The sequence below is a fragment of the Ascaphus truei genome, chromosome 6 (assembly GCF_040206685.1).
Source record: "Ascaphus truei isolate aAscTru1 chromosome 6, aAscTru1.hap1, whole genome shotgun sequence".
NCBI classification, from domain to species: domain Eukaryota; kingdom Metazoa; phylum Chordata; class Amphibia; order Anura; family Ascaphidae; genus Ascaphus; species Ascaphus truei.
In genome coordinates, this window is record NC_134488.1 from 94708252 (window position 1) to 94775915 (window position 67664).

At 43.9% G+C, this 67664-nt stretch overlaps 1 protein-coding gene across 1 annotated transcript; it reads left to right on the forward strand.

Moving 5' to 3' along the window:
* The first annotated feature begins 33337 nt into the window (after positions 1-33337).
* LOC142498131 (extracellular calcium-sensing receptor-like) lies at positions 33338-60316 on the forward strand. Its single transcript, XM_075606637.1, has 8 exons — positions 33338-33436; positions 36105-36272; positions 36748-37039; positions 38052-38876; positions 49658-49708; positions 51650-51871; positions 58562-58685; positions 59397-60316. Exons 1-8 carry the CDS (start codon positions 33414-33416, stop codon positions 60314-60316), a joined length of 2625 nt encoding a protein of 874 aa, XP_075462752.1. The 5' UTR covers positions 33338-33413.
* Positions 60317-67664: the final 7348 nt, after the last annotated feature.

Sequence of the window (67664 nt, forward strand, 5' to 3'; positions counted from 1 at the left end):
CTTCTCCAGAACTGTTCTTTCCCACCACACTTCTCGCCGGGGTAGAGTCATACTCCCCTAAACCTTCTTCTCTTCCGCAGGCATATGCTGACTTTCTGGACATCTTCAGTAAGACCCAATCCGACCTTCTACCGCCGCATCGCCCTTACAACTGCCCCATCGATTTGGTTCCTGGCGCGACTCTCCCTAAATCCAAGTCTTACCCTCTCTCTGTACCAGAGACCACAGCCATGGCGGACTATATTCAGGAGAATCTCCAAAAGGGATACATTCGAGACTCCACATCCCCAGCTGACACAGGTTTTTTTTTCCGAAGAAGAAAGATGGTATGCTTAGACCTGCATTGATTATAGAGGTCTCAACCGCATAACCAACAAAAATCGCTATCTTCTTCCCCTCATCTCTGAGTTATTTGACAGGCTTCAAGGGGCCACCATTTTTTCCAAGCTCGATTTGAGAGGGGTTTACAACCTTATCCACATCCGAGAGGGGGACAAGTGGAAAACCGCCTTCAACACCCGTAGCGGCCACTACGCGTATCTGGTGATGCCCTTTGGCCTTTGCAGAGCCCCGGTCGTCTTTCAGGACTTTATAAATGAGGTCTTCCGCGATGTACTGAACATTTTCATAATCATCTACCTAGATAACATACTCATCTCCTCCAAGACTCTCCAAGACCACGTACTACACACCAGGCTCATTCTCACCCGTCTCCGATTTAACAATCTCTACGCCAAACTGGAGAAGTGCCTCTTTCACCAGACTTCCACAGCCTTCCTTGGCTATATCATCTCTGACCAGGGGTTTAGTATGGACCCCGAAAAGCTGAAAGCCATACTGGAGTGGCCTCAGCCCAAGACGTTAAAGGCTATTCAATGCTTTCTCGGATTCTCGAATTATTATAGGAAGTTTATTCGCAACTTTTCCACTACTGTGACTCCCATCATGGCCCTTACCAAGAAAGGAGCCGACCCCTCCTCCTGGCCGCCCGAATCCACTGCTGCCTTCGAAACCCTCAAGAAAATCTTTGTTTCAGCACCCATCCTCCGCCATCTGGATACCTCTCTCTCTTTCACTCTGGAGGTGGACGCCTCAGACTCTGGAGCAGGTGCAGTGCTCTCCCAAAAAGCTGAGCCCCAAGACAAGCTACATCCATGTGGGTTCTTCTCTAAAAAAAAATCTTCGGCCGAGAGAAATTACGATGTCGGTAACAGGGAACTACTGGCCATCAAGATGGCTCTTCTTGAATGGCGACAACTACTGGAGGGTACCCAGGAACCCATTTACATTCTTACAGATCATAAGAACCTTTTATATATTGAAGGAGCATGACGGCTGGGTCCCGACAGACTCGGTGGGCATTGTTTTTCTCAAGATTCAATTATGTTTTATCTTACATACCTGGTACCAAGATCGTTAAGGCCGATGCTTTATCCCGGCAATTCTTGACAGAAGAGAGGTCAGACGAATCCTCTGAGAACATTCTACCTTCTAAATTTATCATCTCGGCTACCTCATTTGACGTCTTGGACAAGATCATTAAAGCCAAACCTCTAATATTCAATGATGTATTTTGTTGGCTACTGGTTTAAATTGGTGTTGTCTAGTGGTTGTATTAATTAATTGTTGTGTTGGTTAGTTCTTTTAGCTTTTAAATTTATTTTTTGGGCTGGTGGTGTGATTTATTTAATTGTTTGGCTAGGGTTGTGATTTATTTAATTGTTTGGTTGGCTAGTGGTTTTATTGAGGTAATTGATTGATTGGCTATTGCTTTTAATTTTACAATTTGGGTGTTTAGGTGCTTGTTGTATAGGTTTTATTATTGTGTATTTTTGACAGGCTTTTGTCAGGCTTTTGTATTAGGGTGACCATTGACTGCTATAGTAGCTTATGCCCATATTATATGGGTATGATGTACTACTATAAAAATCAATGGGTACAGGGTGGGTATATTAGGTCCGGGGTGGGTGGTTAGGCCTCCCCGGTGGGTAGGGGGCCGGGGGTTAACCCCTTAATTAGTGTAACTGTTATTAACCGCTATGGTGCTTAAGGGGCTAGGGGCCATTAGATTGTATTTATTATGTATGTTTTCTGGCAATGGAGGACATGGCCCTGCAGTATGCTGACGATGACGCCCTTCACATTGGCAGGGGTAAGTAGAACGATTTTTATTTACTTTATTTATGCTGCATGGCTAATGTTGTGTTTAATAATGGGCAAATGAACCATTATCCATATCTTGATAATAGTTATTTTGCCCATTACTGTACTGTATGTGTTTGGTGGTGGTGGTGGGGGGGGAGGTGTATTAATTTAAATGTAGGCCATGTTTATTTTTTTTGAATACAGGAATAGTACTACAGGCCAGCGGAGACCCACGGGGTCAACCTGAGGACCCACGGATGACACAGGGACCACCTGAGAACCCACGGACACCTGCAGGGGGGAACCAGGGGCCCCTAAGCTGTGGGGGCAATGGGGACCCACAGGGACCACCAGAGAGCCTCTGGACACACATGGGAACCACTTTAGGGACCCCAGACAACTGTGGGGGCCATCTGAGGACCCACGGATGCCAACGGGGACCACCTGAGGACCCACGGACACCTGTGGGAGGAACCAGGGGCCCCAAAGTTGCGGGGGCCCCAGGGACCTGCTGGGACCAACCGAGGGCCCCCAGACACCCGTTGGGATGACCCGGGGCCCCCAGCACCCACAGGGATGACCCGTGTACCCCATTGGGGCCCACGGACACCCGCTTGGACCACCTGGAGGCCCATGGAGCCTAGCGGGTCAACTCGAGAGCCCGCAGACACCCGTGGGAACCCCCTGGGGTGCACTGAGGGGCCTGCAGACACCTCTGGGGACCACCCAGAGACCCCCGCCGGCTTGTGGTTTTATTCCTGTGTCTATAAAAATACATATTGGTTTTATGTGGGGGCACAGGGGGTGGGTTGTGTGTTGGTGCTTACTACATATTTTAATTTAAATTTATGACTAGTGTAGATGAGCAGGGGGTCTCAGGAGCAGAACAGTGTTGGTTTCAGGCCCGCGGACTTTCTGCTTCCCGAGGTACAGGTCCCGTTATTGGGTGCCGGTATCTCCTATGCATGGAAATGTCCCGATCACATGACACGAGACATTACCATGCATATTAGATACCGGCACCCCATAACAGGGCCTGTATCTCGGGAAGTTGGGTGTCCCTGGACCTGAAATCAATACATTCAGCTCCGGAGACCCCCTGCTAAATTACTGTAATGTTTAAAATTAAATAAAACCCCTGCGATCGCCTGTGAGAGGCGCCCAGTTAGAGTGATTGATTCAGCCCTCTTACAGCGCATCTCTTACAGACAGCCAGACCCCGGTAGGACTCACACAGCAGGGTCTCCTGCTGTGTTAATCCGATGGGCCATTATGTCTGTAACGGAACATCTCGCTACACCACGCGGCATAACCCAACATTTACACAGGTAAAAGTTTGAATAACGGCCGCTGCATCTGTAGCATTGGCCTTCCCTGTCTTTTGTTAAATGAAGAAATATCCTAAGGAAATCTAGAAAGTACAATGAAATAACTATAACATGAGTTGAGGGAAGAGGGCAGCTTTGCCTGAAAAAAATATATGCAGCATTAGCAAAGCGATTGTTACAGAATGTAAGACAAAATATAAAAGAACACAGGGGCATAAAGAAACAGGGACATAGAGAAAGGGTTACTTTTGAGCCATATGCAGTATATTTTTGTGCCCAAACCTGAAACTAAACCTATTATTATCCGTCACTTCCATAAAGAATGACTATAATTACCTATGCTCATAGGACAAAAAGTATATGTTATCGCATAATTTTAATTATACAGTTATAATTATAGTCTAGTGATATTATCAGTACAATGTCATATTGCAACTGTAAATTCATTGTATTATAAAATTTCTTTATAAGATCTGATTCATTCTGAATGGTATTGTATTGTAGAAGGAGCATCAAACCAAGATTCAACATGAAACTATTAAAACTCCTATGATGCTAGTGTATTAAAATTTTATTTTTAGAGATAGACATCCTTAAACTAAAAAGTAACTTTGGGACTACAGCTTTGAATGATAAAAAGTGACAATATTCTTAGGCCCAGATACATCCAGCTGTGGTAACCTAAAAATGCGGTTTTATTGCCGTAACTCCCTCTTTTTAGCCCTCGGACTAGGGTGACCAGATTTTGAAAATGAAAAACCGGGACACATTAACCGGGACACATTTTTTTTTTACATAACAGTTTTTTTTTTGTAGTACACTTATACTTTACTACCATTAGTCCTTGTTACATAGTTACGTGTGTGTGTGTCGGATGACCTCACTAATCGAAAAAAAAGAATGATTCTGAACCCATTAACCAGTGTCAGGATGCCCCCTCTACACAATTTCTAAAGCAGCAATCCCGCTTGGGATCTTACCTGATCCGCAGTCCCTCAAGGTACTATACTGGAGGGGAGGTGTTCCCTACCTGATACACACACACACACACACACACACACCAACTGACACTCACATAACCACCCACTGACACACACACACCCACGACTCACACACCCACCCACTGATAAACACACACACACACACTGATACACACACTGATACACACACACATCCACTGATACACACTGATACACACACACACACATCCACTGATACACACACACACATCCACTGATACACACACACACACACACACACACACACACACACACACACTGATACACACACACACACCAACCCACTGATACACACACACCCACCCACTGATACACCCACCCACACCCACCCACTGATACACACACACCCACCCACTGGTACACACACACCCACCCACTGATACACACACCCACACCCACACACTGATACACATACACACACCTACCCACTGATACACACACACCCACTGATACACACCCACCCACCGATACACACACACACACACACACACCCACTGATACACCCACACCCACCCACTGATACACACACACACACACCCATTGACACTCACATACCCACCCACTGACACCCACATACACACCCACTGACACACCCACCCACTGATAAACACACACACACACACACACACACACTGATACACACACACTGATACACACACACATCCACTGATACACACTGATACACACACACATCCACTGATACACACACACACACATCCACTGATACACACACACACACCTATACACACATATACACACACATACACACTGATACACCCCGCCTCCCCCTGCACCGCCAGCCAGCGACGGAAGTCACTGCTCTCCGAGCCCGTGGACGGGATGGGGGGAGAACTCACCCGCCAGACCTGGCTCCACTCTCTCCCACCTATCGGGGATAAGGCCGCGCGCCTGGGAAGAAGCAGGAAGTTCCCCAACAGCAACCCGCACTGTCCCCTCCAGCCATCCGTGCTCCTGCCAACCCTGCTCCCCCCCGCACCTACCTCTCGCCTGGGCAGCAGCAGCAGGGAATGGAGGCAGAGGGGCGGAAAGCGCCAAACAGCCAACGGCTGTCTCCGCGCGGGCCGCAGGGATCGGGGGAGGAAGCGGAGAAAGCCCCGGCATCCTCCAGCCAATCACCTGCAGCCCGGCATATTAGAAGCATAAATTCAAAAAAATACTCACCGGCCGGGCTGCTGCATCCTCACCGCCACCGCATCTACAGTACAAAACAAACGGGACCAGGGAGAAAAACCGGGACATTGCTGGGACGGACTTTCAGCCAGGACAGCACAGAAATAAAACGGTACTGTCCCGGCCAAACCGGGACGCCTGGTCACCCTACCTCGGACTTATTACTGTTACTGAGGTTGGGGCCTGAATCCCTATCGATAACTTAATGGGCCGTGCACTACGGTCAGACGGCAGGAAGAATGCACACAGTATACAGATGGTACATCGGGTTTACTGTACACTTATTAACTAGGCAACCTGTGATCCTCAGCAGAGAATCCCCACATACAACATACAGCAATAATACAATTCCCAATAACACTGTGAAGGTGTAAGTACATGTCGGTAGTGCTTTAGCCACTCAATCCTGAGTATATTGGCTTTTGTGAAGGTGACGGTACAGTGGGAGCTCTTTTGTGTACTAACTGTTGCAGGCCTGTACTTTGAAAAGGGTGCTTAGATACCGCTGTGCTGTGTAGGGTCCCATTCAATGGTGCTTGCTCTCTTGATCACATCCTGGCTGTAACCTGCTCTCCTGCTGCCATGTGCACACGTAAACACTCTGAAATTCTTGACTGAACCGATAGCACTCAGGTCTGTGCAGCTCTATTATCAACATAGCCGCCCCCATTTTAAAGTCCCTCTTAGTCCTTTCTCTTCCACAGTCATTATTATTAGCTGATCTCATGTCCATTACAGTGACATGTCCAGAGCACATTAGAGAGGAACCTGCAAGGGGGCAGTGTGAGTGTGGGAAACTCATTACACAGGTGGTTACATTCCCAAAAAAAAAAGTGCTGTATTTTTGGTGGTGCACATTGATGTATTGCACAAAAAATAAAGCACTTTTTTTTTTAATCAGATCGGTTAAAAATATCGGTATTGGTAAAAATGGACCTATTATCATATTTTTTGTCAAAATATGCTATCAGACAAATTTCGATATTAATCGGAATCGGATGAAAGGCAGAAAAACGCAAATAATTTATCACCTACTCCATGCCGGCGTTACAGCCGCGGCCCCTTTTATTCTCCAACATCTCCGAATTTTTTCCGAATGCCACGCGCTTCACCGCACTTCACCGCGTTCATGCCGCATTCACGCCGAGACAGCGCTAATAAAATGCATTAGGAAAAGGCAGCCGCGGCTAAAATACCGAAACGTACTGCATCAAATACTGCATCTGCCCGCGGTTTTCAGAGTTGCGCCGATACGGCCGCACTAGGATAAAGGCGGCCGCCACTGTAGCCCTATCTTTTCTATGTAGTTATAATTGTCCATATATTGTCCATATATTGTATTTTTGGTGGTGCACATTTATTTATTTATTTATTTATAAAATATTTTACCAGGAAGTAATACATTGAGAGTTATCTCTCGTTTTCAAGTATGTCCTGTGCACAGAGTAAAACAAATAATACATGGTTACAAGTACAGTTACATAAATGAACAGGGTATACATTATATACAAGACATTGCGTGCACAGTTAAAGAAAATATATATTATGAGCGTATGAAACAGTTACAGACCAGGTTAAAATGTGAGTCAGCCTTAGATTTGAAAGAACTTAAGCTGGTGGTGGATGTGAGAGTCTCTGGTAGGTTGTTCCAGTTTTGGGTGCACGGTAGGAGAAGGAGGAACGTCCGGATACTTTGTTGAGCCTTGGGACCATGAACAGTCTTTTGGAGTCTGATCTCAGGTGATAAGTGCTGCAAGTGGTAGGGGTGAGGAGCTTGTTCAGGTTGCTGGGTAGCTTGCCCATGAAGAATTTAAAGGCAAGACAGGAATGGTGAACTTTGCGCCTAGACTATAGTGTTGACCAGTCTAGTTCTTTGAGCATTTCGCAGTGATGTGTGTTGTAGTTGCATTGGAGAACAAAACGACAAATTTAATTGTAGAGGGTGTCAAGTTTGCTAAGGTGGGTTTGAGGTGCTGAGCCATATACTATGTCTCCATAGTCAATAATTGGCATTAGCATCTGCTGTGCGATACGCTTTCTGACCAGGAGACTTAGGGAGGATTTGTTCCTGTAAAGTACCCCTAGTTTGGCATAGGTCTTGGTTGTCAGGGTATCAATGTGCATCCCGAATGTTAAGTGGGAGTCAAACCATAAGCCCAGGTATTTAAAACTAGTGACAGGTGTTAGGGTGGTGTTAGCGTTGGTTCTAATCAGGAGCTCAGTCACTGGAAGCTTTACAAATTTAGTCTTGGTCCCAAATACCATTGTTACAGTCTTATCAGTGTTTAAAAACAATTTGTTTTGGGAAATCCAGTTTTCGAGTCTCAAAAAGTCAGACTGAAGTATGTGTTGAAGGTCAGAGAGGCTATGACTGTGTGCATATAGGATTGTGTCATCTGCATACATTTGTATTGAGGCTTCCTTATAAGCTGTGATGTATTGCACGAAAAATAAAGCACTTTTTTAAATCAGATCGGTTAAAAATATCGGTATCGGTAAAAATGGACATATTAGCATATTTTTTGTCAAAATATGCTATCAGACAAATTTCAATATTAATCGGAATCGGAAGAAAGGCAAAAAAAACGCAAATAATTTATCACCTACTCCATGCCGGCGTTACAGCCGCGGCCCCTTTTATTCTCCAACATCTCCGAATTTTTTCGGGAATTTTTTCCGAGTGCCATGCGCTTCACCGCACTTCACTGCGTTCATGCCGCATTCATGCCGAGACAGCGCTAATAAAATGCAATAGGAAAAGGCAGCCGCGGCTAAAATACCGGAACATACTGCATCAAATACTGCATCTGCCCGCGGTTTTCAGAGTTGCGCCGATACGGCCGCACTAGGATAAAGGCGGCCGCCACTGTAGCCCTATCTTTTCTATGTGTATATAATTGTCCATATATTGTCCATTATATACATAGGCAAGATAAGCTACCACACTTAAATAGATGATAAAATATTTCTTTAAAACTATTTCAGTCAATATAAACCCCTTAGTAGCCTACAGGTCAACTAGTCATAGGTTTCCATGACTAGCGGACAACAAAGTGTTACAAAGGGATTAATATAAACATTAAACTACACTACCTATCCCCTTGGTTTCCTTAGTTGCTGGTAAAGCATTGCCATGCACAGTTTTACTAACCGTTAAGGGGAGGCCTTACCACCCCACCAGTGGAATAATCCTTTCCCAATAGTCTTAGTAGCCAAATGTGGGTAATAGAACTTTTGCCCCTTGAAAAGCATAGAAAAATACAGTCAATAAAAAAATACATTCCAATAAATAATAACATAATAAAAACGTAGCCATTAAATGAATTGATTGTCACTGTGGCTACCTTGGTCCTCAAGTACCATTGATCCAGTTTTGTCTGTATTTAAAAACAGTATGTTTTAAGAAATTCGGTATTCAATTCTTGAAAAGTTAGATTGAGTATGTGTCCAAGGTCAGTGAGGCTATTGCTGTGTGCATGTCAACCACATAGATGTGAAATTTAAGCTGCTTTACAAGCTGTTACTAGATCATTAATGAAGACTGAAAAGGGTAGGGGTTCCAGAACAAAGCCTTGTGGGAACTCACAGGTGATATCAATGGGGTTGGAGTTAGAATCTGAGATAGATAACATGATCACAGTATCAAAAGCCTTTGCAAAATCTAGAAATATTGAACCAGTTAGTTGTCCCAGTTCCATTCAACACTGAAGTCATTAAAAACTTGTAAGAGGGTAGTTACCATTGAGTGGTTTGGGTGAAAGCCAGATTGGAATTGGCTAAGGAAATTTGTCTTGGTATAGTAATCACTTAATTGGGAGTGGAGTAATGGACACATTTTTCCATGACTTTGGATAGAATTGGTAGAAGAGAGATTGGGCTGTAGTTGGAGACACTGTTTTTGTCCTAGCTTTTGAAGACTGTGACAACTCTAGCAGTTGTCCAGGTCTGTGGGATATGGCCTGAAGACAAAATAGAGTTGATTAAGCAGGCAAGGGGCATTGCAATGGCTGGGGCACCAAGTCATGGGAACATTGATTTCAGTAGGTCAGGCCCACATTGGCTGTTAAGCTTTAATTTTAAGAGCGCCTGTATAATCTCTTCAGATACTGCTTGGCACAAATTTAAAATTGTAAGCACTATTGGGTGGGGCTGGGGCTATAGGCGTCCTCCCAGGTAGAGCTTCATGATTGTAGTTAGGCTTGCGCTTTGATAATAGGGAAGTAGCACACCCCACAAAGCATTCATTTAATGAATTTGCAAAATCAGTGTGATTTGTCAGTGAAGTATCATCCGTGTTGATATTAGATGGTTGTTTATGCAAGAAAAAGGAAACTTATCTAATAGTGGCGCTCTATATAAAAATACTAGCTATACATATAATCGTAGTGATAATAATAATCAAAAGGTGATACTTATGCAAACACATAAAACAGGTGCTGCTATGACCCGGTGAGGATTGCTCTGTCAGTCCTCGTGTTGAGAAGTAGGGATGAATCTCCGGGAAGCGCAGGGATATGTGAAAACAAAAATGTATATAGATAGTGCAATATTGCTGTGACAAATTAAATAAATTGGCTGATCTAATGCAGATGTACTCACAAGTGTGAGAAGGTTAAAGGCACGTAAAGGTATCTTTCCCAGAGTATGGATGTCACACTGTATTCAGGAAATCAATCTCAGCCGCATATAGAATCCAAGAGACCTTAGAAAAGAAGACTGGACATAGCGCAGACTGTATACCAAAAATTATAAAAGGTAAGTGAAAGGTATTACACTCACATGATTTCAAAAGTTTAAAAGCATTTCGATCACACGCAGTGGATCTCAGCAGCCGGATAGATGGTGTATCTGGTTCCCCTCCTTCCGTGGCGTGCGTGTCACTGGTTTGCGTTCCAACTGCACAGGAAGTGATGTCATCGGCTTCTAGGAGTTCCGGCCAGTAGTACAGACGTCACTCTACGCGTTTCATCTCATCGAAACGCGTAGAGTGACGTCTGTACTACTGGCCGGAACCCCTAGAAGCCGATGACATCACTTCCTGTGCAGTTGGAACGCAAACCAGTGACACGCACGCCACGGAAGGAGGGGAACCAGATACACCATCTATCCGGCTGCTGAGATCCACTGCGTGTGATCGAAATGCTTTTAAACTTTTGAAATCATGTGAGTGTAATACCTTTCACTTACTTTTTATAATTTTTGGTATACAGTCTGCGCTATGTCCAGTCTTCTTTTCTAAGGTCTCTTGGATTCTATATGGGGCTGAGATTGATTTCCTGAATACAGTGTGACATCCATACTCTGGGAAAGATACCTTTACGTGCCTTTAACCTTCTCACACTTGTGAGTACATCTGCATTAGATCAGCCAATTTATTTAATTTGTCACAGCAATATTGCACTATCTATATACATTTTTGTTTTCACATATCCCTGCGCTTCCCGGAGATTCATCCCTTGTTTATGCAAGAAGGCTGAATATATTGCTGATGACTTTCCAGAAGTTTGCTGGGTTACAAAAAACATAAATATGTAGAGTAATACTAAATGTCCAGAACTCAATAGTTATATTATTACAAATTACTGTCATAAAAAATGGTATCTGTTATAAGTATGAAGAATTTCCCAAATTCTAAATTAGTATGAAGGTACCTAGACATCCAAGACAAGGTTTGCAGACCCTAAAGCTAAACAGTATTATACTAATAATTAGATACCATTTTTTATGACAGTAATTTGTAATAATATAACTATTGAGTTCTGGACATTTAGTATTACTCTACATATTTATGTTTTTTGTAACTTCTCTTTTTTTTGTGTGTATTTTTTGCACTTTAGTATTGCTGTTTACTTTTACCAACAATAATTAAGTATGCCATTTACGTTTTTGTATGAATTTTTCAAAGGTCCCCTTTTTCATTTTTTCCTATTCACTTTTTGCTATTTTGTTATTTCTATTTATTTCAGCGCTATGTGCATCTTTAGTTTTAATAATCAGATCCCAGACCTACAGTATATGGGTGTTAAAATTTTCCTTATAAATTTCCTGGCTGTCCTCTGTGGGTCTTTCTTTTGCCTGCAACCGTTCGTGGTATGTTTATAGGGTTGCCATGACTACCTCACGTAATTGCGTGATGACATCACACGCTTTACTCTATGATCCTTACACGGGACTCGGCAGGAGGGAATAGCTGCCTTCAGTTTTCTCCCACCTCCTCGTGTGTAGCCGCTTTGAGTATTGTTTATTGGTAGTCATGACTACCAGACGTCATGACGAGTATTGCGTCATGACGTCATACACGTCAAAGTAGGATTTACATATGGGAGTACTCAGTTAGTACCACCTGACAGTCCTGGACCTATTAGAAATCTGTATTGGTATTTTAAACACCAGTTTATGATCATGCTTCATGAACTCATTATTTAGTTACAGCTGCAAGCATTTTGAGTGTGTTTTGGCGCAAATTCAGTTAATACATTTTTGCCTATACATACTAGCTCACTTCTCCCCTCACCACTCACCGAAGAAGACCGTTTTAAGTCGAAACGCGTTGGAGTGGGAGTCTGTGGAGGGGGACCCCTACCTTTATCCTGACTAAGAGTATCTGGTCAGTTTTTGCCTGACCTTTAACACCCATGCTTCAAATGGTGATGTATTAACATCCTTGACACTTTAATACCTGTGCAACCACTGTTACCATTTTTTGCATTTACCATTTTACCACAAACAGTTATTTCCGGATGGAATGCGCACAAATCTGCAGTTTGTGCTTATGATTTACATGCATGCCTGACTCAGAGCTGCTTATGTTTGTTTGAATAATCTGGTGTGTTACTTGTTTCAAATATGTGCCTTTGCCTCTAGGTAGATTTATCTGGTAGATGTGAGTCCCCCTCCTCTTTAAACTTTCTCCCCAGATTTTAATTTAGAATAATAAATTATTTTGAAATCATTTCTATGGTATGCCCGTGTGCTTCTTTATAAGGTTGCTTTTTTCGTTGTTTTATATATATATATATATATAGTATTGTATTTGGGATTTTAAATGTATTGGTATTTTAAAATATGTATTGTTTTTCAAATATATATTTATTGGGTGGTTTCATATGTATTGGAGGGTTCAAACAGTATGTATTGAGTGGGGTTTAATATATATTGAACTTTTTTTTTATATATGTATTTTTTTTAATATATATATATATATATATATATATATATATATATATGTATATATATGAAAAGGGGAAGGGAAGGGTGGGGGGGGAAGAAACACACTCACAAGAGTAAAATGTTAAAAAGGCAATTTGTGATTATATCACCACCATCCGGTTCTGTGCTGCAGAATGTCCGTCTTTGTATGCTCCCTCAGGGCTGCCTGTGGAAGTCACAGCTCGCCGGATGCCAGGGGTGCCGTTTGCTGACTGGATTCAGTCCACCGGAGTCCAAGGACTTGCCTCTCCACTAAGAATGGCCACCGTATGAGTCCCACGCTGGATGTGGCCTCGTGCGCGTGCGCAGCGTCGTAGTGACGTAATCGCGCTATCAGAGTCCCTGACGCGTTTCGTCACCGCTGGGCGACTTTCTCAAAGGGCTGATAGTGAATGAAATGGAGTCCTGTGTATTTATAGCCAGTCCGTCGCTTAGCAACCCAAAATGAAATAATTGTTTAACCCATGATATGCTGGTAAAGCTGGGCGTAACTATGTATACTACACAATATATGAAGATGTAGCCAGGTCCCCTGCAGTATTACCTTCTCCTCTGTATTGCGAGCGAGCAGCACTTAAGGTTGCAGCTTGTATCGCGATGTATGGTTCCGCCGGTTCGCGGAGCAGGGCGCCGCCATTGTTAGGGGCGTTGCGCATGCGTGAGAAGCAGGAGTACTCCAGGATTACAGGGAGCTCGCGCCTGCGCAGTCACGGTCCTGAAAGCCCGTGAAGGAGTAGCCAATAGGGACGGAGGATCTCTGTTGGTACCCGGAGATATATTCCGCGCGCAGGAACTACGTAGTCAGTTGGGGACTGGAGCGGCAAGGGGTAAGAGGTAGGGTGCTGGAGTCCGTGCCTCCGAGCACTAGGCCAGTATTCCCCTAGGCCCCAGACAGCCCTGAGCCACGCTAGCGGAGTGTGATAGGGACCGGCCGAAGTTAGGGACCTGCCCTTAGCTATAAGCTAGTAAGGAACGCAGCGGACGCTGTTTCTTCTACCAGGAGGTTTGAGCCTACACTGGGTCCTAAAGGGACCGATAGACTATTGCGTATGGAGTGACTGCAACCGGGTGACCATTAAGTACAGACGACTGAAGAAGCGGTGATATTATCCACGCTGGAATTCACCTCAGCCTTGGAGTCCACCTCGTGATCCCTTACAGATAGCAGTACCCGCGGCAGGAGCCCGGGCAGGTAACATCACAATACACGTGCACCAACCAGGCCTACCCTTGACATAGTGACTGCGCAGTCACACACAATACATCTATGCTGGTCTAGGTATTGGGAGTGCAAGACATTGGGTGGGACTCACTGGACTTGAGGGTGGGATTATTGTGTGGGGTCAGTGGCGTCCGCCGTGGCGCCTTTGGTGTGGACACCCACTGTGGTGCCCGTTATATGTTAATCGGGATATACCTTGAGTTGGGTTACCTCGGAAGAGGAACCCCTGTTATTACCTGTTTGACGTCCATTGCTAATTGATTAGTAAAGAAGTATTCGTTCTCGTATAGTACTGTATGAGTATTTGTTGTCCTGCGAGGAACCACTCCCCCTCTGGTGGGAGCCATCGCAGGTGGAGGCGCTGCATCTGTGTAAGTGATATCCTTAGTGTTGCCCCAGGTTCCCGTGGCGGAGACTCAGTCCTCCTGCTAGCTAACAGGTGATGCACCACATATGAGTAACAATATATATTCCTACACCCACACAGTAGAATCTGCGATTGGGGTGGGGAAAATACCCGTTACATTTGGAGGCGCTGCTGAGATCCTTAAACCTGGGGTGCCCTATTCATACGTTCTAGAATGTCTACCGAATTCCCGTGCCTGTCGCGCTCAAACATATATGAGTGGGCTACGAGGTTGGAATTACCACCCGCGCACACTTTAGCGGTATGCGGCGTCCCTATAGACATCCCATCTGTGGCCATCCGCGTGGCCCTGCGCCAACATTTTCATCTCCGGGGTAAAAACGCCCTAGCCTTAGTGGATCAATGCCCAGAAACCAAAGGGCGCCATTCAGTGTTAGTAGACCTTGGACAAGATGTGAATGATGAACAAGGACCATCGAGTGTATGGTTTGACGATCCGGCCGAGTCGAGTTGCGCAATAGTATGCCCCACGCGGCCTATCAAGTCAGAACTTGACAGCCCTCGCACGAACTTAGAGGAGGCGGATATGTGCGCCTCGTCTTTTACCCCTGAGAGTTATTGCGAGTCTATAGTAGGCACAGTTGCCGACCACAGCCCACCGCTCAGTATCGCCCCGCTCCCGACTAGCGAAAGAAGTGAGATTCAAATGTTAGCTCAAAGTATTGCCGAATTGGGAGGAGCCAGGGCTGACGCATCGAAGCAACAACAGTACCGTAAATTGAAGACCTTCTCAGGCACTAAACCGACCCCCACGGGCGAGGAAGCATTCGACGTCTGGATAGAATATACCTCACAGGTGGTGGAAGAATGGACATGTCCTGAGTTAGTCAAACGCCAACGTATAATGGAGTGTCTACGGGCCCCCGCTTCCATCACCATACTACTGGCTAAAGATCAACATGTCGACATTACTGCTCAGAAAATGTTGGAGACACTCGAGCGTGCCTACGGGCGGACTGAGGATGAAGGCCAACTGATGCTGAGGTACCTCAATCTTCGCCAGACGCCGGGGGAGGAGCTGTCTGTCAATCTCCACCGAATTAGGCTAGTTTTATGGGATATGCGGAAACGAGACCAAATCAAGTCCACGCAGGTGGATGAGTATTGTTGGAATCAATTCCAGAAAGGAGCCCTGCCCGACAACCCTAACGCCCTCCTGGTCAAATGCTCTCTGATGCGGAACGAACCTCCTAGCTGGGAAGCTCTAGTGGGTGAGATCAACAAGCATGAAGCCTACGGCCGGCTGCATCCTTCCGCCAAGAGTAAGGAGCTCACCCCCTGTGACCCGCCTAAAGCCACGGGGGCCAAAGCCAAAAATCCTGCGCCTCCCGAAGAAGAAGTCGCCCCCAAGGGTGCGGTCCCCAAAGCTAGGGCGAATCGAAATTCCCCACCCCCATACCGTGGCCATCCAGAATCCAGGGACCGTTTTTGTTACACCTGTGGCAAAAAGGGCCACCTCACTCGGACCTGCCCCGAACGGGAGGAGTTTCCCGAAGACAAAGCTTCCACTCGACCAAACCCAGCTAGGACGATGGTATGCCAAGCGCGAGCCGCCGAACCTGACGGGGACCACTTCCCAGGGAACCCCTCAGCCCCGGCCGACACCGAAACCCAGACGGACCCCTCCAACCGAGGGCCATACGGCCAAGTAGGCCCGGCAGCCATTGTACCCATCTTAGTAGAAGGGATCTACGCCTCGGCCCTACTGGATACGGGCTCCCAAGTGACCATCATCTATCATCCGTTCTATGCCCAACACCTCCGGCACTGTACCCTGCGTCCGGCCAAACACATGACTGTACGAGGGCTAAGCAATGAGGACTACCCCATCACTGGGATTGTACAGGTGCAGGTGGAAATACTCCAGCTGAACACCGGGAAACGACATCCCATGCGCTTAGCGGCTTTGGTATGCCCAGAACCCCAAGGTCCATACAAGTACCCGATCATTCTATTCACTAACGCGGATATAGTACAAGAAGTGTTCCGGCAGTACCTACACTGGCGACACACTTTATTCGAGCTCGGCTAGTCCCACGAATTTGGGTATACCCGGGTGTATTGAGGTTTGTGACAGTTTTCTGCCCGAGTGCATTGAGGTATTTTCCAGGCAGGGATTCAAGCATTTTATTCCCGCTGGCTGCAATACTGCACAGTATATATATACTGCATTACAATTCATGAATTTATGCCATCTGGTAGACACGCGAAGCATTGCAGCCTATTAAATCCTGATCATTATCATTTAACAGATCAGCCGCCCGTCAGCCAGGCATGAACCCAGGCTGGGAAGGCAAACGCAACGGGGCTTGTCAGAGGTGAGGAGCGGCGCATTCCAGGTATCTGCCAGGTACATACTGGGTATTTGCTCGAATAAAGTGTGTCGGTGCAGTAAAAGAGACTAATGAATTACCCTTAGCCACCGCTCTTCTAGATCCAGTGCTACGAGACGAGTGCCAACGGATCTATGCCTTGGAACAACATGAGGACCTATACAATCGTCAAGCTGGGCTGACAACCATATTACTGGGGGGAGTACGAAGGCTGCCCGTCTGGTGTTGCTACCCGGACCGGAAGGGTGAGGATCAGCTGTTCTCGCTGGAAAGTACCCCTGAGGACGAAGTCCGGAAAGGATACAAGATACTCCCGGAGGTGAGGGAATGGACCACTAAGATTCCCCGCCGAACCCACGTATACGTGCAGAATGTCTCTCCCTTCCCGATGAAGTTGGATGTCGGACAGAAGTTGGGGAGTATATATCCGGTCAGCCCTGTCATGGGCCCCCCAGAGGTGAAGGCGGTGGTAGCGGACGGACGGCCCGTTGAAATGAAATTCAATTTCGGTGAGTCGATGTTATCCCCCCAGTGGAAAGACCAACTGGTCGCGCAGTTGACCCGACGACAACATGTGTTCTCTACAAGTGAGATGGATGTGGGGTGTAGCCGCAGTTCCCAACATACCATCAGACTGAGCGATTCCACCCCGTTTCGAGAACGATCGCGCCTCCTCGCTCCACGAGATATAGACGACGTGAGGAATGTTCTCCATGATATGGAAGATTCCGGGATCTTGGTAGAATCTCGGGGCCCATACTCGTCCCCCATCGTGGTGGTGCGAAAGAAAAATGGAACCGTACGACTATGTATCGATTATCGAACACTGAACAACCGCACGATTCCGGATCAGTACACCCTCCCGCGTATCGAAGAGCTACTAAACGCGCTAAACGGGAGTCAGTTTTTCAGTGTGCTCGATCTCCGATCCGGGTACTACCAGGTTCCTATGAGCGCGGAGGATCAAGAAAAAACGGCTTTCGTCTGTCCCTTAGGATTCTATCAATTCACCCGTATGCCCCAAGGTATATGTGGGGCGCCAGCCACGTTTCAAAGACTGATGGAGAAGACCATCGGGGACATGGTGCCGAGGGAATGTCTGGTTTACCTGGATGACATTATCGTCTTCGGAGAGAACCTTAGAGGAACACGAAGAACGGTTACTCAAGGTAATCGACCGTCTGGGGGACGAAGGTTTGAAATTGTCTCTCGACAAATGCCGTTTTTGCCACACATCGGTGACCTACGTGGGGCACATAGTGTCCGCCAAGGGAATCGCTACTGATCCTGCCAAGATAGAAGCCGTAGTAACTTGGCCGCGCCCTGAGAACGTCACAGAGCTGCGGTCCTTCCTAGGCTTCTGCGGATATTACCGCCGCTTTGTGGAAGGATACTCAAGCAAGGCTAAGCCCCTGAACAGCCTGTTAAAAATATATCCCTCAGCAACTGGGAAGAAAGCTGCCTCAGCTAGTCAACCGTTCGGGGACCAATGGACATCGGAGTGTGAACAAGCCTTCATGAACCTAAAGAAATGCCTGACCGAGGCGCCTGTGCTTGCCTATGCGGACCCAGAGCAGCCCTACGTCCTGCACGTGGATGCCAGTTTGAATGGACTGGGCGCCATCCTGCACCAGAAACATCCTGAAGGTCTGCGGCCTGTGGCTTATGTCAGTCATAGCTTGACCCCCAGCGAGCAGAGATACCCTGTCCACAAGTTGGAATTTCTGGCTCTCAAGTGGGCTATTACCGAGAAGTTGCATGATTACCTGTACGGGGTTGCTTTCGAAGTAAGGACCGATAACAACCCCCTTACTTATGTCAACACCTCAGCAAAACTGGACGCTGCCGGCCACCGTTGGTTGGCCGCCTTGAACAGTTATACCTTCTCTATGAAGTACTGCACCGACACACTTTATTCGAGCAAATACCCGGTATGTACCTGGCAGATACCTGGAATGCGCCACTCCTAACCTCTGACAAGCCCCGTTGCATTTGCCTTCCCAGCCTGGGTTCATGCCTGGCTGATGGGCGGCTGATCTGTTAAATGATAATGATTAGGATTTAATAGGCTGCAATGCTTTGCGTGTCTACCAGATGGCATAAATTCATGAATTGTAATGCAGTTTATATATATATACTGTGCAGTATTGCAGCCAGCGGGAATAAAATGCTTCAATCCCTGCTTGGAAAATAACTCAATGTACTCGGGCAGAAAACAGTCACAAACCTCAATACACCCGGGTATACCCGAATTCGTGGCACTAGCCAAGCTCGAATAAAGTGTGTCGCCAGTGTACAAGCCAGGACCCTTTTATGTCGGGGCGGACGCCCTTTCCCGAAGACCCCGACTAAGTGCTATCCCTGATGACGAGGAATGGGAAGAACTGCCTGGGCCAGCAGTGCGGGCCATGTGCAGCATGGCCGCTATAATCGACGATCAAGTGGCATTCTCAGAATTGAGAGTAGTCGATTCATTGGGATGTCGGTCGCAGGCTGTCCCCGACGCTTACTGTGATCCCAAGGGGATGAATATCACGCCTGACAAGGTACTACGGTGGAAGGATCTAGTAGATTATCAAGTGCGAGACCCTCTTGTTGGTATCATCCGAAGGGCCGTAATGAAGAAGAATCCGGCTCTGCTCAAGTGTGCTCCCAAAAACTTGGTAGCCCTCCTCATGCGGGAGTGGGATCACTTCACAATAGACAATTGCTTACTATACCGGGTGGTACAATACCACAACCACCCGGACAGAAGACAACTGGTCCTTCCCAGGAACCTACAATTTCTAGTGCTAAAGGCTCTACATGATGATCATGGACACCTGGGTACCGACAAGACCTTTGGGCTGGTCCGAGATCGGTTCTTTTGGCCTAAAATGAGAGAGGCCGTTGAGCGTCATTGTCACCGATGTCCCCGGTGTGTACAGCGGAAAACCTGCCCACCCGAGCGGCCCCCATGGGTCATCTGCAGAGTTCGGGGCCCATGGACCTTGTGTGTATGGACTTCCTGTGCATTGAACCGGATAGCCGGGGGATATGCAATGTGCTTGTTATCACCGACCACTACACACGTTATGCTCAAGCCTTCCCTACTAAAGACCAAAAAGCCATCACCGTGGCGAAGATATTATGGGAAAAATACTTTGTGCATTACGGTCTTCCCAACCGCCTTCACTCTGACCAAGGGCGGGACTTCGAGAGTACTTTGATCAAGGAACTGCTACGCATGTTAAACATTGCCAAATCTCGAACGACCCCATACCACCCTGAAGGAGATGCCCTACCAGAGCGGTTTAACCGGACATTGTTAGATATGCTCGGAACTCTACAGAGCGCCCAGAAATCAGAATGGAGCCGACATGTAGAGACCTTGGTACACGCGTATAATTGTACCCGACATGAGTCAACTGGGTTCTCCCCTTATTTCCTGATGTTTGGGAGAGAAGCCCGCTTACCAGTGGATGTGCGTCTTAGAATCTCCACGGATGGGATACATAATGCCACTCATTTCAAATATGTGCGACGACTCAAAGACAGCTTGCAGCAGGCATATCAGCAGGCAGAGAAATCCACCGCTAAGCTAAATGCTGACAATAAGAGGCGATATGACCATAAAGTCCGATATCGGGAACTCCTGCCAGGAGATGCTGTGTTGCTTCGGAACTTAGGCGTCCCCGGAAAACATAAGTTGGCCGACCGTTGGAGAGACGGAGTGTATGAGATAGAATCCCAAATGCCTGGCCTCCCGGTCTATCGTATCAGAGACACCAACGGCCGGGTAAAGGTATGGCACCGCAATCACCTTCTTCCCATTCCGCAAGTGGAAGAGGAAGAGATCGAGATATTGGCCACACCGCTCAATGGTGAGCCTGATTTACCAGAGCAGGGTCAAGAGACTGTCCTTAATGAGACCCCCTTTGACATTACGGAAGATCCATTGGAAGGGCCCTCTCAAAGGGACCACTCCACAGGAGGGGCATCTCCCGAAGGAGCGACGGGTAAAGGGCCCTGTAGGCCAACGCCTACTGAGGTGGCACCAACAGGCCAACCTTTGGATCCCCAGAGCCCGAGCTTTGTTCCTAATAGAGACAATTCAGAGACATTTCTCCCCTCAAGGGAAGAGGCTGAGCCTCAGGACGGTTTTTATTTCTCCCCAGAGGGAGTTGCTGAAGAACCGCTCAGACGGAGCCAAAGAAACAGGTACCCTCCAACGCGGGTAGCCTATGATCAGATGGGGGCACCCCACTATGAGACTCAGCAATGTCCTCGGAGCAGGCTCCGATCTGTGCTGGTGCTGTTCACAGAGTTGTGTAATATTGTCTAGAGTTATGCATGTGCTAAGTTGTATCTCCAATGCATTTTTCATTATATAAATGCTGTATATAGTTATGACATTAGTGTTCCAAGCGAGGGCGTTGGGAATTTTACCGGGGGGAGGATGTAGCCAGGTCCCCTGCAGTATTACCTTCTCCTCTGTATTGCGAGCGAGCAGCACTTAAGGTTGCGGCTGGTATCGCGATGTATGGTTCCGCCGGTTCGCGGAGCAGGGCGCAGCCATTGTTAGGGGCGTTGCGCATGCGCGAGAAGCAGGAGTACTCCAGGATTACAGGGAGTTCGCGCCTGCGCAGTCACGGTCCAGAAAGCCCACGAAGGAGTAGCCAATAGGGACGGAGGATCTCTGTTGGTACCCGGAGATATATTCCGCGCGCAGGAACTACGTAGTCAGTTGGGGACTGGAGCGGCAAGGGGTAAGAGGTAGGGTGCTGGAGTCCGTGGCTCCGAGCACTAGGCCAGTATTCCCCTAGGCCCCAGACAGCCCTGAGCCACGCTAGCGGAGTGTGATAGGGACCGGCCGAAGTTAGGGACCTGCCCTTAGCTATAAGCTAGTAAGGAACGCAGCGGACGCTGTTTCTTCTACCAGGAGGTTTGAGCCTACACTGGGTCCTAAAGGGACCGATAGACTATTGCATACGGAGTGACTGCAACCGGGTGGCCATTAAGTACAGACGACCGAAGAAGCGGTGATATTATCCACACTGGAATTCACCTCAACCTTGGAGTCCACCTCGTGATCCCTTACAGATAGCAGTACCCGCGGCAGGAGCCCAGGCAGGTAACATCACAATACACGTGCACCAACCAGGCCTACCCTTGACATAGTGACTGCGCAGTCACACACAATACATCTATGCTGGTCTAGGTATTGGGAGCGCAAGACATTGGGTGGGACTCACTGGACTTGAGGGTGGGATTATTGTGTGGGGTCAGTGGCGTCCGCCGAGGCGCCTTTGGTGTGGTCACCCACTGTGGTGCCCGTTATAAGTTAATCGGGATATACCTTGAGTTGGGTTACCTCGGAAGAGGAACCCTTGTTATTACCTGTTTGACGTCCATTGCTAATTGATTAGTAAAGAAGTATTCGTTCTCGTATAGTACTGTATGTGTATTTGTTGTCCTGCGAGGAACCACTCCCCTTCTGGTGGGAGCCATCGCAGGTGGAGGCGCTGCATCTGTGTAAGTGATATCCTTAGTGTTGCCCCAGGTTCCCGTGGCGGAGACTCAGTCCTCCTGCTAGCTAACAGGTGATGCACCACATATGAGTAACAATATATATTCCTACACCCACACAGTAGAATCTGCGATTGGGGTGGGGGAAATACCCGTTACAAATACATACAGTTACTTAAATTCATTACTAGTATTATTTAAAATCATTTAAAACAGATTCGAATTCATAATGTGAACCAATTAATTAGATAAAAAAATAGAATTAAAATTAACCCCAGGTGTATACTAAATATAAAATATAAAAGATTATGTAATAAATGATAAATTGAATTAGCTCCAAAACATAAAATACACAGGGGTGGAAATGAATTGAGATCCAATAATCATATGTGAAGCAATAATGCAGTAAGAACTATAAAAACTCATCAATACAATTGATTTGGTGACAAATCACCAAAAAATCTACTCGCCACACAAAAAAATCTACTCGCCACCTAGTACCAAACGTGTGCTGCTTGGGCCAATATTTACTCGCCCGGGGGTTAAATCCACTCGCCCGGGGCGAGCAAATGTATAGGTTTGTCGAACACTGTATATATATATATATATATATATATATATATATATATATATATATATATATATATATATATATATATATATATATATATATATATATATATATACATGTTGATGCGTATCGGATTATTCAACCATCATGAATGAGGTATAAATTTCCCCACACGATCAATCATGTATATATATTCACAGAGACAATATTAAATTTGTAGAAAAGTGATTGTTATCTCAATCAGTACATTGATATATTAGATGATAGCACCAACCTTTGTGTTGCTAATAACCAAAAGGTTGTAGACTCATAGACAGGGAGAGGAGAGAGAAAAACTAACAAGGGCATATTATTGGTAAATGATATTGTTTAAAAATATAATAAATGAAAAGTACTATTGAAAAATACTCATCAAATAAAACTATTAATTCAAATGAAAATGATAAAGATAATTATATAATACAAAAACTGAAAATAAAATTATAATTAAATTAAATATGAGTGAAGTAAAAAAAAAAAAAAAAAAAATGACAAAATGTGTCTATGAATAATGATGGAACAGGGATTATGTATGGGGAAGGGAAAAGGGTTGGGGAAGGAGGGGGGGGGGGGAATGGGCTGATTCCGAGTTTAGTTCTCCCAATAGAGATATTATCTATCAGGTTAGGAATTTTATATATTGTCAAAGTTCTTTTGTAGTGTACTGCATCCAGTGTGGTTGCGGGCAACGTTACATTGGCCGCACCACACGACCTCTCTGCACTCGTTTCCTGGAGCATAGGAGAAGTGTCATAAAGGGAACAATTGCTAATAGTATTTCCCGACACTATAAAGCTATACATAATCAGGACCCTAAATGTATGACGGTGATGGGCCTAGAACATATTTCACCCTGTGCTCTGGGAGGCGATCGTTTTAAGATCTTGTGCAGACAGGAAACTCATTGGATCCACCAGTTGGGGACCCTTACCCCTGGTGGTCTCAATGAGTGTTTGGATGCTAGTACGCTGGTCTGATCTTCTGCCCACTTGGACTCTCATCGCTCTAATTTAGGGAGACTAGTGGGTCTGCCAATTCCTCGCAATCCTTTTTTTCCTTCACTCCCACATTAGTTCACTGTTTGCCCCCATCCCACAATCCCTCCCCTTCCCCTTCCCCCACATATCCCCCCCCTCTCCCCACTCCTCCTCCCTTTCCCCTCTTCCTCCACCCTTCCCTTCCCCCATCCATCCCCCCTTTCCCCTCGTCCCCTTTCCCCACGTACACATCAGCCCATTCCCCCCCCCCTCTTCCCCCCACCCTTTTCCCTTCCCCATACATAATCCCTGTTCCATCATTATTCATTCAAATGAAAATGATAAAGATAATTATATAATACAAAAACTGAAAATAAAATTATAATTAAATGAAATATGAGTGAAGTAAAAAATAAATAAAAAAAAATTAAAAAAAATAAATAAAAAAATGATGGAACAGGGATCACCAGGGGTAAGGGTCCCCAACTGGTGGATCCAATGAGTTTCCTCTCCCTGTCAATGAGTCTACAACCTTTTGGTTATTAGCAACACAAAGGTTGGTGCTATCATCTACTGTATCATCATCTGTCATGATAATGTCATGAGATATTGGGTATTTTTAATCCCTTTGGTGCTTGAGGGGTTAATGAGCTACACTTGTGTACAAAATACTGTACCAAATGCTGGTCAGGACTGTTTGTCTGCACTGAATATCAAAGGAACCTACTTGGGGCGGGGATCCATCCTGGATAGCCCACTCAAGGTGTCAATTATTTTAATCAAAGAAGAGAAGCTTCAAAGTATTCTGTAGAAAGGGGTGGGGGGATGACAGTGCCTTAAAGTATTGTATCTAAGTCTGGGGGAGATAGTTTCAAGTCAGATCTGTCCAGGGGCATGCTTGGAAAGCATAGCAGACCTCATCTTCTGAACCAGTGCCTCTCTGGGAAAAATCCATAGCATGTGGTAATGTACTGTATAGGATTTTCCGTTTTACCCCTTTTATTTTAAGAAGCTGCTCTGCCTTATATTGTAATTGTATGTTTATTTTGTAATACCTTTTCTGTAATTCAAGCACTGTATTTTTATATATATTAAACCATTTAATAAGTAATGCTTTGGGCTCTGAATGAACTTTGTGCACGCTGGAGAGAATAACTTGCTAAATTCAGGCACATGTTACTACAACTGATTGTGTGTTAGAGTGCATAGTTTTTCCTATAATAAACAGGGACCTGAGGCCCTGGCGGATATTTTAGTCTAAGATCTTTTATCATATCTGCATAACCTCAGGTGGTGGCAGTGGATGGTTATGATGTGCAATTGAGTAGGGCGTTAATGTTAACTCGCTGGTTCCTTGCAGAGGAGAAAGGGGGGGTTGCTAGAGAAGCCTTTGTGTATTAACCCTGGTTGCATATCTAAAGTCACGTGCTCACTTGTGTGCTGTTCGTGGCGGTGGTATATTGGGACGGTGTGAGGAGAGATACAACCCATTTGAGGGACCCCTGAGTGGGTGAAGAGTGGGTACGCTTGCGAGCGTCGGTATTAACCCTTGTCCCGTATGCAGGTCACGTGCTAGCAGGGGGTCGTACGTGATAATATCAATGTACTGATTGAGATAACAATCACTTTTCTACAATTTTAATATTGTCTCTGTGAATGTATATACATGATTGATCATGTGGGGAAATTTATACCTCATTCATGATGGTTCAATAATCCGATACGCATCAACATGTGTATATATATATATGTATATATTTGGGTATTATTTAAGCCCAATTGAGTCATTAGGTTGCTTTTTGCTAATGTTGTGTATGTATATATATATATATATATATATATATATATATATATATATATATATATATATATATATATATATATATATATGCAAATATAACTGTATGCTCATCTGCATGTCTTAGGCAGGTCTGCAACCCCGCCTTTCCCCATTATCACCCAGCATACAGCACTTCCACTGCAGCAAGGGATTCTGGGAAATGACATACAAATGAGCACACAGTGTCACTTTTTGCCTCAATAACCATTTTTAACATGGTTCCCTATAGGCTTAAGCTTGCTGCATGGTCACAGCTTTGAGCACAGCCAGGGTTATATCTTTTAGCCTAGATTACATTTAATATCTATATACTTTGACTTGAACAGTAGTGTAAATTTACTTAATTCATAGTTGCTCATCTTGTATGTGTATATTATTTTGTCTATACTGTATGTGCATGTTGTATTGATGAGTTTTTATAGTTCTTACTACTTTATTGCTTCACATATGATTATTGGATCTCAATTCATTTCCACCCCTGTGTATTTTATGTTTTGGAGCTAATTCAATTTATCATTTATTACATAATCTTTTATATTTTATATTTAGTATACACCTGGGGTTAATTTTAATTCTATTTTTTCATCTAATTAATTGGTTCACATTATGAATTCGAATCTGTTTTAAATGATTTTAAATAATACTAGTAATGAATTTAAGTATCTATTGTGGTAAATATGTGTGTGATTTTTTCTTAGATCCTTCCCACAATATGTGTTTATATTTCATCTATAACCTGTCATTTAGTCAGTTAGTCATTTATTTATGTATTCATATATTGTGTAGTATACATAGTTACGCCCAGCTTTACCAGCATATCATGGGTTAAACAATTATTTCATTTTGGGTTGCTAAGCGACGGACTGGCTATAAATACACAGGACTCCATTTCATTCACTATCAGCCCTTTGAGAAAGTCGCCCAGCGGTGACGAAACGCGTCAGGGACTCTGATAGCGCGATTACGTCACTACGACGCTGCGCACGCGCACAAGGCCACATCCAGCGTGGGACTCATACGGTGGCCATTCTTAGTGGAGAGGCAAGTCCCTGGACTCCGGTGGACTGAATCCAGTCGGCAAACGGCACCCCTGCCATCCGGCGAGCTGTGACTTCCACAGGCAGCCCTGAGGGAGCATACAAAGACGGACATTCTGCAGCACAGAACCGGATGGTGGTGACATAATCACAAATTGCCTTTTTAACATTTTACTCTTGTGAGTGTGTTTCTCCCCCCCCCCCCCTTCCCTTCCACTTTTCATATTAAAAACACAGTTTTATGCTATGGGGCGTGCGCTCTCTCTCTTTTTCTGTTTTTAGATATCCCTGGATGTGGTTTATCCCATGTGAGAGCAGCCGGAGAACCCCTATATCAGCATTATTTACCTTTATTCATGGACTAACATCAAAAGGACTGGTTGGACTTTATTTTTCCTTCTTTGCACTTTTGCACATCTTTTATACAAAGTTTATTGTGTTTTACCATTTTGTAAATTGATATATATATATGTATGTTTATTTTTATTTCTTGCACATTAATCACAAGAATTAACTTTATACACTTTAGTCACTTATTAGGTTATTAACACTCGCAGTTCTACTTTGGCGCTACAATTTTTGTTCTTTCATATGTATATATATATCTATATATATATATATAGATATATATATATATATATATATATATATATATATATATATATATATATATATATATATATCTATATATATATATATATGGATTAGTTTTTTTATATGCATTGGGGCTTTTATATGTATTGGGTTTTCTTTATATGTATTGGGGTTCTTTATATGTATTGTTTTTTTTTTTAATAAGTATTGGGGGTTTTCTATATGTAATGTTTATTTTTTTTATATGCATTGAGGTATTTTTATATGTATTGGGTTGGGTTTATATACTGTATATATAGTGGGGTTTTTTCTCTGTATTGTTTTTTTATATGTATTAGGGAGGTGGAGGGGTTTTTGTATGTATTTGGAGTGGTTGGGATTTGTTTTGTATGTATTTGGGGTGGGAAGTTTTTTGCATTGGGTGTTGTTTTTTTGGTATATATATTGGGGGGATTATGTGAGGGGGAGGGAATGAGTGTGAGGAGGGGGATTGAGTCAGAGGGTGGTAATTGACAGAGGGGGGAGAGTGAGGAAATGAGGGAGTAAGAGTGAAACTCAGGGGAGAGAAATACATGCGAGGTGAGCGGGGATAGCCAGCGGGAGATATCCTGTCAGCCGTTGAAAGCCATTTCCGAGTCTCTCCAGTAGATGCTGCTCCCCTTGACCAGTTTGTATTTCCCTCAACAGCCCTTTAACTATCCAAGCCTCACCCTCAGCTTCCAATGATCTTCTGGATTCAGTTCAAGTTGGTGTAATGGGCCATTAAAACCTTGCAAGGTTTCCATAAGACCAAAAGCACAAACCATAAAAATATGTGCATGTACAGTATATGTTACCTATTTAGATATAATGAATTATTACTTGTACATAATATTATGAGAGGAGAGAGAGAGAGAGAGAGAGAGAGAGAGAGAGAGAGAGAGAGAGAGAGAGAGAGAGAGAGAGAGAGAGAGAGAGAGAGAGAGTTACCATCCAGCAGAACAGCAAAGAGGACAGCACTCAGAGGTAAGCCTGCAAAATAATGTAATGGAGTTCTGTGTCTGTTTCAATAAATTATTTTTCTGACTTACCTCTGAGTGCTGTCTCTCTCTGCAGTTCTGCTCCCCTGCTGGATGGTAACGTACTCTTTACATTATTTATGGGACTAGCACCAGGCCTTTCTAGATATCTACATTGGAGTGCTTGCTGCTTTTTTACATACCGTATTTCCTTGATTGTAAGACGCACTTTTTCCCCAATTTCAAATGGCTGAAATAGGACTGCGTCTTACAATCGATGTACTGAAGAAAAAAAAATCAGCCAGGGGGCGCTGCCGAAGAAGCCACAGCAGCTTTCAGCATTGCACCTAAGGCGTGCCTATAGTGCCGTCGTTGGCGACAGCGACACGGCGGGTGACGTCACCCGTCGCCACCGGCGAAAGTTATGGCGGCAGGGTCGCGGGATTCCGGCAATTTGATTTGTTCAAGGGCCTTCACGTGACGCGAGGGCCCTTGAAAAATCAAATTTTGCCGGCTTCAGATTTTCACGACGGCGGCGTCGCTCTGTCGCTTGTTGCCGTCGCGTGCACTATAAGCACAAATCATCACCCCTCGACCACCGTGCTTGACAGTTAGTATGAGGTGTTTGTGCTGACATTCTGTGTTTGGTTTTAGCCAAACGTGGCACTGTGCATTATGACCAAACATCTCTACTTTGGTCTCGTCTGTCCAAAGGACATTGTTCCAGAAGTCTTGTGGTTTGTTCAGATGCAACTTTGCAAACCTAAGCCGTGCTGCCATGTTCTTTTTAGAGAGAAGAGGCTTTCTCCTGGCATCCCTTCCAAACAAACCATACTTGTTCAGACTTTTTCTTATTGTACTGTCATGAACTTTAACATTTAACATGCTAACTGAGGCCTGTAGAGTCTGAGATGTAACTCATGGGTTTTTTGCAATTTCTCTGAGCTTTGCATGGTCGGACCTTGGGTTGAATTTGCTGGGACATCCACTCCTGGGAAGATTGGCAACTGTCCTGAATGTTTTCCACGTTTGAATAATCTTTCTCACTGTAGAATGATGGACTTTAAATTGTTTGGAATGGCCTTATAACCCTTCCCATATTGATGGGCAGCAACAATTGCTTCTCTAAGATCATTGCTGATGTCTTTCCTCCTTGGCATTGTGTTAACACACACCTGAATGCTCCAGACCAGCAAACTGCTAAAACTTCGGCTTTTATAGAGGTGGTCACACTTGCTGATGATCAACTAATCAATGGCATTTGATTAGCAGCACCTGTCTGCTACTTAGCATCTTAATTCCTATGGAATCAGTCAGGGTGTACTTAGTTTTTCACACACAGCTTCTCCATTTTGGCTTTATTTTTGTAAAACAAATCATGTCATGGTGTAATATGTCGTGTTGTTGTACATCTGAGGTTGTATTTACCTCATTTTAAGACCTGCAAAAGAACAGATGATTGTTATTATGTCCTGATATGTAAAACCATAGAATTCAAATAGGGTGTTCTTTCTTTTTCACACAACTGTATATGTATCCTGTGTGTGCTGTCTCTCCTTACTGGACCACCATCTTGTAATATTTGCCTTTATTATCTTCTATGGGACTAGCATCTGGAGGTATTTTTAGGTATATGTGTGTGCCAGCTGCTATGACAAATTATATATATATATATATATATATGACAAACAAAAAAGAAAAAAGCAGCGCCTCTATTAAGCTAAATCTATAAAGTTCATAAACCAAATAATATAATTAATGAATAATAATAACTAATATGTACCATATAGTAAAAATTAATATATATAACCAAATCAATCAAACTATAAACCAGGAAACAATATGATAATTGTATACATATAGATATATGACAAAAATAAATAAACAGAGAAACAAAAGGAATAAATGGATAATATAAGAGAAAAAAATATATAAAAACCAGTCCTCAAAAATAAGTCCAGTAATGGTGTTGGTTCCGGTGTGGAGGGTCTCCGGCAGCTCTCAGTGTGGTCAAACCAAGTCCACAGTGAATCTAGGGGAAAAACAGGAAGAGAGAGCGCACGCCCATAGCGTAAAATAGTATTTTAATGAGGGGAGGGGGAGAGGGGGGGGATAAAAAATGCACTCACAAGGGTACAATAAAAACAAGCATTGTGTGATATAATCACCACCATCCGGTTCGTGTCTGCAGCGTCTTGGGGCAGTCCCAGTATTGCAGTATCAGGATCGTAGTCCCAACAGGTATCCAGGGCAGATAGTATTCAATACAACTGTATTAGAGTCCTGGAAGATGGCTCCGTGTAGTACAGGCTTCTGCAGCAGTTGCGCATGGATCCGTCCGTTCCAGCGCTCGGTGATGACGTCAGTGTCAATGCGTCTGACGTGATGACGCTCCCTGACGCGTTTCGTCACTCTCGGGTAACTTTTTCAAAGGGTGATGTGGAGATGGGGGAGGTCCGGTATTTATATAGAGAGTCCAATAATCTCAATTACTTTGATCGTCCCCCCTTCTCAGCTGAAAGTGCTAAGTGCTCCAACATATATGCAAATGCCTTAAACATAAAAATATGTCTAAAAATATTTAAAAATATTTAAAGAAGCTTGCTGGATTGGAGATAGAGTACATCATTTGTCACATAGAAAATATAGCTCGCCATATATGAATCTAAAGGGGAACTATCTTTTAGATGATAAAGCATCAAGGTATAATTAAATAGACCTATAAACAATGTAGATATTAATACTAACAGATAAATGGAGATAGGAATGAGTCCTATGAAGCTCCCCCTTAAATTCATTCTGGCCAATATTACATGAAACATCACAGGGGTCATGACAAATTGATAACACAAAAGTCATATAATGTAAACACTATACGTGATAGTTAATTAACCCCTTAAATGACAAACGTCACAATGACCTATATAGACCAGGAGATATTAGGAAATACATAACAAACATATATCATGCCTATGCCACGGACAAAGGCAGCTGTCAGGAATAGTGAGGATATGGTGAAAAAATAATAAAATATATAAGAATTCTAGCAGTATAACAATATATATATATATAATAAAATATATATATTATATATAATATATGTAGAAAAGACATATATAAAACTAAATACCTACATAAGTGTTTCTCAAAAACTTATCAGTGCATATCATTAACTTCGTTACATTATCCAAGTGCTCAGTGAACTGTAATTGTGGTTAAGCTCTGCTATTATAATGTGTATCTAATATTAAAATTAATTCCATGTGTAAGATAAACGTACCTGGGATGTGTAAAATAAATGTAGGAAGATTGTATATTATTGGAAAAATAAAATGTAAATGTGTATAAATAATTACTAACCCTTTATAACCCCTAAATGTATCCAATATTTGTGAGAATATAAATATATAAAGATAGTATATATCTCTAATAAAAAATATTTTGATAAATTAATATGTGTATTAACAACAAATGTATATTGTAATTATATTGGTATTATGTACATTCTTGGAAGGATGTGATGACCCCTACTCAGAGACAGGAGGAGGGACCGGGGCAACGGTACGAGATGGGATGGGGGGGAGAAGGGGGGAAAAGAGAAGGGGCGGGGGATGGGGGGGGAGGGGGGGGAGCGGAGGAGGGGAGGGGGGGGGTGTGGGGGGGGGGGGGGAGGGAAGGGAAGGACAGTGTGGGATCCCACACTATATATATATATATATTCGGGCAGCAATGACAAAGGAAATAATAAATAGTTACTAGGATAGAGAATAATGTAGATAAAGATTGGGAGATATAAAGGAGAGATATAAATGGGACCATTTCAGCCATATATATTAGTACAAACTAAGGCTATTATTATCCTATCCCATTATGCATGACTATCCTTAGGTGGCTCAGAGGACAACAGGTGGCTCAGAGGACAACAGGTGGCTCAGAGGACAACAAGTACAAGTAATAATATGATTTTTAATTATACAGTTATAATTATGGTCTTGCAATATTATTAGTATGGTGTGACAGGGTCGTTGTAACATCATTGCATTATAAAATGTCACTCACTGTAAGACCTGATTCTTAATTATGTTATAGAAGAAGACACATCCATCAAGGATACAGTATGCTGCTATTGGGACTCCTCTGGTACCAGTATACTAAGCTTTTATTGATTCATTTACAGATATACAGTACCTCTTTAATCGAAAAGGAATATAGAGAATAGAGATGACTTGCAAGGTGACAATTTTAATACAATAGTTGTAATATCGATCAGGACTCAGAAAATACATGCAACAAAAAAATAGCATAAGTATACATTGTCAATTTCTTAAACAAAATGCCCAATGTAGCAACTTCCAATATATGTAACAAATTGCACATTTAGCTTTATTCAGTGGATAGAGGTGTCCTGTTTACAGAATATGAACTGAGAAGCTATTGATTTTAATGCTGTTATAATTTATGTTATGTTAGTTTTCAAGAAAAAAAATTCTAAAGAGCAGAAACAAATCTGTATTCAGTTGGCAAATAAATGGAGAAAATAGCATGGAAATAACTACAACAAATGTGGTGATAATGGGGCAGCAATGAAAAAGCAAACAATAACGAGTTACTACAGTAGGATAGAGGAACATATAGATAAAATAGGGAGATACAAAGGGGACCGTTTCAGCCATACTGTATATATATATATATATATATATATATATATATATATATATATATATATATATACACTAGTACAAAAAAAGGCTATCATTATCCTATCCCATCATGCGTGACTATTCTTAGCTGGCTCAGAGGACAAAAAGGACAGGTAATAATATGATTTTTATTTATACAGTTATAATTATGGCCTAGCAATATTATTAGTATGATGTGACAGGGTCGCTGTAAAGTCATTGCATTATAAAATGTCATTGGAAGACCTGATTCTTAATTATATTATAGAGGAAGAAGCATCCTTCAAGGATACAGGATGCTGCTATTGACAATCCTCAGGTACCAGTATACTAAGCTTTTATTGATTTATTTAGCGATATACCTCTCTAATCTAAAAAGGAATATAGAGAATAGAGATGACTTGCAAGGTGACAAGTTTAAAACAATATTTCTAATATCGATCAGGACTAAGGAAATGCATGCAACAAAAAAATTGCATAAGTATCCATTGTCAATTTCTTAAACAAAATGCCCAATGTAGCTACTTCCATACATAGAGCACTTTTAGCTTTATTCAGTAGATAGAATTGTCTTGTTTACAGAATTTGAACTGAGAAGCTATTCATTTTAATGCTGGTATAATTTATGTTATGTTAGCTTTCAAGAAAAAAAATTCTAAAGAGCAAATAACTGTATTCAGGTTAATTATTTACACAATGTTTGCTTTAAATGTGCCCTGAACCTCAAAAATACTTACATCATACTTTTTGATTCCACTGTGAATATAGTATGACTGTTTAAATGTTACAACATGTTTGATTTTAAAATCTTAACGCAACTGAACAGAACATTTTCTCATTTTGTTTAGGTCAAAATATTAGGATTTATATTAATTTCCGTTTTGAAGCAGACAATGTATATCTTCTAGTAGCCATAAGTTTGTAGTTTTAATGTAAAAATAAATGTATTATAGATACATACAGTATAGTGTATACTATCTCCATGATAGGTTTATTATATATATATATATATATATATATATATATATATATATATATATATATATATATATATATATAACAAAACAAACAATTGAAGTAGCGCCGCTAAATTACCAGTTAATTGTAGATATTAATAGAAGAGACAGTAGCTAATATGGTATGCTTGAAGGGGTAGCTAGATAGGGCTAATACACTAAGATAAAGACTTTAAAAGATACAATTAGCAATACAGTCTCTTGACAAAACCCTAAAGGAAAAAATTGTAAAAAATCTAAAAAATGTATTTAATGAAAAAATATATAAAAAATGTCAAAAGATAAAAATAAAAATAAAAAACCTTCAATACATAAAGTCCTGTTCCAGTGGAAATGTCAATGGTTTCTTGCAGCCCGTTCCAAAGGGATCACCAGTCCCTAGTGATATCTGGAAAAAAGAACAAAAAAGAAACAGGCGCACACCTAGTGCATTACCACAATAAAATTGTATTAAATGAACATAAAATCTATCAAATGGCCACTCACAAAGGTACAGCAAATAAAAGCATTTATGAGATAGGCTCTCATGTGCCTTGCAGCTCAATCACCAGCATCCGTCTGCAGTCAATGGCGTCGTCACGTGGATCGCCTTCGTGAACCGGAACCGGAAGAGGGATCTTTCACCTTCAATGCTCCATATCATTAGTCCCTCCGTGAAACGGGCACCTCAGATGTAATATGGATAAGTTAGCAAGCCGGGAGAGCAGCACACAGGAGCCAAAAGTTCTCAATCTATCTGCATCAATGTTTGTGGGCAAATGGCGGCCGGATTCTAGCCACGCCCTACGCGTTTCGTCATCAAATGGCGCCATTTGATGACGAAACGCGTAGGGCGTGGCTAGAATCCGGCCGCCATTTGCCCACAAACATTGATGCAGATAGATTGAGAACTTTTGGCTCCTGTGTGCTGCTCTCCCGGCTTGCTAACTTATCCATATTACATCTGAGGTGCCCGTTTCACGGAGGGACTAATGATATGGAGCATTGAAGGTGAAAGATCCCTCTTCCGGTTCCGGTTCACGAAGGCGATCCACGTGACGACGCCATTGACTGCAGACGGATGCTGGTGATTGAGCTGCAAGGCACATGAGAGCCTATCTCATAAATGCTTTTATTTGCTGTACCTTTGTGAGTGGCCATTTGATAGATTTTATGTTCATTTAATACAATTTTATTGTGGTAATGCACTAGGTGTGCGCCTGTTTCTTTTTTGTTCTTTTTTCCATATATATATATATATATATACAGATAATTTTTACCAGATGTTGGTCCGGAAAAACGAGACAGCACACAGCCAGGGAAATCCAGAAACTCTGTATTCAGAAGAAATACATGGCACTGCATCCAACGTTTCGGTCACCCAAATGTGACCTTCCTCAGGGATGCCCCTGAGGAAGGTCACATTTGGGTGACCGAAACGTTGGATGCAGTGCCATGTATTTCTTCTGGATTTCCCTGGCTGTGTGCTGTCTCGTTTTTCCGGACTAACATCTGGTAAAAATTATCTGTTCATGTGTGCATATGGGATAAGCATCAGTGGATTATCAGTTTTCAGTGTGCCAACTGTCCTTTATATATATATATATATATATATATATATATATATATATATATATATATATATATATATATAGTTGTACAAAGTGTAGGCGATTAAGAATATCATGCAAATTACAAGTGAAATAGGAAAGATCTTTTATTTTTGGATCTCTGTAGTGTGAACATGTATGTATATTTACTGATGGCATATATGCTAACCATCAAACTAGGTACAATGTACAAATGATAACAGTGAGGTCACAGAGAAATGGTTATACTGTATATAATATAATATTAATGTTGGATGTCTGATAAAAGTCACAGAAATATGTCACTTTGCTTTAGAATTTGTCTCTTAAATAGTGTAATACTTGATCCTTTTGGTTACTGTTCTGCAGCGTCTCATTGGACTGGCTATTGTTTGTTTTTTAGCTGGGCTATCACCAAAGCTGATGCTGACTGCAGGTTACCCTCAGCAAATCTGCCCGTTTATGAAAAGGAAGGAGACATTATTTTTGGAGGACTTATTCCAGTGCATCTGCGTCCTGGCAACATCAAAATAACCTTCACAGAGAAACCTACACCAGTGAAATGTGACAAGTAATGTAGCGTGTCCTAATAATATTAAACCAAATGATGCCTTTGTACACATTGCTGTGTATATGTTATAGCTCGCAGTGTAATAATTAATCCTCACTAAGGTTTAAAGTCCTGAATTTCTTCTGAATAAAAAATATCTTTATTATTTCAGTTTATTTCATTATTTAACTTTCTGCATAAAGTATACATTCAATACGGTGTAAATCAAATTTGAAAATGACTTGCTAAATATAACTATGTCATGAACCAAATTATTTTCAAAGGACTGCAACATATTAGAGGATTCCATTTATATCCCAAACTCACATACTGTAACCCCAGATTCATTAAGCTCAATTATGGGTTAACGAACCCACACAGGTGTTATCTTCCATTCTAGTCACTGGACGGTATGCGATGTTCACAAATAGCAGATCTTGAGGCCAATATTTATTTTTTTATTGCCATTAAATGCTTTACTTCTCTGTCTCTTTAGACTTTATATTCAACGTTATCAAGAAGTCCTAGCCATGGTTTATGCCATTAATGAGATCAATGAGAATCCAGAACTTCTGCCAAATATCACTTTGGGCTTTAGGATTTATGACTCCTGCTATAAGGAAACCCAAGCAGTTGAAGGGGCAATGATGATTTTATCAGAGATACAGAAGGCAATCCCAAATTACAGGTGTGAAAACATATCCAAGCTGGTAGGGTTAATCGGAGATCTTCAGTCCTCCTCTTCCCTCGCAGTGGCAAGAATTTTGGGACTTTACCGGTTTCCCCAGGTAATTGTAGACATTTGTACAGTACTGTAACTTGACACTAGTAAAATGTTTGCTAATTATTAGTTGAAAATCGAGACGGGCAAAATGTTCACAGAAATTTAAATCCACGGCAGGTTTTCAAGTTCCTTTAATCCTCTGGATCAGTTTCACAAGGGCAGATTTCAGCAATACAGAGAAAAAATTTGCTGCAACACTGCAAGAGCTGCTGCCCCGAATAGCAGAGGTTTTGGGTTCTGATTCTGTTGGGCCTGACAGTACCCCCTAACAGTTTCTTAGGATCTGACTTGTGGAAATCCTTTCAGGTGGGGTGTGAGTCATTTAAAAATACTTTGCATAACTCCCAGGGTTTCACCTTTTTGAGCACAAGTTTACATTTTCAATTTATTGCTGATTGGATATAGATAGTTGTGTTGCTCACAGCTGCTGCAGTTGTAGAGAACATAGTGGTCCAATCTCAGTTTCCAAGAGTCATCTTGAACGTTTTCAAGATTTCCCTAATTAACTAATCTAATTATTAATAAGGCATCATGCTTAGGTATGAATCGTACAAAAGTTGGACCTTGTTGAGATCCCTTGAGGATGGAGCTTGGACAAGCCTCATGTAAAATGTTTGTATTTCAATATATAGAAGTTTGCAAAGAGCATATGATATCAGTATTAGGGTCCAATTCCAGCATAAACGGTATGTTTCAATGTTATAGTTAAGATCATACAAATTGAGTTATTAAATATTTTCCTATGTTTTAAAGCATTCTTCTTTTGCCGCTATGGTGATACTTGATTCATTGAATCATTTAGCTGCCAGACAGGCCTGCAATGCACTGCACAGAAATGCATTGTCGGCACCTCTTGCAATAGAAGCTACAGTACAATAGTGTTGCTACAATTTGTTGTAAATACTGCTATAAATGCTGCTACATGAAATCCCCACATGTTTCAGCACGGAGGGAACTGCAAAGGGCAAAATTTCTGCTTTACCAATCTAAAGAATACACATTTATGCTTATTTCAGATAAGCTACGGATCAGCATTCGCAGATCTAAGTGATAAAATCCAGTTTCCTTCCTTCCTACGTACAATGATAAATGATAAAACACAATCTTGGTACTTCCCCAATCTGATGATTCATTTTGGGTGGACCTGGGTAGGAATCTTGGCATCCGATAATGATTTTGGACTCTATAGCAGCGAATTGATGAGAAAAGCTATTGAAGCAGCAGGGATTTGTGTAGCATTTTTTATGAAGATATCTGCCCAACACAGCAGAGATCAAACTCTTTCAATTCTTCAGGTCATCAGAAAATCAACAGCAACTGTTATTGTAATGTATTGTTCTTTGCCAGAATTGATACCTTTCATGCAAGTGGCTACGGCAGAACATTTTACTGGCAAGATCTGGTTTGCCAGTGGCAGTTGGATGGGGTCTCCTATCTTTTCATACAAGGAATTCTGGGGAACATTAAATGGCACCATTGGAATAATCCTTCCTTTAACAATAATTCCAGGATTCAGAAAGTTTCTCTATAGCATTCACCCATCCTCATACCCAGAGGATATATTTATGAAAACATTTTGGGAAGAAGGCTTTGGATGCTTATGGCCTAAGGAAGATCACAATCAGACTGCATCAGAAAAACTAAGCCAGGGGTCAACCCCATATTGCACAGGCCAAGAAAATCTTGAAACATTAGAGAGTTTGGGTTATAATGAAGAAAAATCAAGATATGCCATGCTAATGTATAATGCAGTTTATGCACTGGCACATGGTGTCAATGATATGATTTCATGCAAATCTGCCTCCTCCTGTTTTAACATCAGTAGATTGCAACCCTGGAAGGTAAGAAATATTTGCAACTATTTGTATACAGTATTTAAATGTGCTGTCCGTGCCAGTAGGGGCAATGTGGTTTCTATAATGAAGGTTAAGCCCGGCCATTGCCCCTACCTGTCTTAAGGGATACTCAGGAGTTAATATACACACAAATACCCAACAAGCTCTGAGAAATCCCAAACATTACCACATAATATATATATGTATATAAGTGTCAAAAGGAGTGCTAGTGGGCGTGGCTATACAACAGCAAAAACAAACAAAAATGCTCAAAGCTACTTCCAATGTGACAAAAATACAAAGTGTAATACCTACATATTCTCTTAAAAAATGGTCATTTAGTTTAACCCTTTGGCCAAATCATTGTAAGCCTGCGAGCCACATCAAGACAAACCCTGTTCGCAGGTCCTAACACTCCCTGGGTTAAAATTATTGTAAACCTGTATAATTACAGTAAGAATGATCTACATTGGATCTGTCGTAACCTGGCAAAATAAAACTGACCTGCAAACTTGGAAAGTGGGGAGGGGCAAGCTTAAACCTTGGGGGGAGAGGGCTACCACCCTCCCAAAAGCAGCTGGTTATGAAAGATCCAATGTAGATCATTCTTACTGTAATTATACAGATTTAGAAGAATTTTAACCCAGGGAGTGTTAGGACCTGCGAACAGGGTCTGCCTTGATGTGGCTCGCAGGCTTACAATGCTTTGGCCAAAGGGTTAAACTAAATGACCCTTTTTCAAGAGAATATATAGGTATTGCACTATTTTTGTCACATTGGAAGTAGCTTTGGGCATTTTTGTTTGTTTTTGTTGTTGCACCCTCAGGAGTTAACCCAGTATCTCCGTGTAAAATGGGATTTGATTTATGGATGTCACTGATTAGATTAGGATAAATATGTTTTTGTGTGAAGGGCTGGTAATTCACTCAGTCAGCTTGCAACAAAGAGTTAGGGTCCTGCTATGCAGTATGGAGAAGGTGAAGTGCTTCAGACAGTATTAGGAGTTGAAGAGGTGCTGACTCAGGTCTGGGGAACAATGATTCTCCAAGTGTAGCTATTGTCCAACCCAGACTCTGAGGCGACTATTTCTTCGGGAAATATTGGCTGGCATAGAGAACCATTGCAAGTCCCGTAGGCACAATTCTCATTGGCTAATTTGAATTTTCCACTCCTCGACAAGCCCACCCTGTTGGCTGTCTTAGGCTGTCTTAGAGGCACAGTCATCTCCCACATCCAGAATTGGTCCATTCTTGTCGTAGCATAGTAGTTCTCATTCAAGGTTTGTGTCAGAGACACCAAAGTGAGGCTTGTAGTTGAAATGAGCAGGCTATTTGAACTTCTATAGTGTAATTATCATATCTGGACTACTGCGGTACCCAAAGCGGACTGAGAGAGTGGAATCTGCCCGATTAAGCCTTGGAAGCGGTGTTTCGCACCTAGTTGAGTTCAGATTCCCTCCATATTCCCTGTTTTGAGTGAGTTTGTACCAAACTGTTTTTAATGTTGTGCCTTTTTTCCTTGGTAGAAATAAACTTGTTTTATTTACCCTCTTTCTCTGTCTTGTGTATGCGATCCCAGTGTTATGTGTCCTGATCTCCAGTGACACTGCCTTGTCACATTTGTTATATCATGATCAAAGAGATCACAATGAGGACAATAGCTAAGGAGATACAGTATGTACTGTAGAGTGTATACGATTGTATAATTTATAAGTGGTCTCTTTTATTGAACAGTATTTTTAATTATTTAGAGGGGATCCCTAGCAGTGAAGCTGGAGGAATTGTCATATAATGTAACTAGGATGTATTGAGTGTGTGTGTGGGGGGGAGAGATGAGGGAGGAGAGAGACTGTGGGAGAGAGGAAGTGGGAGAATGAGAAGGGGGAAGTAAGAGAGGAGGGGGAAGAGAGCGAGAAGAGGGATTGGGAAGGGTATGAGGGTGAGGAAAGTAAGAGAGGAGAAATGGGAGGATAGTGAGAGAAGAGGAGGGAGAAAGAGTGAGAGGAGAAGGGGAAAAGAGTGAGAAGGGGAAGGGGGAAGAGTGAGAAGAGAAATGGGGAAGAGTGAGAGAAAAGGAAGGGTAGTCAGGAGAGGAAGGGGGAAGAGTGAGAGAGGAGGAAGGGGCGGAGTGAGAAGAGGGATGGGGAAGAGTGAGAGGAGGGAGTGAGAGATGAGGAAGGGGGAGGAGTGAGAAGAGGAAGTGGGAAGATTAAGAGGAGAGAGTGAAAGTGGAGGGAGAGAGAAGAGTGAGAGTAGAAGGGGAACTGTGAGAAGAGAAGGGGGAGAGAGCGGAGGGAGGGGAAGGGTAAGAGAGGATAGCGTGTGTGTACAGTAGATGTATGTATCATGTATGTGTTTGTGGAGGCAAATTCATATTAATACTTGTGCAGCAGCTCTCAAAATAGTTTGTTCAAAGAGTAATACAATGAAAGGCTCTTGTTCCTTGAAAGGTTTCAGATCCTGGAACTAGGAAGAATCTGTGCTTCACATGATCACTGTTTTTCTCTCATTCTGTAATGATAAAGAATACTTATGAGTATATTCTCATGTTTCAGACAGGTCCACAAACCTCCCTTACCCCACAATCACACAGTATACCGCGCACCTACTGCAGTCAGGGATTCTGGCTGCAGTACATAACGTGAAGTACAGAGCTTGAGCACGCACAGTGTCACATTTCTTACCTATTTTAACAAGGATTCCTTGACCAGGGAGGCTGCAAGGAAGCCCCCTCCCTTCTTTTACCAGTACCCACATAGATACATACAAATAACGACAGACTCGTTCTGGAGGTATAAAAGGCAGCGGCTTTTGTTTATTATATAATAATAGCATAACTGCTAGCCCTGCCAGAATTCTCATTGAATAGGTTAAGTGCAGGGTCAGACAGGCTTGACCTGCTGGTCCCCTCAACCGTAGCCATGCCCATGTGCGTCGGCCATTTTTGCAAATGGGCTGGCGGAAATTCTTCCATCTGCCCTGCCCACTCTCCTCAACCCCCAGAATTTATCAGCCCCGAGACCCATCTGGCAAGGAAAAGCACTCTCACCACCAACTACCGCCGCCTCTGGGTCTATTTAACTCCCCTTAAACTAGGCTGTACCGCAAGACTCACGATGACCCTCTCCACACCCTCCTGTAGCCATTATTAAACATATTGGAACCAATTTCTGACAAGTGTACGTGGTCCGATCTAAATAAGCCATGAATCCTGTAACTGAAGTCCAGGCGTTTAATGACCCATCCCTGGCATTGTGTTATAAAGTTCCCCACCGTCTTTAATGCATGTTCGATTGACTGCACTTGGGACCCATGCAGCCCTCCCCAATATCCTTTCGATTACTTCTGACCAAATAATTGAAATTCCCTCACTAACATCTCAGCCTGGTCGAAATTTGCATAAGTTACGGAACACAAGTCCAGGTTCATGCCATTATTAACTGATGACCCTTCTGTGTAGGATAGGTGCTGGATTACCCTGAAGGCTCCCACCTTTGTCTTGGAAATTATGAGATTAGTAAAATGGGGGGGGGGGGGAAGAGGAAGCAAAGGGGCCTGCCATTTTCCCTAATTCGACTTCCTTTTCCACTTTTTCTCTAGCTACATGTTTATCCTGACCGATTTCAAATTATGTTCGCAATTTGATCCCGTTTGATACTCAAACAGAATTCTGAACCCCTCCTTAAACCCAGCCATAAGTAGCCGGGCTTCCTCCCTATTCAGGTACCTTGCCAGCCATGGTGCCATTGTCCTAACTGTTATCTGAGAAGCCGCCCTTTTGGTCAACCTTTTTGCCCTGTACCCTTACATCCACGCTTGTCCTTCTCAAAACATTTTGTCCTTATATGCTGGCCTCCACACGAGGAGCAGGTGTGCCTGAAACGGCAGTTGTCATAATTCCACCTGGACTCGTTAAATGTCCAACCTACGCCTGGCCATTTACAGGTGTAAACATACAGTGTGTGTATGGTTGCTAAGTAGCCATGCGCCTGTACCTTTGCTGCTCGCCCCGCGAAAGAGCGTAGCCCCCCTCCAGAAATATGCACTAAATTGAGGTCCTTAACATTCCATGATATTTTCCCCTTGTTAGCTTCCATACCCTGTCTGAATTTCTCATCATATTTCCACCAACCCATGCACCCGTGTTGTCGGTATGCGTCGCCAATAATGTCTTGTTACTTAAAAAGTGCTGAACACAAATGTGGTTCTTTTTCCCCCATTACACCTGCCAGGATTCCGAAAGCTTTTTACCAGGTTAACCACTTCCTCTTTCTTGGTGTCACCTTTTTTGGTTGACCTTGCCAGCATTTCCCTATAGATGCACGATTTGGCAAGCGCAAAAATAAAGGAATGGGAAAGAAGGGTTAGTACCAATGCTTGGTGTGGTTAACAGCCAAACGGTAAGATAACAGTGAGGATGAGAAAACCAGGAGGGAATGGTGAACACTAATCATAAATGCCACTCACACGGCCCTGTGTGGGTGCCTGCCCATCACAAAGTGCCACGTCTCTCGTAGGGAACCTCTTCCTTGGTAGCTGATGGCTATATGAATCTCAGAGGGAATGGAGAAAAACCATAATTGGTGTATGCCCGTGAGTGGGGACAGCAGTGGTGATAGCAATGCAGATAATATAATAAAAAACCTCTCACACGGCCATGTGTGAGTGACCGCCCTACACAAAGTAACCAGTCTCTTCTGGGAAACCACTTCTTAGGTGACTAGTCTTTTAGATAATCTCAGAAAAAGATGATAGAAGATCGCAATTGATGTATGCCACTAGTAGGTGACAGCGATACTGCACATATTGTGAATGATAATTAAAACTACACTCACGTGGCCATATGTGAGTGGGGGGCACTCAGAGAAATCCAATCCTCACTGCCTGGTGATTGGTAATTAGTCCTCTGGTGTCACTTGTTCACATAGTGTTAAATGCCAGAAGTGAAAAACAAAGTATTTATTTAAAAAACAACAGAAAATATAAAAAGCAATAAAATGCACAAGATGCCAAAAAATGGGCATATATAAAGATGACTGCTGTACTAATGGACTCACAGCAGCTTTCCTCCATCAGAACTAGAACCTGATGAAGCCTAACAGCGAAACGCGTAGTTCTGAGGAGGATTTTTGGACACAGTGGGCCACCGTAGGCTAACCAAGGCAGCAGTTCGTCACCAGACCCTCCGAACGCGGAAGTCAGGACACACGCCGAACGGATCGTGGAACCCTTGCAACGCTAAAGCGGGTGTCATCCCCAGACTGTGGGCGCCCTCATCACTTGGGCCACGTGTCTGCCCATGTTGTGGCGTAACCACCTTGTCCACTAACTCTCCCTTGTCTGCCCATCCGGCTTTGTCCGCTCGCCTGGCCTTGTCCGCTCCATGCATGAGTGCATATATCTGCTGCTGGAACCATCCTTCCTCGTATTTCTGCGCCTCTACAAGTAGTTGAATGGTTCTATTTTCAAAAGACCTTGCTGCTGGTAATATATGAGAGATGATGGCTTGTGTTTATATTGCTATTGAAGATGAGCACTGTATGTGTGATAATTGTTATTTTATTGTCGTGCGTGTGTAGAGATTATTGCGCCGTCGATAGAGATGGTCATGGATCCAGGGAAAATTGAATTGATCTTGAACAATGTACAATTCCAACTGCAATAAACAAAAAATATTATGTTATCATTGGACCACCTTCTATCTCAAACCCCAACATACCAGAAAACCTCTGTAAAGCATTATCACCACCAGTTATGTTAGTGCTGGCCTATATTGAACTGAAAACCCTTGCAGTAAACAAAACTATTGTGTTTGCAGATAAAGGTTAAAAAAAAATAATTATATATATATATATATATATATATATATATATATATATATATATATATATGTGTGTAACGGGTATTCCCCCATACAATCGCATATAATGTGTGTGTGCGGGGAACTTAGTGTTACCAGCTGTGGTGCTTTACCTGTTAGGCTCACAGGAGGGCTGAGCTTCCGCCACGGGGAACCTGGGGCATATATATTACTATGAGTAACCGCGTACTCGGTGCAGCGCCTGCACCTGCGATGGCTCCCACCAGAGGGGGGGTGGTTCCTCGCAGGACAATATATTTATATATCACTACACACACACAGCATGTAAACCAACCAATGACTTTACTATTGCATATAATAACCAGGTGTCCTTCCCTAAAAGAGACACTACTACGGCGTCTCGCAGGACGCAACCTCCTCCCACCGGGTGATCCCACCTTGTGTCCAGTGACCCCACACAATATGTCCCTTTAAATGATATGGATGTGTGTTTGACTGCGCAGCCACTAGTCCTGTGTGAGTACTCGGTTGGTGCATTTATAACGATACCTGCCTGGTGCGGCGGCACCTGGCTTTAAAGGATCTTCTCAAAGGATTTGACGAGCTCCTACACGGCATCCAGGATCCACCCGCGTGGTGATCCGTCAGGGGCGATCCCACCCCAAAGATAGTCCAACTCTCTTTAATGGCGGAGACTTGAGCCCAAGTCTCTCAGCAGGAAACGCAGCGTCCGCTGTGTCCCTAACAAGCAAACGGCTAATGGGGCAGGGTCCCTAACCTAGGGCCTGTCCTTATAGCACTCAGCTACTGGAGACTCACGGCTATCTGGGGCCTAGGGGAATGCTGGCCTAGTGCAGGGAGTCACTGACTCCTGCACCCTACCTCCATCCCTTAGCTGCTCCGGTCACCAACTGAACTAACGTGCTGCAAGCCCGCAAAATGTATCTATCCCTGAGCAGGGAGATACTGTAGCCCTATTGGCTCCCTGGAGTCATGTGGCTCTGCCCCTATGCACCCTGGGGGCTGACTGCTCTTGGGAGCTATTCTCCCTGCGGGGGCCCCGCGCGCGCTTCCTTTGCACATGCGCAACTACATAGAGGATGGCGGCGCCCTGCTCGGGAACCGCCGGGGACTCTGAGATGCCAGAGCGCTCCCTGCACTAGCCCCCACCCTCCAGAAGTACCGGCGGGTTTGTCGCATGACCATCGGCAGCGGAGGTAAGAGGAGAGGGGTCGTGGGACAAGGGGACCTGGCTACATCATAAATATATATACAGTGGTTGACAAATCACCAAAAAATCTACTCGCCACACAAAAAAATCTACTCGCCACCTAGTACCAAACGTGTGCTGCTTGGGCCAATATTTACTCGCCCGGGGGTTAAATCCACTCGCCCGGGGCGAGCAAATGTATAGGTTTGTCGAACACTGTGTATATATATATATATATATATATATATATATATATATATATATATATATATATATATATATATATGTATGTATATATATAACAAAACGAACAAACTTTTTTTTTTTCAGGTATGTATATCTATATATCTACTGTATATTTCTGAAAGCACTGTATGTCTGCATGGCCTGTGTTCCTCAGGCCAATGAGATTGCTCCCTTGGCCCGCCCGCCCCCACACACCTCTCATTGGCCTGAGGCGGAGTGACCACACACACACACACACACACACACACACACACACACACACACACACACACACACACACACACACCCTCACTCTCCCCCGTCAGTCGGACCGCAGCTCACCTTCCACACACCCCTCCCCCCCTCCCCTCTCCCGGTGCCCCTCACTCTCTCCCCCACCTCCCCCAAACCGCACGCTCCGCAACATCCCCAGCCGCACTATCACGTGCGCTCCCGGATGGAGGGGAAGTGCGGGCCGGGCCTCCTGCACTCCCCCGGCCTCCTGCACGCACTATCACGTGCGCTCCCGGACGGAGGGGAAGCGCGGCCCGGGCCTCCTGCACTCCCCCGGCCTCCTGCACTCCCCCAGCCTCCTGCACTCACCATCACGTGCAACGGCTCCCGGACGGAGGGGAAGCGCGGGCCGGGCCTCCTGCACTCACCCTCATGTGGCACGGGTCTCCTGCCCCAGCCTGCCACTCTTGCCCCCCCGCCAGCTTCCGAACCCACCTCCTGCCCCAGCCTGATGCCACGGGGATATCCGTGCCAGGAGGGGAACCGTGTGCCTCCAGGAAACACCACCCAGTCAAGGTAAGTCACCCACCGTCTCCCACTGTCACCCAGTCAAAGTCAACCACCCAGTCACCCACACACCCACACATCCAACCACACACCCACCCAGTCACTCACTCACCCACTTTCACTCACTCACCCACTTTCCCCGTCACCCACTTTCCCTCAGTCACCCACTTTCCCTCAGTCACCCACTTTCCCCCAGTCACCCACTTTCCCCCAGTCACCCACTTTCCCCCAGTCACCCACTTTCCCCCAGTCACCCACTTTCCCCCAGTCACCCACTTTCACCCACTCACCCACCCACTCACTCACCCACTCACCCACCCACTCACCCACCCACTCACCCACCCACTCAGTCACTCACCCACTCACCCACCCACTCAGTCACCCACCCACGCAGTGAGCCAAAGTCACCCACCCACCCAGCGACCCAAAGTCACCCACCCAGCGACCCAAAGTCACCCACCCACCCAGCCACCCAAAGTCACCCACCCACCCACCTAGCGACCCAAAGTCAAACCGACCCAAAGTCACCCACCCACTCAGTCACCGACCCACCCACCCACTCGGTCACCGACCCACCCACCCATTCAGTCACCGACCCACCCACCCACTCAGTCACCCATCCACCCACACACTCAGTCAACTGAGTCACCCACCTAGCTGTCAAGGGGGGGGGAAGCCCAACCCTGTTGCCCGCCCCCCCAAAATTACATCCCGGGCAACGCCGGGTATATCAGCTAGTATATATATATATATATACACATTCTGGACATGTCCTTGGTTGTATGCGTGTCAAGCCATGTAAAATTAACAATGAAATAGTGATAATTTGTAGAAACATATAAGGTTTGTCTCCTACAAGGGTTATTATTAACATAATTAAAGCTTTGTAATCTTGTATTTTCTCCCTGCATAACATTCCCTTGCTATAGGCGTGGGACTGTGGTTGCCATGTGGCTGTTGACTCCTCCCCTTTGTATCACGTTGTACACAATTGGCACAAGGAGTGGATGGGGGAAGGGTGGCCGCATGGAACACATGTTGTCTGATATATTGTATATATTAACTTCTGTGCTGTAACAGCTGAATTTGTTAACACAACTTTCTCCCTTTCTTATTGGCAGGCAAGCTGCCCTAGTCCAGCGGTCAGAATGTTCCTTTAAGTTAACCAAAAAGAAACACACCAAAAACAAACACAAGTCTCTAGGGAATCAGAGGGAAGTATCGCTTCAAAGCATTAGTCTCTCACCATATTATTATTTCAATGCATCAGTCACAGTTTTGAGGCCTATTCTAAGTTATAATTTATTTGCACCTCTGCAACACATTACTTTAAACTAACCACATAACAAACACGTCTCCACATGGAACACCAACATAAAGATCAATCCTCCTTTTCTTAATCTACACAGGCAAGTCCCTGAGCTCAACAGATTCCCTGGAGAAACACTCCACAGTACAAGTTAATGCACATACCCCCTGCTATATGTGGGAAAGGGGGGGGGGAAGTGGGGGAGTCTGTGCATCCACCTTATTTATTCCCTGAACAAATGCAATGCTTCCAAGATGGGGGATGGGGGGATACTTAAAGCCCCATCCGCCAGTTTTTTTTCCTCATTCAGTAATGATAAAGAATACTTATGAGTACAGTTGATTCACGTTTCAAGCAGGTCCACAAACCTTCCTTACCCCATAATCACACACCTTTGCGCGTATATTGCAGTCAGGGATTCTGGCTGCAGTACATTACATGCAATACAGAGCATGAGCACGCACAGTGTCACATTTCTTACCCATATTAACATGGATCCCTATATGTTTATTCCTGCGCTTTAACACAGTTGTGTCATGGGTGCTCACCACAAACAAGTACCGGACCGCTGGGCTGAGGCGGGGATATGAAAACACCGACCTAGGCCGCAAAGCCGGGTCCGGGTTGCGCAGCTCGTGGTTGTGGGTTGCCGGGTCCAGGTAGGAGAGTGTAGGATCGTAGGAGGTACTTGCCGTATCAGGAATGGAGAAGTCAAGAGTAGTCAGAGTCCGAAGCCAGGGTCGAGGGTAGGAGAGAGCAGAAGTCGATGGGAGAGCCGAGGTTCAAGGGTACCAGAATTCGGGAGTCTGGATACAATGCTGGGGTCTAAGTGCAAGGAGACAAGACGATACAGAGAAGTGGCTTGTAGCAAGCACAACTAGGAAATAACTATGCTCAGCAATCAGCCTCCGGCTGATTGAACTAAATACTGGTGAGAGCCAATGAGAATACTCAGGTGGTGAGGTCACAGGTAAGTGGACCGCTGATAGGCCGAGGCTGGGTGCAGGGCAGGTGCTGAGGATTCCAGGAGATTAGAGAGGGCAGCAGTATATATGTGTGTGCGCGTGCGCACCCATGAATGAGGATCAGAGCTGGGGCGGCTGCCAGGAGGTGCTGGTGTGCATGGTTGTCTGCCCTGGCGGCGTACGCAACCCGCAGCCGGAGCGCGGGTCACCACCGACCGGGAGGGGATGGCGATCCGGGAGCGGAGTTCACGCTCCTCTGCGACGGGAGACGAAGGCACGTGAGGAGCCGGGAGGAGAGGAGCGCCGTGGGAGGTAAGGGACGCGGTACCCTTACAAGTTGTTACAATAAAATGCATGTATGGATGGAATTCCAGGGGAGCGTCATCGTATTTCCCAAAAAAGAAAAAAGAGGTGGATGGTGTAATACTATTAAGCAATGTGTTAAATTTCAAAAAAGCTTCCAAATTCCTACTCACAAGCGCAGCAGGAAAATGAGCATAAGTGCCAGGTAAGAGTTATAGTGTTACCCAGTCTGGAAGTGTGGTATATGGATCAGCAACCTCGGAGAGAACAGAAAACAACCATAGTGCAGATAAAAATGACAAGTTTATCACATATGAGATCACAAATGGAGGCTTACGGCAAATCGAAGAAGTAACAGCATTGGATAAATGGGTCTTTACTGCGGCGCAGCTTTCCTCGCCCGGTCTCACTGCAAACAGCTTCCGCGTGCGTCACTTCCGGAACGTGACGTCACAGATCGACGGAACAGCGGACACCAGAGATCCCTCTACTTCTCTCCTTCTCCAAGATGGCTGACAAGCCCAACTCAACGCGTTTTGACGTAATGACATCTTCATCAGGAGCACTTATGAGTACAGTTGATTCACGTTTCAGACAGGTCCACACACAGTTGTTACAATAAAATGCATGGCCAGAAAACATACAGTCCAAAAGGACAAAACAGATGTTTCATCCCTTTGGGGCTTATTCTAAATCAGCTAAAACGGCTGATAGAATAAGAATAAGCTAAGAGTGTGATGGTTTATTGGGATCCATGTTAAAGTGGATAATGGGACAAAATGACGCACTATGGGCCGGATCCACAAAGCTCCATTAACTCAGAGCTCATATATACTGTTATGAAAATCAGTTATGGATGTTATGTTCCCAAAGTTTAACGCAAATTCACAAAGCTAATTGTGTGCGAAAAAAACAGCCGTTAGTTCCAGTATCTCATTAGCACAGGTTCAACAGCTGTTAAATTAGCTTTAAATGTCACTCAGGGGAACAGCTGATATACATGGGATTTATGCTAATTTAACTAATTACAATATATTTGGCATATCCATATCAGTTATTAGCATATATCCCAGATATCTGAGGTGTGCTCCTTTTTGTGCAAAGGTGTCCCTCCACATGTTGTATTAAGGTGTGTTGGGGGGAGGGGGATGTCTATAGGACTTGGGATAGTATAAGAATAAGACTTTCCTTCCCTCCCTTTATCCCCTAAAACCAAGAGAGCTAATGCCACCTTTAAGTATACTCTAAGTAACACTAAGTAAATCATTAAATCCTTGTGTTAACTATAGCGGAGCTCTGGGGATAGCGGTTGTTAGAGGGAGCACCTCTTTTGAATATTATTAGCACTAATGTATTTTTTAGTTAACGCAAGGTTATGGCTGAAAACAACATTTAATACTGTGTTACCGAGCTTTGAAGATACCAGTTGTCCAGTGGCATAATTACAGCATAAATGGCCCCTGGGTTTCTCACTTACCTGCCGGCCCTCCTCCCGTGGTGTCATGATGTCGCTCGTCATGTGACAGCATGGTGTTTTTGGAGGAGGGATGCTCTCTTACTGAGGTCTTGCTCTCTCTCCCGGCATGAAGTTTAATTGCGCTGTGGAAGAGTGGGGGGCCTCTGTAACCGCTTAGGGGTTCATCACAGGTCACAAGGGAGGATCTTGACTCCCTTCGGCTCCCCTTAGCTGGGGTCCCCGGGACATGCCTGGGCATCCCAGGCGGTAGTTTCGCCGCTGTCGTTGGCTTACATTAAGGCTGCGTTATGTCAATCAAGAAACTCTGTAGATTTGGCCCTTTGACTACTATTGTATGCCATTACCCAGAATCCCTGGCTGCAGTGGAACAACTGTATGCTGTGTGATTATGGGTAAGGCGGATTTCTGGACCTATCTGAGACATGGAATATGCTCATAAGTGTTATTTATTATTCCTGTATGGTGGAGGGTTTCTGTCATGTTTTACTATCCCTAACTTTCTTTCTCATTCAATTGCATTACTGCTTTATAAACCCATGAAGATCATTAAGTAGCTACATGAAATATGGGAGACCTGACAACTTTAAAATCTCATATTGATAACATAACTGAAACGTTAGCATTGTAACTATTACAACAGTGAAATAAATACATTTCTTTTCTTTACAGCTATTACACTACATAAAGCGGGTGCGTTTTAACAATAATGTTGGACAGGAAGTGTACTTTAATGAGTTTGGAGAACAGTCATTACGCTCAGAATATGTAAACTGGCAAGCTCTCCCTAACGGCACAAGTAGATATGTCAGTCTTGGCCTTTCCATGGAAGGATCTGAGTGGGGCGTTACAAGAAGTAATAACACTATTTTCTGGAGTGGAGGCTACACAAAGGTCAGCAAAATTCCTTCTGTACTGTGCATACATTATCATTGTGATATATATATATATATATATATATATATATATATATATATATATATATATATATATATATGTAGCCATGTTTAAAAATGGTATACAGTGCTCTCTCATGCTGGCAGTAAACCTGGTAAGTATACAGGATTCTCAGCATCAATCATGGAGGTTTGCCCTCCCACCCTGGTGAGGTGTCATATGTACACCAGGGGAGTAGTAACATACTTGGTGTCAACTTTTAGTGACACAAGAGGTGTGGCTATTCCCTAAGTTATATAAGACACAGCACTGCCCAAAGTTAGTAGTTGAAGAGTATGGTTCTTTAGTAAGCAGTTTAAGGTTAATCAAGGTCTGCAGCAGTAAGGCTGGCAGGCACAGAGAGAGTGTCTACACTGTGTCCAGGGACCTGGCACAGGTGGTTATCTCCCTGAGGGGAGAGGTGATCCAACTCCATTGGGAGGGCAGAATCTTCTAAAAGGCAGAGCTGTGGAAGAATGAGCGGCTAAGCTGACCGCTGCAAGGTGCAGTCTGCCTGAACCTGCAATAAAGATGCCCTTATTCACCAAAACCCTCATGTGTGAGTGTGGAGTTACACAGCAGAGGAAGGCACCAAGAAGGAGTCCTCATCAGATCCATCTCCCTGCGAACGCAGAGGTCCTGATGAGGTGGAGGCGCTGCACTAGATATAGGTAGGACTCAAGCACACTACCTCAGCTGCCTGTCTTGCTGATATCCTCACTAACATCATGCGGGAGACTCAGAAGTCCTATATCCAACAGGTGCACCACCAGACAAATCCATGTAATGGGACCGGTTAGACCACAGGGGCCAATCTGAGATTGGGTGGGTCAAGGAGGGTCCAGAAAAAACGTTACATTTGGAGGTGAGCTGCTGAGATTTGTGTCAACAGGACAGGCTTTTGCTAGGCACACTAGGAAACAGGGAGTGTGTATGCTGCCAGTCAGTGCTGTGTTTGGGATGGAGCCTAGGGGTAGTTAGAGGGCTGATGGAATTGTCAGCTCGCAGGGATGACCTAGGATCCAGGAAGGAGTTAGGTGGGTCTGGAGACAGGGCTACAGCTGTTCTAGTCACCTTGAGGCAGCTAGTTGGTAGGATGCCTAAAGGTATAGCCTGTTAACAAGGGTCAGGAATCCTGGAGAGGGTCTGCGCTAGGCTGGCCAACAGTAGGTAGATGCCCCAGTACTGCATGGAGAAGCCAGAGTACTCTAGCCCATTCCAGACCACTTACCACAGAGCACAGACTGGAGGGAGGAGGACACAGCATACACTGAGAGAGTGAGCCTAGCCTGAGGTAGTACAACACGAGTCAGACTTACATTAGGTACACATAGGTGGTGCATCGGGCATTCTTTATTGCATTGTTATGGCAGCTGCCCCGCGGAGAGGAGCTCTGTGTGCGATAACAGTAAATACTACAGTGAAAAGATGGCGACTGCAAGTATGGAGGATCCGCGTGGCGCGGAGAGTCCAAGATGGCGGACGGAGGCAGATGGAGGGAGCGCACGTGGTGTGCGTTCCACGGAAGAGCGAGTTGCAGAAGGAACTTTTGCTAGCCTGCTGTGGAATGGTGCCAGAGCTGTGGCCGCACCCTTTTGGTCCTGCCTAGGACCGTGGGGTGTTACCCTGGAGGACAGTACTGAGAACATTGTGCTTATGGGCGATTGCCAGACGGCAATTCCTATGCAAAGATCTACCTCAATTGCAATTGTGACTGGCCGGGCGAACCAAGATGGCGGCTCCCGCTTCCATGGGAGACCGCGTGGGCCGAATGCAGGAAAATCTGCAAATGCAAAAGTTGCAGACAGTTGGCCGGGATTGGCGCCAAGAAGAGAACCCCACCCTGCTGGGGGTATGGCGCGAAAGCTGTGGCTGCGCCCTCATGGACAGTGACAGGCTCAGCGCCAGTGCTGGGTCACCCTGTAAATTTGTGGGACCCTCCCCTAATCTCAACCAGGGGGAGTGGTTTCCAGCTGTGCCAAATGAGAATGGAGATAGAGGAGGGAGGAGTTATTAAACCGACCCCTGCCGTTCAGTTGCGAGGAGCTGGAGAACAGGAAAGACCACTGCAAAAAGTGTCTCCTGTCATCAACATGGCTGGTAGAGCAGAGGAAATTGATATCTCCGCTCACCCCTACTCAGCCCCAGGAGGCTTCCTGGTGCTCAGAGCGGGTGGCAAAGAAACCATCATGCCTGTGTATGCAGTATAGGCTGCCGGGTGGTGCGGTTAGCACAGCGGCCAGGTGCCCCCAATGTGGCATCCACTACTTTTGGGCCGTGCAGTCGTTCATATCTGGACAGACCGTGGAGGCGGGTGCGGACACAGCCATGCTGACTGCTGAAGCCCCACGTGCGGCCTGGAAAGAACCAGTTGATCCCGGTGCATGGGGATCGCTCCTGATGATTAAGACGGAGCCGGAAGAAAAAAGGGCCTACCAGCAAGGGGAGAACCTCACCATCGGTCCCCAGCGGGAGTGCCACTCCCTGAGTCGGAGTTCGGCTCCTCGGACGAGGAACAACCGACCCCGACGCCGGTGGAGGAAGCAGCACTTACCTGTGTCACTGCGGAGCGGAGTCTCAAGTCGCCCGTGCAGAAGCAACCGGAAAGGCGGAGTCCCACGGCCGTGGTGACTGGCGGAGAAGCCGAGGAGATCCCATCCCGAGTCGACGGAGCGGCGCCGGTGGTGGCAACGGCAGAGGCAGGCTTATCCCAGGCCCGAGCGGAGCGGAGAGCAGGACCATCACTTCCGGCAGCGGATGTCGTTCTGGAGGAAGAGGTTCTGGTGGTGTGCCCAACCCAAGATGGCGGCGGTGAGTCCCACGAGATTGCCGACGTCACATCCGGCGAACACAGCGGAGCCGGATGGAAGATGGCCGCGTCCTCGCGACCAACCAGTTGTACCAGATCGCCTGGATCCGGGAAGAGCTGGCAGGCCCTGCGGAAGCCTGGGAGCAGTGAGATGGGAGAACCGGAAGGCCAGTCCGATGGCACCGGGCAAGGTAGCGAGAAGTTGCGGGTCGTAGCCCCACGGATGCCGGCAGTGTTTCCCTGTGCCCAACCCCCGGCCATAGTTAAAGCCCCTGCCCCTGCACTTTTTCATATGGGTCCCAATCCAGCCAAGGGTTGTCTGGGGAGTCACGATCCACTTCGGAAGAACGGACTGGGGAGAACTTGGACTGGGGCAAGTGCTTTACGTTAGATGATGGGTCGGGTGGGGGAATGTACACACGACAAGTGTCTTGTTCCAACCAGTGTACCAGTACAACAAGTATCACTAGTAGGCCCAAAAGGTTAGGGTCAAATTCCCAATCTACCGGTACCTCAGGGATATCCTCCGGGTGAGAACTAGAGGACAGTGAGGGTACTGTGGCGGTACCGGAAAGGGCCACAGAGAGAGAGACCAGGTGGTGGGCACCACTGTTTGAGGGGTACAAGGCCTGGCTGGACCGCACTCGGTTTATTTTAAGGAGAGAGGGGGTAGTAGACTACTGGTGGGGAGTAGGGTAATTTACAGAGGAGGAACGCCTAGAGGAGCTTAGGTTGAGGTGGCACGACATTCATACGGGAGTAGTGGATCCCAAGGGGACAGCTATATTCAGGGATCCTGTGGAGCCCGATGAGCCGTTGTCATGGGTGCTGCCAGGCAGGGCAGGAAACGCCAGACTGATCAGGTCTAGCAGGGCTGAAAGTTACCAGGTACAAAAAGTCCCACGGGTGGGAGTATCCCTATGTACCTGAGCCCTTAATGCAGGAGATTGAGGATGGGAGGAACACATGGTTGAGGAAACCATTGAGGAGTACATCATGACGAAAGGTGGTGGGTACGCTGCTCACAAGATGGAGGAGAGGATCTCTCAGCTTATGAGGGTGTGGAGCATTGGGCGTAACGTCTACATGCACCGGGTAGAATACCGGCAAGAGAATGGGCTACCCAGGGAATATAGCATCACCGTTAAGAACATGGCTGGTAGGGAGGTACAGAAGCCAGATCCCAGGCATTATTATTAGGATGATAGACTGGGGGTTCTCCTATGGAGCAGTGCGGTCTGCTGGTCATCAGGCACTGGTTGAGACTGTGTTATTATGTAATCTAATTTATATAATGTGTGAATTGTATTTTGCAGTGCTACCTGGAAGAAGGTCTGACAAATGTAGTTCCAGCCGGGCCGTTGGGGTTCACCAGGGGGAGAATGTAGCCATATTTAAAAATGGTATACAGTTCTCTCTCATGCTGGCAGTAAACCTGGTAAGTATACAGGATTGTCAGCATCAATCATGGAGGTTTGCCCTCACACCCTGGTGAGGTGTCATATGTACACCAGGGGAGTAGTAACATACTTGGTGTCAACTGTTAGTGACACAAGAGGTGTGGCTATTCCCTAAGTTATATAAGACACAGCACTGCCCAAAGTTAGTAGTTGAAGAGTATGGTTCTATAGTAAGCAGTTTAAGGTTAATCAAGGTCTGCAGCAGTAAGGCTGGCAGGCACAGAGAGAGTGTGTACACTGTGTCCAGGGACCTGGCACAGGTGGTTATCTCCCTGAGGGGAGAGGTGATCCAACTCCATTGGGAGGGCAGAATCTTCTAAAAAGGCTGAGCTGTGGAAGAATGAGCGACTAAGCTGACCGCTGCAAAGGGCAGTCTGCCTGAACCTGCAATAAAGATGCCCTTATTCACCAAAACCCTCATGTGTGAGTGTGGAGTTACTCAGCAGAGGAAGGCACCAAGAAGGAGTCCTCATCAGATCCATCTCCCTGCGAACGCAGAGGTCCTGATGAGCTGGAGGCGCTGCACTAGATATAGGTAGGACTCAAGCACACTACCTCAGCTGCCTGTCTTGCTGATATCCCCACTAACATCATGCGGAAGACTCAGGAGTCCTGTATCCAACATGTGGCAGACTCCTGATGAAACCGAGTAAGGTGAAATGCGTAGAGTGATGTTGAGAGAGGATTCACAGCTGTCTCGCCGACCGGAACTGCCCAAACCCGCTGATGTCACATCCGGATCTGCTGGAACGCAGCCGTGAGATGCATGACGAGCAGGGGAGAAGCAATCAGCTAAACCGGATTCGAGATCCAATTGTGTATCTAAATGCCTAATAACTACTGAAACCATGTGAGTGTATTGTCATCCACTTACCATTTTAATACAGTTTTTATACAGTCTGCACTATGTTTGGTTGTCTGTGCTTAACCATTTAAAGAATCCACACTTACACATGTTTTAATTATAAATAGAGCGCCACTATTGACATATATTTTCTTTACACTGATATCCCCACTAACATCATGCGGGAGACTCAAGAGTCCTGTAGCAAACAGGTGCACCACCAGACACATCCATGTAATGGGGACCGGTTAGACCACAGGGGCCAATCTGAGATTGGGTGGGTCAAGGAGGGTCCAGAAAAACCGCTACATATATATATATATATATATATATATATATATATATATATATACACACATATATATAGAATCCAGTGCACAGCCGGCACACCATTTGCAAGTAAATATGTTTTGGTGCTTATCCCATAAAGCAATAACAGACCATACGATACCGGTTGCAACACGACATCAAGGAACAGCACGCAGGTAAGTAAATCATACATTTTCTATCAAAATCAAACGGACGCACGCTGCTGAGAAGCTCCTGACGGATGATAATCTATACACCTTGGAGTAAACGGCGTTCTCAACTACTGGGTCTCGAACTGATCGTGAGATTGCAGAGCGGAGGTGACTGTGGAGTCTTCGATTGGTGCATGGGCAGGTCCCATAAAATGCTTATTTTAATCATACAAATTGTAAGTGTGCATTTGTCTTGTCCATGATTTATTAAAATGTTCATCTGATTTTACACAAGGATCGGGCGCTTTTTCTCTTTTCTTTTTTTTTTTTATATATATATATATATAAATATATGTACAATATTTAGTGACAATCAATACCTCAAAAAGTGTTTCTGGTGAGATATTGTGTTGCACTTGTTACCTTTTCTAGGCCAAATGCAGATGGTAAACGCTTAAGCCAATATATTGCGGGGGAAAAAAACTAGTAATTAATCCCTGAATCTCAAATTCTCCCCTTTATTTGCATCCATTTCAATATATTTAATAGATTGCAACTGTGTTAAATGTCCTAAAGAAACTGAACGTTTCAAGAAAATAACACATAATTACATATGCCAAGTGACCACTGGACAATATGACATATGATGTGTGCATCTGAGTTAGCGATAATGTTTTGTAGCAAGTTGATAATATAAGTAGAAGTCTTTAAATTTGCTTCTCAACATTTTTTGTGATTTTTTCCTAGATTAACCTACATTCTTGCAAAGTTCACATTGCTCGGGAATACCTGAAAATACTTGGGTGTAACATCTTTATCTGATTAACATGACATTTCATGAACTTCCCCAGAATTTTGCATAAATGGCAATATATACAGAGCAATGTGACTTGATGTTTTTTTGCTTCCATGTTGGAATTTGCAATGTACAATGACCCTTAATGCTGGGCAAAAAATGTGCGAACTTTGCCATATTCGTGAAACAATATTGGCAAATTTCACCCGATTTGAAAAAGTTGGTGAAAAAATTGCATATCTCTACATATCATACTGTATCTCTTTTTCTAACTGTAGGTTCCTACATCCATATGCAGTGAGAGATGCCCTCCAGGATACAGGAAAGCTCCTCAGAAAGGGCAGCCAGTCTGCTGCTTTGACTGTATGTTATGTTCAGGAGAAGAGTTTAGTAATGAAACAGGTAAATAACAGTAACATGTGTAGTACTTGTTTTCTCTCACACCTGCTGTATCTTACACATACAGTATGTCTGTGCTACTAACCTTCTGAACTAATACTTTAAATACATTAATATCGCACTACACAGCATGAAGTATCACATTTGTAATGGAGTCACGGAGACATTGACATTATCAATCTACACAAAAAATTACACATACAGAAATTCTTCATCGCCTTCAGGTATCATTTACCATGTTGACTTAAGGTTCCCAATGGCAGCAATAGCATGAATTTTCCACACTGGTTTAATTTCACATTGTCAGGCAGTGCTGAGTAGCTCAATACAACATATGCCTCCAAGCAGACACTCTCATTCCAAGAGAGTTGAGGTGATTTAGGTTAATAAAAGCACAAAGGCTCAGTGAAGAAGAAACTTTTGCTCCAACACCTCATCATAATCAATGCAAAACACTTACAATTCTCTTATGTTAAACATTGTACACCATGGAATATTCATTCAGCATTCAATCATTCAGCATGATTCTTCAAAAGGACATTAAACCTCAGTTCTAATTAAAAATTATCTTCCTTTAACACAATATCACCATTTAAAACAACATTACCCTGGCCATCTCTTACTTGACCAGTTTCAGTGTGACATTAGATGTAGATGGCAATATTCATGAATACAGTGCTTACAGTATAATCTATGACATTTCTCTTCCTTTAGATTCAACACGTTGTATGAAATGTCCTGATGGAATGTGGCCAAATGAAAGGCATGATGGCTGCAGGTTTAAATCCCTGGAGTTTCTGTCCTATGAAGACCCGTTAGGTGGCACTTTGGCCGCTCTCTCAATCGTGGGTGCTCTCCTCCCTCTGAGCATCCTAGTGATTTTCTTGAAAAACTCTGAAACTCCAATTGTCAAAGCTAATAATCGGGGCCTTAGTTATCTCCTCCTTACGGCCCTAATTTTTTGCTTCCTCTGCTCTTTGTTGTTCATCGGTCATCCTCTTTACATAACCTGTATCCTCCGACAAATTACTTTTGGGGTCAGTTTTGCACTGTGCATTTCATGTGTTTTGGGGAAGACCATCATGGTGGTGATCGCCTTCAACTCCACTCAGCCAAAGAGCAACAGACCTGTGTGGCTAAATTCTAGAGTGCCAAACACACTGGTACTTGTGTGCACAGCTACACAAGTGATTATATGTATTAGTTGGATTGCACACTCTCCCCCTTTTCAGAATAATGACAGAACAGCTAAGCTAGGAACAATAATTGTCGAGTGCAATGAGGGAGCACTAGTGGCCTTCTGGTGCATGCTGGGATATATGGGACTTTTAGCCACTTTGAGTTTTGTAGTAGCTTATTTAGCAAGAAAATTACCAGGCAGTTTCAATGAGGCCAAACTAATCACCTTTAGCATGTTGATATTTGGGGTGGTTTGGGTCTCTTTCATCCCTGCTTACCTCAGTACCCGTGGGAAATACATGGTCGCTGTGGAAATATTTGCCATCTTGTCCTCGAGTAGTGGATTATTGGTATGTATATTTATACCAAAGTGTTACATTATCATCCTGAAACCAGAAATGAACAACAAAGAATTCCTTACAGGAAAGAGAACGAAATATAAACTAAAAAGATGATCCACCTCGGTGGTTTACATTGTAACATGTAAATTATATTGTTGTTTCATTTTTCTAAACTAATTTATATATGATAAAATGGAGAATGTATAATGGACAGTCATATTTGTGTATGTCAATAAAGTTACTACAGTATGTGTATATTTAAAACCACAAAACAACACCACTCGACCTCTATTTGTGTTAGTTACTGTAGGTGCACTAGGGAAATTGTGCGTCAACAAGAAAAAAACCCTCAAGGTAGAGAAAAATCCACTAATTGCATGCATATGTAACATGGGTTTCGTAATAATATTTTTTTTACAATAACTTCATATTCATCAATGTCAAAGGAATATCATCCTAAATACATAGTTAACGAACATAACATTAAAATACATCTGTCAAGGGAGACCAGTACTTTTAACACCTTTTTTTTTTATTATTACTTAAATTTTTTATTGAGCATTTTCAAACATACAAAATAAGGTAAACACAACATACTACACAAAAGAAAAGGGAGATACAGTAATACAAATAAACTGGTTGTGGAACAATGGGGAAGAGGAAGATCGGGGAGGGGGGGGAAGAGGTAGCATTTGTACCAATATCGCACTGTATTCAACAATTTAAATACCACATGTATCACTCTGTTCAAAGTATTCTAGTCTATATATGGGGATATACCTGCATGGCGGAACCAAGGAGCCCAAATATCAGAGAATTGCGAGGTAGAGCCGTTCAGATAGGCTGAAAGTTTTTCCATATAGACTATATGCCAAATTTTGTTGTTTATTTGATTTACTGTAAGGATGGGGGGGCCGTTTTTTTCCAATTTTTGGCAATTGTACACCGTGTAGGTTTAAAATTTGACAGAAGAAAAAAGGGTGATGTAGAATAGCGCTAATGGGGTACTGATGATAAATAAACTCTAAATAAGAGCAACCCCTATGGGGTCTAAGGCAGCCTGGGGGAACACTGATAGTACAATCAGAGATACAGAGACAAAAGGGAAAGCGATACCGGTGCCTAATATGTCCAATTAGGTAATAGTCCTGGATATCCAGATGAAAAAAGTTCAAGTCCCAATGATGTAATCTTATAATCAAGGGATGACCAGATGTGATGTCCTCCGTTAGATATGGAACATGGAATGACAAAAAGCAGAATTTAGTGCAACACAGCTAACAAAAAATCACAGACATATACTCACAGACAAGACACACAAACGCAAAGCTGAAAATAAAAATTGTTTAATACAACTATAAAATAATAAAATGTGGGACGATGCAGCACTGATCGAGCCAATCCGGTAAAGTAAAACTGAAAAGCTACTCACAAGATGGCTCTTGGACACAGGCAATGAGCGCCGATTAGGCGAATAGAATCTTTCCTTCCTGGGCTAAGCAGTTGAATCCCCCGCAGCGTTCCTCCAGACACGTGCTTCTCGAGACCGGAAGTGACGTCACCGGATGCCAGATACCGGATGCTGCGTCAAAGATAGGCAGGACTCTCGGCGGGATTTTTGAGCGGAGGCTCGTCTTACTTTTGCTCCAGGGAATCAGCACTCAGTTCTCTCTGCTTCCTTCACGTACAAACGTCCAACAGTAATGAAAAAAAACCTACGGGTTTCGTGCGCTTGCGCACACTTCCTCAGGGATATATGAGTCATGTCAGTGGTGCCCTGGTATATATCCATATAAGACTGCTCTGATTTATTTGGAACAACTGTCCTTTTGAGGCAAGCCTGGTGCTCTTGAAACGTTATATAGATGACGTCATTTTCATCTGGTCTGGCGGTGAAACACAATTAGACACTTTTTTTCATGTACCTTAATCACAATGATAGAAACCTTAAGTTTACTTTCAAATCTAGCACTGATCGTATTGATTTTTTAGATTTACATATTTACATCACCAACAACACTTTACACACTAAGACATTTTTCAAGCCGGTGCAGGCCAACACCTATCTAAAGGCGGATAGCTCACATGATCCATCTTGGATCAGAAATATTTCAGGGGGGCAGTTCCTCCGCCTGAGACGCAATTGCTCAGATATTGAGGCTTTTGCGTGTCAGGCTGAGGAACTTAAGCAGAAATTCGTTGAAAGAAATTATCCAGAGAGTTTATTGGATGAAACAATAGAAAAGGTAACCAATCTAGAAAGGAATAATCTGCTTAAATATAAGAAAAAAGATAAACAAAATAAGTTTCATCAGATGGTGCCATTCATCACACAATATAATGAGATGGCACCGAAGATTAAGCAAATCATCAACAAGTATTGGCCAATCCTCTTAAGGGATAATACTCTAGCTGAAATTCTCCCACCCAAACCTACTATTATCTTTACTAAAGCCACAAATTTAAAATCTAAATTGGCTCCAAGTTGCCCACTAAACTATTGTAAGCAAGCTGCTAAGTTGGAAAAAGGTTTTTTTAAATGTACAAAATGTTTGGCATGTTCACATAGCTGTACCACCAAGAATTTTACATCTAATGAAACTCACAGTATTTATCCTATCAGGTCATTTATTAACTGCCACACAGTTTATGTGATATATTTACTCCAATGCCCTTGTGACTTACAATATGTTGGAGGCTCTACTTACTTTTGCTCCAGGGAATCAGCACTCAGTTCTCTCTGATTCCTTCACGTACAAATGTCCAACAGTAATGAAAAAAAAACTACGCTTTTCGTGCGCTTGCGTACACTTCCTTAGGGGATATAAGTCATGTCAGTGGTGCCCTGGTATATATCCATATAAGACAGCTCTGATTGGCTAATCAATTAAGACATTTCTTAAAGTGATACCTACTAGGCACACTGACATTTACACAGCTTTGCATGAAACAAAAAAACATGATTAACAATATACAACAATCATCTACACATGACAACATAAAACAACCATATAACTAAAGCAAATGTTTGCATGTTCTTTAACCCAATGATATTATATTATTATAAAAAAGCTCCTAACTCGAAATCAATATTAAGACCTCGTGGACAGAGAGTCTGTAGTTCATAGATCCAGTATGCCTCACGTATACTACATCTCTGCAATCTATTCCCACCTCTTGAACTGGCTTGACTGGTCTCAATGGCCTGACACATAAGCCCCTTAGGATTTTGATTATGGTGTGTGAGAAAGTGATGGGACACACTATGGGTTATTAACCCCTTTTTATATTGTATATGTGCTCATATACTCTCCGTTGGAACGTTCTACTTGTTCGCCCAACATATTGTAAGCTACAAGGGCATTGGAGTCAATATATCACATAAACTTTGTGGCAGTTAATAAATGACCTGACAGGATAAATATTGTGAGTTACATTAGATGTAAAAGTCTTGGTGGTACAGCTATGTGAACATGCCAAACATTTTGTACATTTAAAAAAACCTTTTTCCAACTTAGCAGCTTGCTTACAATAGTTTAGTGGGCAACTTGGAGCCAATTTAGATTTTAAATTTGTGGCTTTTGTAAAGATAATAGTAGGTTTGGGTGGGAGAATTTCAGCTAGAGTATTATCCCTTAAGAGGATTGGCCAATACTTGTTGATGATTTGCTTAATCTTCGGTGCCATCTCATTATATTGTGTGATGAATGGCACCATCTGATGAAACTTATTTTGTTTATCTTTTTTCTTATATTTAAGCAGATCATTCCTTTCTAGATTGGTTACCTTTTCTATTGTTTCATCCAATAAACTCTCTGGATAATTTCTTTCAACGAATTTCTGCTTAAGTTCCTCAGCCTGAGACGCAAAATCCTCAATATCTGAGCAATTGCGTCTCAGGCAGAGCAACTGCCCCCCTGGAATATTTCTGATCCAAGATGGATCATGTGAGCTATCCGCCCTTAGATAGGTGTTGGCCTCAACCGGCTTGAAAAATGTCTTAGTGTGTAAAGTGTTGTTGGTGATGTAAATATGTAAATCTAAAAAATCAATACGATCAGTGCTAGATTTGAAAGTAAACTTAAGGTTTCTATCATTGTGATTAAGGTAGAAAACAGAAGAAAAAACAGCGCAAAAAAACATAGTGTAGTATGTTAACAATCAATTTATATGGTAAAAGGTGAGTATTGCACGTACATCATATAAAAATAACACAGCATAACATGTTAGGGACATTTTACCACTCGGCGGGAACAGCAGGACATGGGCAGATGTGACTGGAACGTCCTTCCTCTGGTCGCTGGTATCCAGGATCGGTAAGTGCAACTCTGCTTGAGAAGCCTCCCCGTGTACTGAAGATACTGCAGCCTTCAGTTCAGAAGGGATGATCTCCACTTTTTTCATCTGGATATCCAGGACTATTACCTAATTGGACATATTAGGCGCCGGTATCGCTTTCCCTTTTGTTTAAAATTTGAGATATTACTCTAGCTTTTTTTTTGGAAATATTAGCCATTGGTTTTCCTAGTAATATATATACTGGGTCGTGTGGGACAGAGATTTCTAGTTTCTTTTGTATTAAGGTGAACACTTCCGGCCATGTTTGTTGGATTTTGGGGCATGACCAGAATATGTGCAGTATATTCCCCACTTCACCACAACCACGCCAGCACAGAGGGGAAACGCCTGGGAGAAACGAGTGCAACCTGGCAGGAGTCATATACCATCTGAATATTAATTTGTAAATATTCTCCTTAATTACAACGCATGATGAATTTTTGGAAGCAGCTTCCCAGATGTCTGTCCAGGTATCGAGATCTATACAGATGTTAAGATCCTTTTCCCAGGATACCATGTAGTTATCGGGGGGTTTGGTTGTTCTTGATAGAGGATAAACTGTGATATCCTCTGGAGATAATGCCCTTTATGTTGGGCTGGTGTAGACACCAGTCCTCATACAAAGTTAAAGCATGGGGTTGACTTGGCTTGTAAATTGATTGGATATAGTGCCTAACCTGGAGAAATCTGAAGAATTCGGAGGAGGGGATATCATGGTTTGTTTGTAGCGAAGCGAATGGGGGGACTTTCCCTTGAGTGAGGATATCCTTGACTCGTGTGAGTCCTTTTTGAATCCAGGTATAGGAGTGCGGGTTTCCTGTGTAAAAAGGAAGGGAGGGGTCCGAGAATAGTGGTTGCATAAGGGAAGGGGAATCGGTTAGTTGGAACTTGGTTTTGAGGGAATCCCAGAGATTACAGGCAAAGGATATCACCAGGTTCTTGTAGATCTCAGGTGGTCTATACTTTTTTTTGAGCCAGAGAAGATTTTTTATTTTACAAGGGGAACAAATCAAGTCCTCTATCTCGACCCACCTCCTTTTGGTTTTGTTTGAATGCCATCTAATGAGTTGCCCTAGCTGTGCGGATCTATAGTAGTTTTGTAAGTTCGGGAGAGCTAAGCCTCCTTCTGATTTGGATTTATAAAGAATATCTTTACGAACTCTGGGTCGCCTATTTTGCCAGACAAACTTCAAAATGTTCTTCTGTATATTATTTAGGTCTTTCTGACAGATTTTAACCGAGTGAGTTTGGAAGAGATAGAGGAGTCTAGGTAGAATATTCATTTTTTTTTTTTTTCCAAAATTTTTTATTAGGCAAATATTTATTTCACAATGTACATGTCATATATGTTAATACAGCCTAATACAAGTTTTCTCCATTTTTTGGTTAAAGAAACCAGAGAGAAAAAGGAAAGCTCATCGCCCTCCTGGCCCTCCTGGGGTTGTGAGGGGGGCGCGAGTATGGAAACAGAGAGTAAGAGTATGAAAAGGGGGGGAAGGGAAGGTGGGGAGGGGGGAGGGGGGGGGATACTTGTTGCTTATTACGTCCTCAGAGTATTTCTACTGGAGTTTCTAGACTCGTTCTTTTTACTTTTCATCTTTGGGTTAGGGACGTGGGGGTGCCATATGGGTTAGCCACGGGTCCCATGTTTTATTAAAGGAGTCCGTGGATCTTTTCAGAAAAGCCGATAGTTTCTCCATGTTCATTACCTCTTGTATCCTATTTTTTATCGTTTGTTTTGAGGGGGGAGACACTTTCTTCCAGGCGGCAGCCACTGCACATCTAGCCGCTGTTAGGATGAAGGAGATTAATTTACCTGTTGGTCGGTCCACATTTTCTAGGGGCCTGGCCAACAGGTAGGTCAGCGGGTCGACAGGGATTTTGAGGCCGGTGACCTCTTCTATTAATTTTTGAGTGGTTCCCCAGTATTTTTGAATTTCCGGACATGTCCACCAAATGTGTGCCATGTCCCCCTTTTGACCGCAACCTCTCCAGCATAGATCGGACGCCTGGGGGTAGATTTGGTTTATTCTAACTGGGGTAAGATACCAGCGGAACAGTATTTTATATATATTTTCTTTGATTGTGGTACATATGGAGGTTCCTGAGGCATTCTCCCAAATTCTTTCCCAGTCCTCTCGGTCTATAACTATGCCCAATTCTGCTGCCCAATGCAGCATATAATCATGGGTGGGGGCTTCTATAGCCCTTTCTAATACTGCGTAAATTTGTGTTATAAGACCTTTCTGGTGGCCTGTTTCTCGACAGAGCCGCTCAAAAACTGTGAGAGGGGGAAATTTCAACGTTGGGGATAAGGTACGAACAAAGTGCCGAATTTGTAGATACTTAAATACGTCCAACCTTACTATTTCATATTTGGTTTGTAGATTTTGATAGCTCAGGAATTCTCCAATGCTCACGAGGTCAGCGATCGTTCTAATATTTTTTACTTTGAATTGATCCAGCTGTCTGGGCTCACAACCAGGAGGAAATTTCGGATTTTTGTGAATTGGTATGAGTTGGGATTGGGGCGAAGTGAGCTTAAATTTATATTTGCATCTCGTCCAGATCTCCCATGTGTGTCTCATTGGACCTAATTTGAGTTTACTATTCTGCATGTCTTCCCTGCTCAGGGACCAAAGGCAAGCTGGTAGTGAAGGCGTTCCGGCGTAGTATGATTCTATGTCTAGCCAACAGTATTGGTTTGGGTTGGCATTCCAGACTACCACCTGTCGCAATTGTGCGGCTAGGTAGTATTTTGTGATGTCTGGGACCCCAAGTCCTCCTCTTCCCCTTGATGCCATGAGAACTGTCCTAGCGGTTCTGGGTTTCTTACCCTGCCAAATGAAGTGGAAGATTAGTTTTTGTATATTCTTTAATTCTGAGCCAGGGATGTGGACCGGGAGCGTCTGGAAATAATATAATAATCTGGGGAGTATGTTCATTTTAACCGAGATCATTCTCCCGATCCATGATATTTGATATCCTCCCCATTTCGCTAGGTCTTGTTTAATTTTCTGGAATAAGGTCGGGTAATTTTGTTGATATAGGGATTGGTAGTTCCTCGCTATCTTTACTCCCAGATATTTGATACTCGAGGAGCTCCAATGATAGTTAAAGTTTA

Coding starts and splice junctions, on each gene's coding strand:
- LOC142498131 (XM_075606637.1), top strand. CDS start 33,414: ATGCTGCTATTGACAATCCTCAG. Junction 33,437..36,104: donor CTGCTATTGACAATCCTCAG/GTACCAGTATAC, acceptor TTTGTTTTTTAG/CTGGGCTATCACCAAAGCTG. Junction 58,686..59,396: donor AGAGTTTAGTAATGAAACAG/GTAAATAACAGT, acceptor CTCTTCCTTTAG/ATTCAACACGTTGTATGAAA.